This window comes from Lissotriton vulgaris, chromosome 3_1, assembly GCF_964263255.1.
Source record: "Lissotriton vulgaris chromosome 3_1, aLisVul1.2, whole genome shotgun sequence".
NCBI classification, from domain to species: Eukaryota; Metazoa; Chordata; class Amphibia; order Caudata; family Salamandridae; genus Lissotriton; species Lissotriton vulgaris.
Window position 1 is genome coordinate 697,303,265 of NC_141689.1, and position 72,089 is coordinate 697,375,353.

Consider the following 72,089-nt stretch of genomic DNA (forward strand, 5'->3'; position numbering starts at 1 on the left):
TATGGTTGATCTGTCCGGTATGAACCCAGACTGGTCAGGCCTGATCAGCAGCGGCATGAGCGGCTTCAGTCTGTCAGCCAATATGCTCGCCAGTATTTTGGTGTCCACATTTATCAGCGAGAGAGGGCAATAAGAATCGCACTGTTCCTCATCTTTGCCAGGCTTCAGTATGGCAATGATTAGCGCCTCTCTCATCGAGGACGGTAGTGTCTGTGCTTCGTGCGAGGCTTCATAGAGCCTCACTAGATGCGGTGCAAGTATGTCCGCGAATGCTTTGTAAAATTCGATCACAAAACCGTCCGGCCCGGGGCTTTGCCATTGGGAAGTCGTTTAATGGTGTCTACAACCTCCTGCGCTGTGATAGGTCGTGCTAGGTATTCCCTGTGTCCCTCAGCCAACCACGCTAGTTCCACATCAGCCATATAGGCCAGCAGTTCTTCTTCGGTGTTATTGATCGTGCCTCCTATAATGCCCCATATGTGCCCATGAACTCTCCCATGATGTTCTTGATATTGTGTGTGCGTTCACCTGCCTTAGTTTTTATTGCTGTGACGTGTTGTGGTGCTCTGCCCGTAGAAATTTTTTCAGCCAGTGCCCTGCCAGGTCTACCCCCCTCACCGTACCTCCTGGCAGTTGTCCGTTTGAAGATATATTTTAGTTCATCTGCAGCAAATTTGTGGTGTTCTGACAAAAGGGCCCGTATGTCGCCCAACAGGGCAGCATCACCCGTCTGCGTGTATCGCTGTTCCAGCTCTTTTATTGCCTCCTCCCGCCTCTGTAATTGCTGGCGTATGTCTTTCCAAAGGCCAGAGGTTGTGCTTATGCATACACCTCGTACAGTTGCTTTGAAAGCTTCCCACAGGAGGCACGGGTCCTCCGTCGTGGGGGAATTTAGCTCAGAATAGTCTGTGATCGCTTTCAGGACGGTGTCAACATATAATGGATCTCTCAGGGCTTGTGCGTTAAACCGCCACACGTATGGCGGCGTGACATAGTGAGGGATTTGCAACTTTAAGAGCACAGGGCTGTGATCCGAGAGTGTCCTGGGGAGGTGTTTAACGTCCCTCATCCATGATATTGTATCCTGTGTGCCTAACCAGAAGTCCAGCCTGGACCAGCTACTATTAGCCGCATTGATGTGTGTCGCTACGTGTTCCCCAGGGTGTAGTATCCTCCACATGTCACCCAGGTGTAAGTCAGTCATCGCTTCTAGTAACATTGCCCTTGCCTTAAGATGTGGTTCCAGTGTATGTAGTGTTCTGTCAAGCCCGTCTTTAAGCGTGACGTTAAAATCCCCTCCCCACAATATATTGTCCGCTCTTATATCCGCTAGCGTGTGCCACAAAGTTTTGTAGAAGGTGGAGTCATCAATATTTGGGCCATAAACATTTACTAAAGCAACCTGCTGTTGTCTCACCTTTCCCACCACCACCACGTATCTGCCCTCCGTGTCTTTGTGTGTGTCCGTAATCTGAAAGTGGGTCCCTTTCTTTATCAGAATACTAACGCCCCTTGAAAAAGTCGAATAGTTTGAGCTAGTGATTGATTCTGCCCACCTACTGCCCAGCTTCGATGTGCTATTGGGTGCCAGATGTGTTTATTGTAGAAAGGCCACATCCACATTAGTTCTATCTAAGTACGCAAACATGTGTCGTATCTTTTTTGGGTTTCCTAGGCCCCGTATATTCCATGTGATAAAGTTTAGCGTATCAGGACGTGCCATTGCTGTATGTCTGATTGTTGATTCTCTATGTTAGCGCCTATAAGAGCATCCGATTTGCGGGCTTGCAGCTCCTGGCTGTGTGTGTGCTTTAGACCTCTGGTAAGGAGTGTAGTCTTAACAACAGCATTATAAGCAATGAATGAAGTCGCAATGCTTCTTAGACACAGTGCATATACTTGAACATTCCCCAACTCCCCTTCCCTCCCTCCTCCCACTTCAGCGCCCAAACTTTGCCAAAGCCATCTCCTTAGTAACGTCAAACCAATGCCATAACTTGTAGTGGGGTACACCCGCCTGGGGGTGTCGCCAGGTGCACACGTCTCCATCCACATAGTGGACGTGGACGGGTGCGTTGTTCAGTAGCATAATCGACAAATTCTGTCCCTCCCCATCCCATCTTGCCTCAGGTAAGGTAATAGAACACCTCCCCCATCAGCGATCTATCTATGTTTTGGGCAATTTCAGGTAGAGCGCCTCATTTCACCCACGCTGGCCCACCTATGGAGGTACCTTCACAGTTCAGGAGTGTATTGGTGCAGGCCCATTAGTTCGTAGTCTATGCACCTCAAGTAGTTCTCCCCATGTGTCACGCACAATTGCCCTGCGTCGAAGTGTGCTATAGGTACTCACTGTTCAACATCCATGCTTGCACTCGTCGTGGCTGAAGTGGATAGTCGCCCACATGTCGCAGCATAGTCCAATCTGCTGCATATCGTGAGTGGTAACTTCCGCAGTTCACTGCCGGCTGTAGAGCATCATCCAAATCTTTCGTGTGAGTCCGCCATTAGGGACTTCAGTCGTTATCGCTCATTCTGTCCTCCCTTTCCCGTTCTTTGCGGCGCTTACCTAGTTTCTTGACGTATTCTTGTGCAGCTTGCACCGTCGGGAGAATCACCGGTTTGCCCTCTGTAATAATTTTGAGTTTCGCGGGGTAGAGAATTGCATACCCAACTCCCATGTCCCGGAGTTTCTTTTTGACTGTAGCAAATTCTTTGCGCGCCAATTGCACCGCCATGGTGTGGTCAGGATAGAACTCCAAGGTGTTTCCCTGATACGTGACTGTGCCTTTTTCTCTAGCGAGTCTGAGTATAGTGTCCCTGTCTCTATAGTTGAGAATGCGGGCAATGATCATCCTAGGGGGGGCTCCCGGTTTCGGGGTGGGTGCCAAAAAAACCCACCCTGAAACCGGGGAGCTTCTCGGAGGTGTTCCTGGTCGAGCGATTTAAGAAATCCACAGAACGCATTTCCAGTCTGCTCTTCCAAAGTTTTCACCCTGACTCTATGAAAAAACATTTACCCACATCTCAATTCATTTGTTTAAAAAGAATCACTTCTGATGAGAATACTTTAAAATCATCACTAATGGATCAACATCAACAATATTTACAAAGAGGATATCCCATAGAAATATTAGAGGAATCCTTAAAAAAGTGGAGAAGTTGCCTAGGAAACACTTCTTAAAACATCAAGCCAAACGGCAACACAGAAAACAGTGTGCGTATTGAAATATTCGACAGCGTCCCAAAGGATTAAAAAAGCTATCAATCGACACTGGGATTTAATCAGATCTGAACCGGACCTACAAAACCTATACAATTTACCTGTTACATTCGCTTTCCAAAGATCCAAAAACCTGAAAGAGATTTTATCCACCAAAAAGGAAGCAAAGCCACTACTTAAAGGAATGGCCAAATGCCAAAATTGCATCCATTGCAATATTGTAATTACTGGTAACGTTCTCATGCACCCGACTAAAGGCCACAAAATTGACTTGCAGTATTCAGGGACATGTAATTCCACCAATGTTATTTACGCAATCAAATGCCCTTGCAGCAAGATTTATGTTGGACAGACAGAACGTAAAATTAAAGTGAGAATGTCAGAATACAAAAGCAATCTACGAACCATAAACAATAAATCTATTGTAGCTATGCATTGGCTTGAAGCTAACCACCAAATCTCGCAGTTGAGATTCACAATACTTGAGATACTCCCACATCGCTGTGACATGGATCCTGCTAAACAACGTCTTAAGGCTGAATTTTTCTGGATCAAAAAATTTAATTCTTTGCAGCCTGCAAGGATGAACGATCGAATCGAATTTTCATGTTTCCTATGATCTATTCCGTATTCATGACTGTACAGTACCACCACAGCTCAGGCCTCAAGCTCGCCTCGGCCCAATACACATACTGTCGGACCCCTTAAAGTAACGATGAACAACACCTAGGATGTGCCATTCCCATAATCATTTGGCTACACTGTTGATGTATCTTTATGAACAATTTGCATATTGAGTTTATATTGATTTTATATTGTTTCTATAATTTTGATTAATATTGTTTCTCCATTTTGAAATCTTTCCCATGCTTTACTCATTGAATTATATTGATGTTGAGAATGTACAAACACTATATAACATACCGTATTTTGTTTAGTTACATGAGCCTCAGTTACAAGGAACATTGCTTGAAAGAGATAGCAATCTTTATTATTCCCCCGACCGGTAACACGCGACACCACGTGACTGGAACTCGAATAGTAACATCCAATCAGAACGCGTCCCCTAGTTTCCTAGGTAACGCAGCTGAATATTAGCATCGACCGAGCGCGGTTTATTATTATTACAGAGCGTATTATGTGTTTGAAAACAAATTCGCAATTCGCAACACCACTAACATTCATTTATCATGCACCCTTACAGATCCATAGGGTCACGATACGCTTCCTATATTGCCGTACGTCGTCATTGCACGTGACACGTAATGCTGTTTAGAAGAAGCACTGTGATTGGCTTCTTGTTGAATCAGCCGATACTGATGTCGGAAATTCTCAACGCGTCTCACAAAGTAAGTTCTCTCCGCGTTTGTTCCGACTTTTACAGCGTTTTAATCTTAGCGACTCGTACTAAACCAGCATAACCATCTCGATGTACATAGGAAATTTCCTCCCCATTTATATTACCGTACACTGGGCTCAATACAGTGATTCCCACCGCGATAATATTGCGAACAGGCATATTTCTACTCAAGTTTGCTTTCTCTTTATATGGTTTTCCCGCATACTTTTAGACCCGCTTCATGTTTCCATTTTTGAATAGAGGCAATACACGATAACTCAAGCAGATTAGCACACTGTGTATGCATTTTCAATAGTATTCATTTCATTTTGATCGCATTATATGATTAGACTCATTAAGAATGCATAACACATGGGTTGTATTGTTTTTAACCAGAATGATTGTTTGTAACCAGAAGGAATGTATGATTTTTATGTTATGTTCTGAATACTAAGGTCCTGTATGTTTCTCCCACAGACCCCTGATGAAGGGTTAGTTGGATAACCCGAAATGCATTGGGTATAATGAAACGCAATTTACGAATTTATGATTATAATGAATCTCCAAAATCTTTGAATTGATGAACACCAAGTGATTGAATAAAGAAAGAATGTTATAAACATCAAATGATTGACTGTGATTGATGAATATATTTCCACAAGAAAATTATTAAAGAAACCATTGTGTTTCATGTTAAAGGAGAGCGCCCTTTGTGATAACACTATCACACAACTCACTACTCTAATACATTCCAAAATTGTGCTCCATAGAAACTTTGTTACATCCATCTAAGGGCACACCTTGTGTAATTCAAATTAAGATCCTTTCATGTTATATTCAATCAACACAATTTTTTGTAGTGGTTTATCAATTTTTTCTTGACTTTATTTCTTTGCTATAAATTCCACTTTTTCAATTCCTCAATTTTCATCATTGAGTTACTTTTCCCAAACTACGTTCAAAAATGCTCGTTGTACTCCAATGCATTTCGAGCAAAAAGCTCTTCATCAGGGAGGAACATCTATAAATTAAATCATAATACACTGAGAAACCGATAGTCTGTTTAGTTTAAACATAACAAGCAACCTACTTCCTAGAAAAGTGAGTACCATGCATTAGTGACTCTAAGAAAACATATGTGTGTATTGTGTGAAATGCATTAAGTGGTTAACATGCTCGAAAGGTGAGATCATTTGTGAGTTGTTCTAAGTTTATTACTCACGTTCTACTTAATTACGATAGTGCCTCCAAGCGTCCTGAAAAATAAAAATAAAAACGCTGGGTATAAAGCACAACTAAACGGTTCGTAACCTTCGTAGCGGTGTAAGCAGAATAAGCAACATGTAATAGTGTTTACATGCGGCGCGCTGAGTCGCAAGCGCTTCAATTCAGGTAAGTGCACTTACAAGAGTTCTGTCCCGGTTGGGCGATCTCCGAAGGATTCCGTCTGGACCAGCAGTGTGGCATTACGTTCCAACAGTTGTTGCTTACAACACTTCTGAAGCAACATTTCAATATGATTTCCCGAATGCGTGTGTGCGTAGGAAGGAGCTACACAATAAAAACGGACTAAGAGCGGCAATGGGGTTTATGGCGGCCATGATTTAGTGTCTTATTTCTATGATATGTAAACTATCCAGTGCACTGTGTCTGCTTACTTTTGCAGGATGATAATTAAAAGTGGAATATGAGATGAAATAATAAGATAAACAGTGAAACGAAATGACGGTGTGTCATGTGTGTACACATTGTGTCAACCGTAGTATGATAATCAATTCACTATATGCAAACATAACAGTATGCAAACAATAACAGTTCTCAAGAGACAGAACCATGTTACTACAAGTAACATGCAAATTCGATTCATTCATTTAAACCATATGGTTTATAGGATTGCAACTTCATGATCCAATATTTTTCTCGTCTCAATAAGTGTTTATTATTGTCTCTTCCTTCCATTTTTTCAATCACTTCCAGTATCATAAATCTCAATTGTGATATATTATGTTTTTCTTCCAAGAAATGGGTCGCAACGGATGACTTCAGTGTCAAGGATCCCCCTCGGTAGAGGAGGCTGTTCATCCACGGGAGCAAAGATGAATGTCCCACACACTTCCAGACAACAACGACCCAAGCGAGGAGAGATAACTTCGCTCAAAGTCAGCTGCTACCAAAAAGTGTGGGGGGAATTTTCCCAGGGAGTATACCACTCTCCCCCAGCAAGGTGACGTAGCTGCAGTCTTGATGGCAGGAGATGACTGGAAAGGGAAGACCACTCGGTCCCCCCGAATGTATGGATGGGTGCCCCGATCCCCCTGGGAAACCGTTGTGGGCGGGGGGTGTGTCTCGGCTGGTATGCCCAAAGCGGCGTAGCCGGAGCACGCCCTTCTCGCCCAGAAGGGGTTGTCCTAGACACCCGCCCGGAAGTCCGCGCACGGATGGGCGTACCTGAGGCGGGCCCCCGCCCTCCCGCAGATGGATAAATAGAGAGGGAATCCAACAAGGCTTCCTCTTGTTCCAGTGCTCTGAAGGATGCACCACTTGTCGCTCGTGAGCCCTCGAAGGAACAAGCAGCAATTTTGAAACTTGTAATCTTTGTTATTTCTCTTTCAGTGTCAGGCATGTGGAAGATCGGGTACCCTCGGGGATCAAGTCGGACGGAGTAACCGAAACCATGTCTGGCAAAAAAGCGGGAAAGAGCTCCGAGATGGAGAGGATGCTACGCACCTTGGTGAACCGAGTAGCAGTGATGGACCGGAAGATGGGTAAAGTGGACGAGCTCGGTCAGGGCTTAGCGGCCATCAAGAAGCAGATGGCGGCCCAGAACACCCCCTCAGGGCGGCCTAAAAAAGTCATAGGACCGGCCTTGCCGAATGTCGCCCCAGGGGGTAAGGGTAAAAGGAATAAGGGGAGGGCAGGTTCCAGGGAGGTCCCAGTCCCAGAAGTGCCTCCATCGAGCCCGGGCGCAGACAGCCCAGTCGCGCCGGTAGATAGCCCGGTACCAGGTCCAGATGGGGGTTAACCAATCCCCGTAGTGATAACGCCGATTGGGGATGACCAAATGCCCCCTGAACTGGCCCTTCAGTTAGCAGCAGTGTTACCGTGGCTAAAGAAAGGAGCAGGGGGATCAGTGGCTGCGGGCGATCCGGCTGAAGAAGCCAGATTAATAATTGAGCAGTTGCGGCAGTCAAGGGATGCCGGGACAGCGAATGTACCTTTTATTCCCCCGCAGGTGGCGAAGGGGGTCACGACGGACGATCGGGCTACGACAACGGACACGGCTGGGAAGACGGCTGAACCTGGTAAGAGACCATTGCCATTGGTGGGGGAGAGTTCAGTACCTTCAAGGCGGGAAAGTTTATCGCAGCACATTCCTATGGCTATGAAAGAAATGATATGGGGAGATAAATATATCAACATGTTTTCACTTTTGACTGACCATCGTGAGGTAGAATATGCAAAGACCCAGAAAGATTTGTGGCACCCCAGCGTATGGCGAGCCAAGATGGCGGAATTCAGGGTCGATGAGACCATGGTGAACTGGGTCAGGGCCTTTTCTATTTTTACGGCAGTTATGGGTGAGCGTAAACCTGAAGTGTTGCCCGACTTATCATGTTATCAGAACAGGATCATGAATTTCTATGCAATGTACGGAGGAAATGAATGGAAGGGTTATGACGTTACCTTTAGAAAAGCAAAAGAGTTTAACAAGGTTCTAACGTGGGATTGTCTGGATACAGTGTCATGGCATAACCAGCTTTTGCCGGGACCGGCGGGTACGTCGGTACCGGGCACAAGCGTTTCTGGGACATTACAGCAGAAGCCGGCACGGCCCTTTCGGGCGAACGCTGGAGGGGAGCCGCACCCCAGGTCCGGCGGGAATGGAGGCAAGCGGGGGGTTTGTTGGGGATTCAACAAAGGAACCTGTAACAGGCCTCAGGGAACGTGTAAGTTCCGGCATGCTTGTTCGGGCTGTGGGAATTCCTCACACCCAGAAACTAGCTGTCGATCCAAGTCCAATGGTGCGGGAGGAAAGGGGGGGATCCAAGCAGGATTGAGATGGTGCCTTGGAAGCAAACATCTTCGCCCATTGATATCTTGGCTTTGACCCCCTGGTTGAACCGATACCCAGATCATGAATCCACAGGGATTTTGAGGAATGGTTTTCTGTATGGCTTCAAAATCCCGGCGGGAAATTTTCAGGGGAGCCCCTTCTGTAGGAACCAACTGTCTATTCAGCACAACCCGGCGGTGGCCGCCAGAAAGATAGCAAAAGAAGTCAGCTTGGGGCGGGTAGCGGGACCATTTGCCTGCCCGCCAGTTGCAGAATTTGTGTGTTCACCTTTAGGAGTGGTTCCAAAGAAAGACCCGGGGGAGTATAGACTCATCCACAATTTGTCGGCCCCTAAAGGGGCCTCGGTAAATGAGGCTATTGACCCTGAGGTATGCTCAGTTAGATATGCATCGTTCGATGATGCAGTCGTTCTGTTGAATCGCCTGGGCCCCGGTGCACTTTTGGCAAAATCAGACATCGAATCAGCATTCCGGTTGCTCCCGGTACACCCCCGGGACCAACGCTTGCTGGAGTTCACGTTCCAGGGAAAATATTACATGGATAAATGTAGGCCCATGGGTTGTTTCATTTCATGTGCCTATTTTGAAATGTTCAGCTCCTTTTTGGAATAGACGTTCACCGAGGCCACAGGGCATAGACAGGTGATGCACTATTTGGATGATTACCTTTTCCTGGGCCCGGCGGGCACTCAGGACTGTGCACAAGCGCTGCAGGACTTCTGCACACTCATGCGGGATTTTGGGGTCCCATTGGCGCCAGGTAAGACGGTGGGGTCATTTACCTCACTGGAGTTTCTGGGGATTGAACTAGACTCGGTGGAGGGGTGTTTCCGTCTGCCGGTTGAGAAGGTGGACAAATTCAGGGCTTCCTTGGTACGATGTCTCCAAAAAGAAAAGGTGACCCTACATCAATTACAACAGACAGTGGGTCAGCTTAATTTTGCCTTAAGAGTGATGCCGATGGCTCGCCCTTTCTCACGTTCCATTGCACAGGCTATGGAAAAACCTAGATTATAATCAGCTTGCACAGATTCTTACTGATGCTTTCATGGGTATAGACACTGAAACTGATCCAAATACTGCAGCCACCAGATACACCTCTATTCTGGAAGGGGCATTTTCCACATTAGCTCCATCCACAACATCCAAACACAACAGGAAGACCCCCTCGGCCCCTTGGTTTACTGAACAACTAAGACTTCAACGACAACACGGTCGTAACCTAGAGCGCCATTGGCGCAAACATTACAACTCTTCAGATAAAACAACATATAAAGCAGCACTTCATAGCTATAAGCAGAGAATAGCTACAGAAAAAAACATATATTATACCACCCAAATAGACCAAGCTAAATGCAGCATGAAGAAACTGTTCGAAGTAGTAAACCATCTTGCTGAACCATCCAATCCACCCACCGAAGCATCTCAAATCCTTTGCAACACATTGGCTGACTTCTTCTCTGAAAAGGTCACATCTATATTTAAGGATTTCACCCCAAATTCCAATATCACTGAATCATTTAACACACAAACAATCCTGAATTCTACAGCTCTAACGGAATTCACTAAGATACATTCACAACACATCCATGAACTTATTCTGTCAATTAAACCTGGTTCTCCATTGGACCCCTGTCACCCCTCCATACTCAACACTATTCCAGACATCATTACCTTACCACTGACACACATCTGTAACATCATGTTTTCAACAGGTTCATACCCAACCATCTGGAAAAACACTATAATTAAACCACTTCTTAAAAAACCATCCCTTGATCCTTTACTACCTTCCAGCTACCGTCCTATCGCATCTCTGCCGTTCCCAGCTAAGATCTTTGAATCTGTCATGAACAAACAACTGTCTGACTACATTCAAATTAACGACCTTTTAGATGACACCCAGTTTGGTTTCCGACAAGGTCATGGAACAGAAACTGCCTTGATTAAGGCTGCAGATGAAATAAGAACCACGATGGACAACGAAGGACAGGCTGTCCTGATTTTGCTGGACCTATCGCCGGCTTTCGACACGGTCGATCACTCTACCTTGATCGGCCGTGTCGAGGCCATCGGTATTAAACACAAAGCCAGAGATCTTATTAAATCTTTCCTGGCTGACCGCAAACAGGCAGTTAAGCTTGGTACATTCACTTCTCCTACCTTCAGCCTTCCTTGTGGAGTTCCGCAGGGTTCCTCGCTAAGTCCGACCCTTTTCAATATCTATGTTTCGGACTTAGCGAGGGTAATAAAAGCCTACAACATCAACCTAACAACATACGCTGACGATACCCAGCTGGTATTATCCATACACAAAAATGGTTCCAAGACAGCAGCAAACTTCAAGGATGGCATGAGGGCCATCAGCAGTTGGATGGCCTCCAACTGTCTAAAACTTAATTCATCAAAGACGGAAGTCATGCGCTTTGGTAGGATTCAGAGTCTGTGGTCTCCCTTATGGTGGCCGGAGGAAATGGGAACTCCACCTCAACCAGTCAGTAAAGTCAGAAACCTGGGAGTAATATTTGATGATAAACTCCTTTTCCATCATCATGTGAACGCTGTAGTATCATCATCATTTAACATCTTAAGGAAAATAAAGAAACTTCTCCCATATCTTCCTACAACTACAGGAAAAACACTAATATCAACACTGGTGTTTTCACGCACTGACTACTGCAATGCCCTCTTCCTCAACGCACAAAAATGTCATCTCCAAACTTCAAATGATACAAAATGCCTCAGCCAGAGTTTTATTGGGCATTCCAAAATTTAGCTCTGTCTCTAGACATTTGGACCAACTGCACTGGCTTCTGGTCAGAAGTCGTACGAAATTCAAGGCCCTTTGTATTGTCTACAAGGCAATAAATAATGTGGGACCGAAATTCCTTAGGAGTTCACTCAAGCCTTTGGCAACCTCCAGAACGCTTCGTTCCAACACTGCTCAACTGCTTCATGTACCCAGAACAAGGAAAGTTAACTGGGGTGACAGATGTTTTACCATCGCAGCCGCAAAATTATGGAACTCCCTTCCTTTTAACATAAAATCCAGTCCAATGCTGATTATCTTCAGAAAGCAGCTAAAGACTTGGCTGTTTTCTCAATGATATGATTATTTATAAATCATTCTAAATATTGCCTCAGAGATCTATTTTATTGGTATCAGCTTTAGCCCTCAGCGCCGAGACACCTAAGGGTAATTGCAGCGCTTTAAAAATCGCATAAATAAATAAATAAATAAATAAATAAATGGTGGGCCTTAAAGAAGGACACCACCGCACTAGACTGTCGGCAGCGGTTCGCCAGGACATGCGCATTTGGTTGGCATTCCTGGCGGATTTCAACGGTCGAGTGGTGTGGAACAAACCCCCAGCCTCGTCGGACGAACTGGGATTATGGACCGACTCGGCGGGGAGCGTGGGGTTTGGCGCAATCTTTGGAAACCGGTGGTCGCCACAAACATGGCCGGCGTGGTGGCACACAAGCGGCCTGACAGGTAACATTGGATTCTTGGAGCTATTCCTCATTTGGGTGGCTCTGATGGCATGGCCGGAAGACTTTAGGGACCGCTCAGTGGTGTTCTGGTCAGACAACATGACGGTGGTCGAGTGCATTAATCACCAGGCTGCACGCTGCAAGTGGATCTTAAGACTGTTGTAAGAAATTGTATTGCGATGCATGAGATTGAATGTACAATTCAGGGCAAGGCATGTGCCGGGTGTACTAAATAATGCAGCTGATGCACTCTCTTGTTCATACATGCAGGCTTTCAGGGGTTATCTGCCCACAGAGGAACTAGTAGCGGCACCTTTCCCCGAAGCACTAAGGCAGATCGGTGCCCCGGACTACAAGACCTCGTGGCAGCCAGTTTAGTGCCCAGGACGAGGAAAGCTTATGAAGGAGCGTTCCGTGCATACTGCGCCTTTTTAGGGCCGGCAGGGGGGCATAGCTGGGGGCGGGAAGAGTCCTTGCTCCGGTTTCTGGTGGCACTTCATAAGGAAGGCCGATCGGCGGCAACCGCCAACAGGTATAGGGCTGTCATATCATTCATGGCACAGCTCCACGGGATTCGGGACCCGACGGGTTCCTTCTTAGTCAGGAAGGCGCTCCGCGGCTGGCAGCTCCTGGAGGGTCGCAGACAGGATACAAGGCACCCGATTGGGTTAGACAGATTGTCCTTGCTACTAGCGAAACTGGATGAGACATGCTCCTCGCACAGTGAGGTAATTCTGTTCCGAGCGGCTTTCGCATTGGCATTCCATGGGGCCATGCGGGTAAGTGAACTCATGGCGAGGAATAAGAAGGACGTGGGGGGAGGTCTATGCAGGGATCATGTTCAGTTACGGGGTGATTCTCTATTGATCTCGATAGCCAGGTCCAAAACAGACCAGGAAGCTTTGGGGAATAGTGTGGTTCTGCAGCACGCCCGAGGGAGCCCCAGTTGTCCCGTAAGGTATTTAGAGGACTACCTGGCACAGAGGTCGACAACATGGGGGGGACCCTGCTTAGACACAAGGACGGCACCCCGTTGACGAGGTTTCAGTTTCGGAGGGTGCTGGCAATCACAGTTGCTGCGGCGGGCTTGAACCTGTGCGATTTCGGGACCCACTCATTCAGAATAGGGGCCGCTACTGAGGCTACGGCTCGGGGTCTGGGTGCGGAGGAAGTGAAACAGTTAGGCCGTTGGTCCTCGAACTGTTTCAAGAGGTATGTGCGACTGCACATGTTGTAAAAGACTGATGAAATGCACTCACGCTTGTTGTCTTTTGTTTGTATTACAGTTTTGCAAGCCTGTAACGCGGGGCGAAAATTGGGATCGGCCCAACACCAAAGGACCAGCGGGAAAGGATCGCCGACTGGAGATCAAGTGGTATGGGTCGTGGGCCACTCATACGTGAGGCGTGCCGGGGACATATTCAAGGCAGGTGACGCGATCCACGCATCTGATGAGTATGGGTTCAGAGTGTCCTTCCATGGGAAGGGAGGCCTCTGTGTTGACCAGTTTCAGAGCTATCTGGAGGAACTGTTAGGGCGGCAAAGGTCACCGCCATCTGTAATCATAGTGCATCTGGGAGGCAATGACTTGGTAAGGTTGGGAAGACGAGTATTGCTGGAGCACATATTGTCAGCAGTCAGTTGGTTGTCCAGGAGACTTCCAGAGTGTACGATTGCTTGGTCCCACATGATTCCCAGAAGAGTCTGGCGGGGGGGTCTGTCTGTGTCGGCGTTGAACCACTCGGTAAAGAGGGTCAACAACAAGATCGAGAAACTGTTTCGCTCTACTCACTTACAAAGCATTCCTCATGGGTGTATCCGGGGTGATCACTATTATTTGAATGATGGGGTGCACCTGTCCAGGGCTGGGAATGAATTACTCATAGGAGACTTCATAGCATGGCTGAGGGCATTGAGGAGACATGACCTTTAGGAGGTGTGGGGGGGCCGGATAGTCGGTCAACTATCCGGCCTGTGGCGGTAAGGTCATGATCGGTGAGCAGTGATTTCAAGGTCCCTAGGGGGCGCCACCCAGTATGGATAGGAGCGCCCGGGGGGAGGCGGCCATTGGCCCCTCCCACGGAGGGGCGGCACCCACTACGGATGGGTCGCCTAGGTGGAGACGGCATAGGCCCCTCCCAGGGGGAGACGGCTATATGCCCCTCCTACGAATCTCCCGGGGGCCGGATATCCGCTCCGGCGGAAGAGAGTGTGGGGAAGGGGGGGAGTCCACGCTGTCCTTCTTACGGATACCTCGCACGAGAACTCGGACGACCTTTAAGATGGCGTCGAGTGAAAGGGGGCCCCCACGACAAGGGAAGTTACAGTTGGCAGCGAGGGTAAAGTCCTTCTGCGCATGCGCCACTCACACCGTGAGGGCGGGAATTTGGTAGTAGGGATCTGACACCGGTTAAGAACTTGCCGTTGGCCCTTAATGCTAGGATGTACAATTTTATTTTAGAATGGTATGCATTTTCAGGATGCTAGACTCGGCTAGGAAATCTTTGTATTAGAGATTTGTTAAGGTTAGCCAAAAGAACTTGTCTTCATCAAATTGTAATGGAAGATAAAATTGTACATGATTCATGAAACGTTTTAATTTAAAGTTTTTAAATTTTGTTTCATATTTTAATAAATACGGCGGGGGGGGTAACTCCCCCCCCCCCGCCTTCCAAAAGTTCAAACCTGTGTCTGTCTCCTCCCATGGGGAATTGGTGTTGGGAGGGGGTGGCGGGCATCCCGTCCCATATGGAAAGGGAAGACCACTCGGTTCCCCCGAACGTATGGATGGGTGCCCCGATCCCCCCGGGAAACCGTTGTGGGCGGGGGCGTGTCTCGGCTGGTATGCCCAAAGCGGGTTAGCCGGAGCACGCCCTTCTCGCCCAGAAAGGGTTGTCCTAGACACCCGCCCGGAAGTCCGCGCACGGATGGGCGTACCGGAGGCGGGCCCCCGCCCTCCCGCAGATGGATAAATAGAGAGGGAATCCAACGAGGCTTCCTCTTGTTCCAGTGCTCTGAAGGCTGCACCACTCGTCGCTCGTGAGCCCTCGAAGGAACAAGCAGCAATTTTGACCAACCCCCTTTTGCAATGTTTTTGAATAAAGTAATTGTTGGTGATTATTCGAATGTATTAAAAAGATACAGTCATTTTGCATGGATGTATGCCTTTGATTGAATAGATGTTTGTAGGCCTTTTTTCCTTTGTAGAAACGTAGAGGATTGGATCAAATAATAAACATTGTCTTGTGCTTTAGGACTTTTTTCAATTTGTAGCAATGTCAAAGTTGGTGAATTGTCAAGCTGTTACAGATTAGGCGTATTTTCTCTCCTTAGTAGGTAAAACAACTGTCGTATTTATTTTGGTCGGGCGGTAAGGTCATGATCGGTGAGCAGTGATTTCAAGGTCCCTAGGGGGGGCGCCACCCAGTATGGATGGGAGCGCCCGGGGGTAGGTGGCCATTGGCCCCTCCCACGGGGGGGCGGCACCCACTACGGATGGGTCGCCTAATGGGAGACGGCCATAGGCCCCTCCCAGGGGGAGACGGCTATATGCCCCTCCTACGAATTTCCCGGGGGCCGGATATCCGCTCCGGCGAAAGAGAGTGTGGGGAAGGGGGGGAGTCCACGCTGTCCTTCTTACGGATACCTCGCATGAGAACTCGGACGACCTTTAAGATGGCGTCGAGTGAAAGGGGGCCCCCACGACAAGGGAAGTTACAGTTGGCAGCGAGGGTAAAGTCCTTCTGCGCATGCGCCACTCACACCGTGAGGGCGGGAATTTGGTAGTAGGGATCTGACACCGGTTAAGACCTTGCCGTTGGCCCTTAATGCTAGGATGTACAATTTTATTTTAGAATGGTATGCATTTTCAGGATGCTAGACTCGGCTAGGAAACCTTTGTATTAGAGATTTGTTAAGGTTAGCCAAAAGAACTTGTCTTCATCAAATTGTAATGGAAGATAAAATTGTACATGATTCATGAAACGTTTTAATTTAAAGTTTTTAAATTTTGTTTCATATTTTAATAAATACGGCCGGGGGGGTAACTCCCCCCCCGCCTTCCAAAAGTTCAAACCTGTGTCTGTCTCCTCCCATGGGGAATTGGTGTTGGGAGGGGGTGGCGGGCATCCCGGCCCATATGGAAAATAAATGTACAACAATACTAACCTCACCAGTAATTTACAGGATTGATACATAAGTGTTCAACATTAGCATTCCACTTACCTCACCAAGTGAGCGTCAGGGCTTTATGCTAGTCGTCAAAGCAAGAACCAGGAGTTATAGAAGGGAACCTGGGTGACAACCAGCAAAGATATCTCCACAGCAGAATGCACACAAATCAAGTCCTGCTCATAAACTGAAGACAGAGCAGGACTGGGGCCACAAGCGCAGCTGATGACAAACTGGTATCACTTATAGAACTAAAGACAAAGTGATACAGGAATTCCCACTTCCAGCGCATAAACTTAAGACAGCGCGGAGTGAGAAACAAACACACAACACAGACAATCCCCACTTCCGGCTCATAAGCTTAAGACAGAGCGGAGTGAGGGAACACAACATAGAACACAGACAATAAACACACCACGTCCGACTCGAAAACTTAGAACAGAGCGGAACGGGTGTACATGGAACAAGACGAAATAGACAAGCAGCGTTCCACTCGTAAACTCAAGACGGAGTGGAGGGCATAAACACACATCAATAAAACCCATACGATCACAGAAAAGATCGCGGAGAATCACAGAGCTGAAACGCCAGCAGGAAACTGACAAAAGCGAGGAGTGAAGGGTAGGCGGGGAATCAAGGCGGAGGGGCGAATTAGGCACAGGGGAAGGGCGTGCCACGAAGGGGAAGGTTAGCGGAGCAGAGCGGGAGGTACAAACAACGGGTAGATCACAGAGCAGGAACAGAATACCGTGAACCAAGGGCGGAAACCTCAGGAGCAGGAAAAGAGCACAAACGGGATCGATAGGACAAAGCAGGATCTCAGAACACTACGGGAACCTCACGGAGCAGAACGCTGAGTAGAGGGGGCGTGGTCACTAACCAAACAGTAAGCCAAGCAATGATTCGCGGGTGAGCTTCCCTTTTTAGCTACCTAGGGAGCGTCTCAAAATACCATGACATTACTCAGTAAAAGGTTTAGGGAAAGTCACAAAAGTCTCACAGGGGCACAAGAAGGTTTGCAGAAATGAGCATTCTACGCAGCCCTTAGGAATCTATATTGAACACTTATGAATGAGGTCAAATCCGACCACCCCTAACATTCAGGTTCTGGGTTCTAATGTTCGACTTGTGTTCGTTAATCCGTATTCTCAACCTTCTCTCAGTTTTATCCACGTAGACCATGCCACATGTAGGACAGAAACGTTACCCCAGGAACACCCATAAAAAAGTGCAACTAATATAAAACACTGCAATAAAAATTTTCAAAAATATAGGTTGTGCGCAAGCCAATTACCTCAGTTTGTCTACTCTAATACACTCCACATCACTGCACTCTGTAACACTTTACTCCTCTCTATGCCACTCTTAGACACTCTACTTCAATCTATGCCACTACACACCACTTTACTCAATGCCACTCTACTCCAATCTACACCACTCCACTCCAAGCCACTCTCCTCAACTCTGCGCAACTCCATTCCACTTCATGAGTCTCCACTCTACGATACTCCACTCTATGACACTCTGCTGTATAACACTCCACTCCACTCTACACCCCTCCACACCTCCTTACTCCATTCTATGCCATTCCACTGTATGCCACTCCACTGTACGCCACTTCACTCTACTCCACTCTCTGACATTCCACTCTACGACCCTTTACTCCACTCTATGCCACTCCACCCTACGCCGTTCCACTCAACAACATTCTACTCCACTCTACTCACTCCACTCTATGATACTCTACTCCACTCCACGACACTATACTCCACTATATGGCAGTCAACTTTACAACACTACACTCCATTCTACAACACTACTCCACTCTATGCCAATCCACTCTATGACAGTCTACGCCACTCCACTCTATGACACTCTATGTCAGTTTACGCCACTCCACTCTTCGAAACTCCACACAACTCTACACCATTCCACTCTACACCAATCCACTCTACTCCACTTTATGCCATTCCACTCTATGACACTTTACTCTACTTCACTTTATATCACTGCGGAGAACACCCTTCCTGCACTTAGCTTTGGAATCCATCGCGTCTCGCTCCTTCAGACTCAGGAAATGCAGTCAGACCTAAGAGGAACAAAAACAAAGAAATGACATTAGAATAGAGAAGACACTGGAAAGGATAAAAGCGCCACCAACATTAAGAAAGGACTTCTCTTTCCCGGTGCAGGTGGGCGGAGCCATGACCTCAAAAGGGAAGACGGACCAGTATGAGGGCAAGCAGCAGTGTTCGGAGAGGCACTTCAGGGAAAAGGAGAATGGGAGAGAGCGCCGGGGAAAGCGAGGAACCTGCGAGTCAGGAGTCTGTGGATCACAGCGCAGGAGATCTGGAGACAAGGGAGAGTTAAGCAGAACCTCTCAAGAATCCCCAGGAGACGTCGACTGAGGAGTAGTGGACGCCGCCAGAGACACCTACAAGCCGGCCACAACTCAGGAGAGTTGTGACAGCATGGTCAGTGTCCTGTTAAGGTTGAGCCTGTAAAAACCAGTGGGATGTGTGTTCACCAGGTTGTTTGGATGGATGGGGAGCATGGGTGTCACCTTATCTGTTGTTTTATTTAGTAGCATTTTCTTGGTGTTCTGGTATGCGGTTCTTCAATATAAAGCTCAAGGAGCTATTTTACTTTTCCTTTTTTTGCATCTTTCACAATTTGCCTGCCTTATTGCTTACCTGAGCTGCCTCACAGAGTGAGCGTGTTGTCCCACAACTTGTGAAAGGGAGTTATCCACTGAAAATACCACAATATCACGCTAGGCATTTTACTAAGTAAACAAAGTGAGCACATCTATTGATCTTTGTCACGAAACGTTCCCAAATCCCTTGGAAGTGGCTGATTAGGCAACCCCTGATCCTGGATGGGTGTGTCTGAAAGCATGGGCCAGATCTAACTGCGTATTGGGGACATAATACTTACTGCCTCCTTTTTAAGCTTGCCTCAGTGTACTGGCGGAGACCACCTCCTCGGAAGACCTATGGAGAAGGAGAGAAAATAAAACCAACTACATTATCGCCTGACAACCGCATGGAGGAACAACGCCCATTCTGACATATACTATTCAGTTGTGTGATGCCAATAAAATACCAAGATCAGTAAATTAAATCTGCCTCCGAAGCCATAAATCTGCCCATCCGTCTTATTGTCACTCTACTCTACGAGACTCTACTCCATTCTAGTCTGCAACACTTTACATCACTCCAGTCTGAGCTATTCAGCTGCAATCTACACCACTCCACTCTGACACTCAACTCTACACCACTCTAGTCCACTCTATACCACTCCCTTCAGCTCCACTCTATGACACTCTACTCCACTCTACACCATTCTACGCCACTCTACTCAACTCCAGTCTACGCCACTCTACGCCTCTCCACTCTATGACACGCCACTCTTTTCCACTCTATGCCACTTCACTCTGTGACACTCTATTTCACTCTATGACACTCCATTCAACTTTATGAAACTCTATGCGACTCCACTCTACAACACTCCATTCTGCAACACATGGCACATTCTACTTCACATCTCTTCACTCGACCCCTCTCTCTTCTATGCCACTAACTTTAACCATGCTGAACTGCAGCCATGCTGATGTAGGACATGGCTAAAACACATTGGTGAAGCCAGTAGCTCTGGCATAGGTGAGGCCTGTTGCCTTTGCCCATGTTTGTTACAGCGATCTGAAGATCCGAAAAAGAAAACTGAAAAGATGTTACATTTTCTACAGCGTTTTAAGGAAATTTTCAGAAATTGTGACGTTAAGCTATGCAGATCATAGACTTTAAGCAAGCTGTTTGTATCTTAGAACTTACTTCGGAAAGGGTCGGAATTTCCGAGAGATTGTGTTTCGAAACGGGGGCGGGCAAGCTCGCTATGTTTACACCCAGAGACTCCTAAACATGACTAGATAATGAATGAAAAAGGGAGGAACTCATTGGTATTCAGCATGTATTTTGCAGTTAGCTTTGTTCACTCAAGGTCGCATATTAATCAAATAGATGTCATTGCACAAACACCATAAACAACTGTACTCCATTATCTAAATGGGAAGTGCAGCTCCTAATAGGTGTCTAAAGGCTGAAATCAATTTAGCTTACAGGCAGTCAGCTGTTGGGAGCGTTCTGAGCATGTGAAATGTTAATAACACTGATTAGTATTGCCATCAGACTCATAGCCCAATGTGACCGGCATGAGATCGCTCTGTCAGCCAGTGGCATATCTTGCAAGTAGGCACATCTGCGTTTTTGTTCCCATGCCCCTTTGGGCAGAATAATGACGGGGTTTGTCCTGGCCAGCCAGTGCTGGCCATTAGCTCTCGCCAGCGTGACGTGCCAAAACCGAGTCAACTGGGGAATGCAGATTTGCTTTGCAGCTCCCCGAGACACTATATCCGTAGTGAGGCTCATGGCGGGAATGACTGCAGTGCCGCGTGCTGCTTTGTGCACATTACACGCCACAAACATATCTGAGAGACGAACCCAGGACCCTGGGGCCAACCTGCATGATTATCATTTAAAGTGTTTGCCCAAAGCGAAGGAACAGAATAGAATTTCTGTCCATGTGATGGCTATCGAACTGATTTTGTCAAACGTTCCCAATGGTAACAAGCACTGGCAAAGCCAACGTGTCTCACCTTTCAATGGCTCTACTGGCCTTTTTATCTTTGGCAATAATTTTGGGAAGTGTGCAAAATTCTCTCTGCCAATGCTTCTGCAAAAAAACAAGTCACCTCAGTGTTATGACTAACGTTAATGCGAGCGTGCGTCACCACAAATGTGTAAGTGTGTGTCATGATGGAGCAGCCATTTTTTAACTGTTAATTTACTGTTTCAATATGTCAGATACCAATCTTAGAGTGGTCAGTTACAATAAATATGCGGAAAGTCGCATACCAGAAAAAAGTGCGGCCTGTAGCAAATTGTAGATGCCAGGAACTCCAAAAAAGAAAACGGGACAGTGATGAGTGAGCACGTAACAGAGGATTGCGTGGGGGAGAGGGGGCAAGGTGGGGAACAACCAACACCCGAGCCAGTGTAGAGAGTAACAGGGAACATGGTGCACAGTACAATGGAAAAGATAAAGTGTTAAAACTAAAAAAGAAAAGAAAACTAAAAAGCTAGATGGGGTGTTTGTGGGGGAAGCAAAGTGTGAGATGTGGGAAGGAAAAACAGAAAGGCGAGGATTTTAGGGGGTAAGCAGCACATGAGTGAGACAGCAAGAAAACACATGCAATCACATGGAGTAATGAAATGCAAAGAAAAAGTATTTCCCTGAATGTAAGCAGTGGAAGGATGCAAGCCATTTAATTAAAAGCATGATGAAGAAGCTCTGCTCTACTGAAGCGAAAAGCACAAGAAGAGGAAGAAAAGCGATAGAATAAGAAGCAGACAAAGGAAATTGACAAGAAAGCCAATTAATTGTATTGTATTGTATTGTAATTGCATTTATATGGTGCTTACTACCACTGACGAGGCGTCAAATCGCTTTTTCAGTGAGTGGCATGCTACTTCGGAACCTATAAAGGATTAGTGGTGAATTAGTATAGAGCGCTGAATAAGTTAGCCTGGAAGGATAGAGGAGGGATAGAAGAGGGAAAGAATAGGGAAAAGGTTTGCATTTATATAGCACTTGCTACCCCTGATGAGGCGGTGAAGCATTTTTCGGTGAGTAGCAAGCTAGTCTGGAACCGAAACAGGATTAGTGGAGAGCTAGTATGGTGAAATATGAAATTAATTTGAGTAGTGGACTTGTTAGTCTGTTATTTGGTTTGAAAATGAATAGTGGAGAGATAGAAGAAGGAAAGGTCTTGAATGTTTTTATTTTTGGAAGTTCATAGCAGTAGGAGAGGGTTTGGGGAAGAGTCAGAGGGAAGGGTTTAGAAAGGCTTCTTCGGGAGATGTGAATAGTAAAAGAGGTATGAGATGATGTAAAGAGGGGTAGAGGAGGGAAGTGTTTAGAAATGTTTATTTTGGGGATCATAGACGTGGTAAGGGGTTTGGGATGAATGAGAGAGTGGAGGGAGAGGACATTTGGTAATATTGGTAGAGGTATAGGGTGTGAAGTAGGGTAGTGCTAATCCTCCAAAATTGGAGGTCAGAGGAGGCTCCATCTTATCTTAAGTGGGTAAATAAAATGGGAAGAATAAGGAGATTTGAAGAAGCATATGCTTAACGGGTGGGGGCAACAAGAACGTTTGCTGTGGTTTGGAAGTTTTTTGACAACCTGGCTGCATTACAAGATCTTTAGCACTTTAGCACGTCTGCACTTTAGAAAATTAAGCACTTTAATGCACTGCATTGCACTTTAAACCCCAAGTAAAGGATTGGTTCTGAAGTAATAATGCCAAGATAGGTCAAATAGAAAACGATACCGATGATCTAATTACATTTCTTGTATTCTTGATGATTATCCGGTACGAGTCACTTTAGGTAGTTTTAGATATGAAGGGGCAATTAATCGCTGTTTTGATGTTCATGAATTCGGGGTGTCCAGGACTTTTTTTTTTTTAGGTGTATATTAGTCTGTTGGGCTCCATCTTTTAACTGTACATACGTTATAGGTATATATGATATATGATATATGTGCATTATATGTGGAAATATGAGTCCCTGATGACTAATGCTATGTTGTTTTCTCTGATCAATAAAAAAAGAGAAGTAGGGTAGTGCATTGGAAAGAGTAGTAGAATGAGGTTTGAGATGAGTCAGAGTTGAGGTAGAGGATATATTTAGAGCGGTATAGGGTGAGAAATCGGGTAGTGCATTGGGTACGATGAATTAGAAGCAAAGTCATAAATATAAAGATACATAAGTACATGGACAGTATATGTATGCATAAGGTAGCTAATATATGGAGATTAAAGTTGCGTTTAATAAACTCCGGCTTTCAAGTGTTGCCATACTTTAAATTAATTGTTTTGTTTATATTTTTTGTAATTCAATAGTGAGGCAATTGTAGATAGTTATGATAAAAGATTTACTTATTTTTGCAGTTACTTATATGCATATTAAAATAATGTAACTATAAGTATCATGTACATTTCTTTAGCAGAACTAATGAATATCATTCTTAAAAACATAATTATTATGCACATTTATAAAAGCAATACAGGTACATATCTATAGTGTATATTTATGTTTGCGTATGGTGGTTATGTGAGGGAAGAGCCAATTCTCGAGTAGTCTTCTGAAGATGAAGTAGTTATCCATGGATGTTATGTTTGGGAGTAAAGAGTTCCATAGTTTGGCTGCTTGAACAGTGATGGTGCAGGAGATATGGATTTTGAGTGTGCCCAAGGTCTCACTGCAAGATCTCAACTACTTTAAAGTGCAGAGAGAAAAAATAAGTGATATTGGAGTGAATAATAAAATGGGGGCGGGTACTTCTAAGTGTATATGGTTAACTATTGATAAATAGCAGAATGCAATGAGTGGAAGGGAACCAGAAGAGCCACAAGAGCAGGTTAGGAGACTTTGAAGCAAAAGAAAGGCCTGAAAGTTCAGCAAAAGAAAAGGGATTTGTGGTGCCCATGAACATGTGAATCCTAGTTGCAGCGGGGTGTCTAGTGTAGTGCGCACAGTTGGTATGAGTTAAAGTGCAGCAGAAGTCTTTACACAAAAAGTGCCACATGTATATGGATTTAACCACATCGCTGCGGCGGCTATTCCGCCGCAGCGCTAAGGGGGGCGGGGCGGCTGCGCGGCGGGCGCATGCTGGTGACGGAACCGCTCCGTCACCAGCCGCGGTTGGGCTGTGCTCATGACGGAGCGATTCCGTCATGGCCCCGCCCGCCTAATGGAACGCCCTGCGCAGGCGCGGCATCCGCGCCACGCAGGCGTGGCGAGCGGGCGATGACGGAACCGCTCCGTCATCAGCACAGCGCCACCGCAGCTGATGACGGAGCGGTTCCGTCATCAGCATCGAAAGAGTTAAAGTCCTGTGATTTATCATTTACACCTTACAAGCATGCAACATTCCACCCATTTGCCTGCCCCACCAGTCTCCATTGTTGTTCGTTGCAACTGACTATACTTGTTCGAGTTGAAAAAACAACAAAAAATGAATATATATATATATATATATACATACACACAATACTTACAAGTTAGAGGCCAAAGAAGCGCCTTTGCAACGTCAGCCATGTTGACTATCACTGTTTTTATTCCATTTCCTTTGCCCTCGACCTTAGCAATCAGACAAAATGTCAAGAAGTAATTTGCTTTAGGGTCAGAAATATCATCAAAGTGAAGTTTCAGGTCACTGAGGACTGTAAAGTTAGAGAATTGCAGGACGCCTAATTCCTCAATATCTTTGTAACATGGCCTCCAGGAATCAGACTGTCATGGTGGGGCAAGGACCTGAAGCAGAAGGGTAGAGCAGACTTGCCTAGACCCGCAAGACTGATTGAGGGGATTCACCAGAAGTGGCCTAAGCTACAGCAGGACCAGCATAAATCACGAGCGGCGGCACTGGTGAGGCCTGAATGTGGTTAGGGTGTGGGAGGGCAATAGCAAAAAAAGTGTAGGTGAAGTATAACTTCTCCCACCCCGGAGGCAATCACTGCCCTGGGCAAAGAAGGAGGGCCTTCAGTCAGTTTGCTGCCCAGACTGGGGTGCGGTGGAGGGGTGGGGCAAGACAAAAAGGCCTGTGCCCCAAAGGCCATTTCTCACACTTCCTGGTTTCCTGGAAAGATCAACACGGCAAAAGGGACCCTGTCCAGAAGCAAGACAAGAGCAACAGACTAAAGATTCACAGAGCTTATTCCATAGTGGCTGAGGAAAGACCATGCCAAAGGGGCCGAGAAGTAACTGTAAGAATGCTGGAAGAGAAGTCCCCCAACCTGGAAAAGCTTATCTGTACCCAGAAACCCAAGATGTTCCAGGAGAAGGAAGGCAAAATAGCACTGTCACACAAACTAGAAAAATATCCTTTGTGGGAGGATGAGGCTGGCAAAAGGTAGACCAAGCTCGCCTTCAGAACAGGATCATAGAGGCGGGCAAGACCAAGTAGAAAAAGAGCAATCTTTGGGGAAGTATTCCTGGCGGTCAAAGAGTCCAGAAATGTCCTGGACCACAAGCCTGACACAATGGCATTGAGCATCAATTTCAGACAAATGGACTTCAGACAATTGAGTCATGGATAACAACAGACAAATATATAATGGAACACCACTCTGGATCAATCAACGAGCTAAAGTCTGAAGTTAACTATCTTGGAAAAGTCGACCAACAACTGCAAACTAGGACTGAAGAGGGGAGACATTTTGTCTGGAGGGAATCCATAAACAAGAAGAGGGCCTGATGGCACAATAGTTCTCATTAAGAAAATGGTAAAGCCGGAAGACATCCCCCCAGCTTTACAATCGGATGGGTCCATTATAAACCTGAGATGCTGCCAAAGCCTGGAGTGAGTGCAAACAAAACAGGTGATGGACCGAATGTGGATCAATGTCACACATTCACCCCAGTCCAAAGATCTGGGCCCAAATCCATCGTTGTTCGGACTGGACTGTTCCCATGGGGCACATGGTCAGAGCTGATTTGCATATCGCCATTGTCTAACCCAGGGTGGTGTGGAGTGCAAAAAAACGATGGATTTGGGCCCAGATCTTTGGACTGGGTTGAATGTGTGACATTGATCCACATTCGGTCCATCACTTGTTGTTTTTGCAAAAGCCTGGAGTGAGGTCACAGCCCATAGTTGCCAGAGACCTTAAGGGATCACTATATGATCTTAATGGCATCCATACAAGCTGGACCTATCCAGTTTGAAAACAAAACAATCATGATTTTCCCAAAGTACACCCAAGAAGTGCAAGCAAAACAGCAGTCCTTTGGCACGGTGAAAGCAAAACTACGCCTGTTCGATATAATATATATGCTACACATTCCTACTAAGTTGGGATCCTGGGGAGGGGAAATCCTAATATTTTTAAAGACTGGAGGATATGAGCCCAAAAAAACAAGGTGAGCTAGACAGAGTGCCCACATAAGGAATGGCAGAAGGCTGGTAACAAGAATCAGTATACACCACAAGAGTCAGAATGAGAGGGCACCTAGAATGAAACCCAAAACAGCGTGATGCCAGAGGACAGAGAGGACACTGTTGAAGAGAAGCCATACCAGTGCAAAGAACTCAGATGCATCAAGAATAGAAGTACTCATGCATGACGCTAAGGTGATGCCATGGGAGGCTGGAGCATTCAGGACACCACCATGCCACATCCAAGGGTAGTTTCCTTCTGCAGCGATAAGAGATGAGAAGGCTCTGGACAATTCTGTTGTAGACAAATAAAGGTTTGAGTTAGTCATAGGGGGCAACAGGCCCCTCAGGCATTGGACAAGTGAATAGAATTAGATTTGCAGTAGTAGTCAGTAGGATGTGGAATGGGTTGGATTTAAGTAGACAAGAGTGAAGTCCTAGGTACACAGGGGAGGAGAGGCAAGTGATCTACACTGACTAAAGGAGTACATAGACACCACAAATAATGGCCATACCGCTAGGATCAAAGGCCGAAACAGGAGACCTTAAATGAGATCATGGAATGTAAATAGGATCGGTCAAAAAGTGAAGACAATGTTAGTGATTAAATTCTTGAACTTACCAACTAATGGTAAGCAACGGGCTGACCAAAGTCAACTGTAAGTACTGGTGTTGTCCACAATGGTTCTTCAACAATAGACTGCTAAGCGAGATCTAAAAATCACTGTTAACATTTACACAAACAAGGTTTCCAAGAGGTTTGTTCATACATTGGATAGGGAGGAACTTCACTGGAAGCATAATAGTTTCAAATATGTGTGAGTTATGGTCCCTAGGCCCTGTGATTCAACGTCATGTATTATGCTTCATGGAAATCAGTGGTACAAAAGGGGGTGGTGACGGACGGAGCATTTGAATCAATCAAACACTCACACCCAGTCAAAAGATCTGGGTTTAATCCATCACCGTTCTTTAGCCCACTCTGCCACCCCAGTTCAGACATGGCTATATGCAAATCAGTCTGACCCTGTGCCTCATGGGAACAGTACAGCCCGAACTGCCAAGCCATGTCTTCCCTAGACCGGATACAAGCTTCCGAGGATCGGTTTCTGGCATTCCAGCCGTCTTCAGCCCGGCTTGCTTGAATCCAGTGGCAAAGTGAGCCAGGGACTCACCTCTGAGCATACCCTGCCACACTTATGGCGGCCAAAAGCGGTACAAAAGGGGGTGGTGATGGACGGAGCATCTGAATCAATCAAACACTCACACCCAGTCAAAAGATCTGGGTTTAATCCATCACCGTTCTTTAGCCCACTCTGCCACCCCAGTTCAGACATGGCTATATGCAAATCAGTCTGACCCTGTGCCTCATGGGAACAGTCCAGCCCGAACTGCCAAGCCATGTCTTCCCTGGACTGGAAACAAGCTTCCGAGGACCGGTTTCTGGCATACCAGCCGTCTTCAGCCTGGCTTGCTTGAATCCAGTGGCAAAGTGAGCAAGGGACTCACGTCTGAGCATACCCTGCCACACTTATGGCGGCCAAAAGCGGTACAAAAGGAGGTGGTGATGGACGGAGCATCTGAATCAATCAAACACTCACAGCCACAAAAAAGACAATAGATCTAGCCGCCATAAGAGCTGACCAAAGCAAGACGAACTGCAGAATTGACGCAGTGGAACAAAGAATAAGCGACCTAGAAGATACCAGTGTCAGGACACACAAAGACATGGGATACGTGGCCAAGACAACCAACAACCTGCAGAAGCTGCTGGCGGAACAGATCGACCGCAGAAGAAAGGGGAACATAAGACTTCTGGGAGTCCCCGAAGGGGAAGAGGACGTGCCAGAGTCCTGTGCAGCCCTACTAGAAGACCTCCTGCCAAAGCTGACAGGCCTGAAATTCGACAGGACATTCGAGGTAGATAAAGCCTACAGGGTGCCTGCAACCAAACCACTGCAAGGAAGAGGACCGCACCCAATCATATGCAAGCCACTCCGAGCTAACCACACTGAAGCGATTTTTTCCTTCGCCAAGAAGGATCAGAACCTGAGATGAAGCGGACAAAAAATCATCATCACACAGGACTTCTCAAGGCAAACAGTGGAAACCAGGAAAGGTTTCCTAGCACTAAGAGACAAACTCCGGAAAGACAATATGACCTTCAGCTTAGCAGGCCCAGCAAGAATGAGGATCACAGACAGTAGAGGAACACTGGTTTTCGAAGAACCCAATGAGCTAAGAATGTACCTTCAGGGCCTGGATCCTGAAGACATGGAAGCACAAAGCCCAGGGGCGGGCAAGAGAAGAGCCCCATCGGACAGTCCCGAAAAGGGGGCTGATGAATGCTAACAGCCTAGAAACTATGAAAAGGGCCACAGAGAGGCGAGCAACATGGAGAAGATCCGACCTACCTCAGAACAATGGACGTACCTCAAGCCCGAACTTTGCAGAACCAGAACATTAGACGAAGTGTGGGTCTTGGAAGCGATACCTCAAAGTCTCCCCAAGTAGCAAGGAGACCGAGCCAACAAACCTGCGAACAACAAATCTACCTCAAGTACGAACCCTGCAGATCCAGAATAGCACATGCCGTACCTTAAATACTTAAGAAGAAGCTCTCATATCCTTTAACTTTCTCTTGTAAGGTGTTACCTCAAGTGCACATAAAAGGCGCGGAAGTAGTGAGGAATACGCCTCAGACTGATTGTATAGGGACAGGGCTAGGACTAGACTCGGGGGGTGGAGGGGGGAATCTTGCCGACCCACGTCTACAGTACAAAGCTGGGGGGGAGGGGGGAGGGAGGGGAGGAGAGGGGAAGGGAAGGGAGGGTTTTCTAGTACAGTCATATGCGTTTCTCTATTTCTGTGTCTTTTCTGTCTTTACTCTCCTTTCCACTCTTACTATCTTCCAAGGGGACAGAACTATGGAAACACCAGGCCAGATACAACCTCTAGGCCAGCAAAAACCAGCAAAAACACATTATGTGGTGTCGTGTTTATATCTAGGACCCTAAGGAAGCCGCCCCTCCCGTTTGACGCACTGAGAGAGGCGCTGTCTTTTTCTCCAGCCGAGAAAATCCAGCTCCGGCGTTTCCAGCCTACTCTTGCGAGTTGCTGGGAGATCGAGTCCTGAGGAAAGAGATACCAGACCTCCCACATTCTATTACCAAGGTACGGAGCTGACTAAACCCTTAAGAGAAATCTTGATGCAGATTCTTGGCAAAACAATCTTAACCAACTTAACTTAAACTGCTACTTACTCATCCCTTCCCAAGTATTAGACTTAGGTCAGGTACACCGGGGTGGGCTTAGTTAGAAGCACCAGTTGAGTACGTTAGTCAAATGTATTTATGCATGTATAGATTTTATCCATTTCAAAGTATCATATGGCTAAGAAACCATATCAATGCTTTCACAGTATTATTTCATAATACTACTTTTACTGTACGCACTTTACTTCATGATAAGTAGTGCAATTGTGGCAATTCATTTCTCTTGCATGAGAAAGAAGACTGCTCAATAAATAACACCTTTTCATTGAAAACGCCTGTCTCTCTATTTCTCTGCACTCTGGTGAAACTAAGTATGCACGATTGACTGAGTGAAATAGCTGCCTATTGTTTTCACACAACTCTAGAGATACACTCTTATTCTGAGGGAGCAAAGTTGTCATGTTTATGCGGTTGTCAGAAACTAAATCCTTTCTTGTCTGAGTCAGGGAAGTTCAACCCTCCCTATTCATTCAAGAAAGTTTCTAGTGACCTCTGAGCTAGCTGGCCCAAACCTAACTTAAGTTTAACATAGTCAGTAGAGACCTAGATGACCTCAGTCCTACGCCTACACTGCTGTTTATGTTATTCCAATGTGCAGAGCCTATTGGGAAAATAGGAACTACACTACATGGCGCCCAGCGTTTGGTAAGGCGATAATCTAACGCAAGACACTAGAGTAACTCTGTCTTGCTTTTTCACACAGAACCCTTTTCCCGTAAAAACTCCAATAGACGTCTGGAGTGGGTGAAAGGTTAATATCTGCCGGAACTTAGTAGAATGAGAATCCTATTAGTATTAGTTTTTGGTTTGATCAACGTTGAAGGATACAGTGTTCCAAAATATTGTGCACCTAATCTTTGTTTCCTTGGAAACCTGCTCTGCAAACTTTCATTAAAACAATGTCGACTAACGGCGATAGCAACAAAACCGGTAGAGCTGCAGTAGTTGCGAATCAACCGGGCTTCGATGTTACAGGGTTTAATGAAACTGACCCGAGTGCAATAATCATTCCGGTCAATATAAGAAGAACTATAACTCTTCAACTTATAGAAAATGGACTGACACCACGAGGTGGTACAGTCATATTCGGGGTAGGGGCACATGAATATCGGCAGACAGAGGTATTCTAATCATGGAAACATTTTCCAGCAGCACACGCTGTGACAAAAGACTTCCACTATTACAAAATAGAGGAACCTCCGGGAGAATACACTCCTTTCGAGGAGATTGAAATCCCACTAAATTACCAAGAGCACCTGCTCTGGTTTAATGGCGCCCTAAAACATAATAATCACATCAGCAGGCTCGGTCCACTAGGTAGACCAGGAGCAACGTGGCCGGTTCTAGCCAGCTACACACCACATCCAGACATTGATAAAATGTCAGTCCAGGAACTTTTAGCTCAGCTAAAACTCTTAATTAAAATACATAGACAATTGGTCCAATATGTCATGCAGACTTCAACAGTCCAACCGACAATTAATATTCCACAGCTGACCCCTCATCAGGGGAACACAAACAAAATCACACCACAGAACATACAATCCTGTCTTGGTAAAGTACCCATAAAACGGAAACAAATTCCATTCTGGTTAGCACAAAAAATTACTCAAATAGAGGCAGTATTTCCAGATACTACTCCTACTGAGAAACACAGAATTCTGACTATCTGTCTTCCAATGGGGATCGCACCACATGTGGAAGGCTGTGACACTTGGGGCACAGTCTTTGCTTCCATTTACACAAAAACACATGGTGTCCCGTCTATGGTGGTCATACCAGATGTACTAAGACAAATTCAAAATGAATACTGTCCAGAACCTGCTTTAACTCTGGGTATGAAATTACTGAAAGACTTCAAGCAGGTCTCGGCTATATTATTAGCCAACATAAAAGGAGAAGCAGCATCTGTGGCGATCCACCAGAATTTGAAGGAAACAGATATAGCAGACCAACCATTTGAACTCGCCAGAATCATAGAAAAATCCTATGAAGAGCTAGGAAGAGATAGTTTGGGTGGGAAACCGGTAAATCCCCAACTAACTGAAAATCCTGAAAAAACATTTATTAAAAATAATTTAAAAACTCCAAAAAAGAGTTGGGATGGTAATAGACAATTCACTCCCAGGGAAAAACATTTCCAGTCCAGAGGAAGGTCTCCTCAGCGGAGAGAGAGATCTCTAGGCCGAGAAGACAAGTCTCCCCAAAGGGAGCCCTCTGAAAAAAGATATAACCTTAGAGATAGGGATAAAATAAGAAAACCTGACAGATATCAAGATGTTGATACACGTCCCTCTCAATCCTTCTCACTCAATCTTTATCGATCTTCCTCACAGAAATCGGAAAGAAGAGGACGGTCAGAACACAGGGAAGAGCACGTCTAGTCCAAAGACAAGGAGCCTGCTCATCAAAGTAAAAAATTACAATTTCCCAGAAAGAAGGTAGCAAGTATTAAAATTAAACATGCCGAGAATTCTGAGGACACAACTGAAAAAAGGAGAGTGGGCACAGACAATGCTAGACAGCGCAGCAGAAGTGACAATAGCTCACAATATCCTGATGAATCTTCTGGAGACAGTGGACACGAATGAATACATTCAGGTGGAAACTGCAGACACACGAGTTAGTGTGCCCCATAAACTATATGAATGTAAATGTACATGTAAATGTAAATGTACAGGAATTTATCTAGCGCAAATCACCAACCTTTTTCTAAGCGCTTGCTTAGGGAACCCGTCCTGGTTTTCCCCTGTGAGATAACCCAGGCAGGGTATCTGCAAGGTGAAAGCTAGGCATCCCGCCGCGAGGGGCCGTTGTGGAGATTAAGCAAGCTATTGCCCAGAGTCGCAGAGTGGGAACCCGTGAATCGAGTAGGCACCGGAGCGAGAATTGTCGAGTCCATGGACATTTTAGGACTCAAGACCCCACCGAGCCAGGAATTGAACCCTGGTCCCGGGCTGACCTCTGCTTCCAGGTCTGCCTCCTCTAACCAGTGAGCCACACTTCTCCTCTGAAATAACATTACGCATAGAGGGAGATAGAAGGTCTGTTTTGGGAAAAACTTTCTAAAGGCTATTACATCCTGTTAGCTGAGAAAGACTGGCCACCAGAGTTTGTCAGGGAGTGCCCTCATGGCGAAGAAATGATTATGCCTGCCTTCTCAAATCATATTCCAATTCATAAAAAATACACATTGGCAAGAAAATGGGCAGTGGCTCAAGCTCCTGCTTTATACAAAAATCATGTAGGATGGGATGAGGATTTGCCTCACCACAAAATCCAGTTAAAAAATCAGCCCACTGCACAAAGGCAGTACCCAGTGAAACAAGAAGCTAAAAAGCAAGTCAGGGAGATCTTAGATCAACTTGAATATCAAGGGGTGATCAAAACATGCACCTCTCAACTGAGCAATCCTTTGTTTCCTGTCTCCAAGCCAGACGATTCATATTGTCTAGTTTTGGACTATAGACACCTTAACTCCTGTTGTAAAACATTTGCAGTACGAAACTCACATAGTGCAGCATTAATGAATAACATTGTGCGTAAAAAATATAAAACAACATTAGATATCTCTAATGGATTCTTCTGTCAAAACATTGCACCTGAAAGCAGGTATTTGACCGCTTTCTCAATAATGGGATCGCAAAAACAATTTTGCCGACTCCCACAAGGATTCAAGAATAGCCCAGGATTATTCTCAGCAAGGGTAACAGAGTTACTACAAATATATGATGATGAGGCATTATCCTATGTTGATTACATCTTTCTCACAGATGATGACCTGGAGACTCACTTAAAAAGAGTGAACACCCTAATACTTGGGTTCGCATCCAAGGGTTACAAATTCAACTTTAAAAAGTCACGAATTGCCCATCTAACTGTCCTATTTTTAGGATATGAATTATCAAGTGAAGGCAAGAGCCTGGCAGACAATTTCTTAGAGAAATGTGCTGTACTCCAGGCACCAAAAACGCTGAAGAATTTACAATCAATACTAGGTTTCCTGAATTTTGGAAGAACATACATTCGAAATTATGCAGAGAGGGTTAAACCTCTCTATGAATTAATAAGACCTGATTTCAAACAAATCAATTGGACTCAGAAAAACACAGAGATTTTGAGATCATTGCAAACAGACATGTTAACTAAAAAAAAATTACAAACTCGCGAAAACATACGCAATTTTGTAATCCGAGTAATCCCTGGAAGATGCGGATTCACATGCCTGACCTCTAATGAGGGAGAAACGGTACCTATAGCTTACAAATCACATTTGTACACTCAAGCTGAAATGAAATTCAGCTCTACAGAAAAAATTCTGACAGCGGTTAAAACTGCTGTAGCAAAAGAAAGAGCCCTAGCCCAAGGCAAAAGAATAGCTGTTTTTACAGCAGAATCAGCCCTTGAGGCATTAACAAGTCCACGTAATCTGATTACAGTGGCCTTAGATCCAAAATGGATAGAATGGGAAAATTATTTTTCTACAGAAGACGTGAAATACTATTTTGACCCGAAACTGAAAAAACTAGATGATCTAGAATATGAACGAGAATATCCTCAGCCAGCTGAAATTCTGCCTCTGGAACAATACACCTGCGTAATCTATATGGACAGATTCGCACAACACTACGATGTAGATAAAAAATCCTACAATGCAGCGTGCGCGATTGTTAAAGGTCGCTGGCGCTCTGGTAAATTCAAACCAATGATTACCAAAACTGAATCACTCAGAAACTGTTCAGCTCAGCGAGCTGAAATAAGATCTTTAAAGATGGCGCTTGAAAATGCCGATCGCGAATTCCCCACACTAATAGTGTGTGATTCGTATTTTTGCGTCAAGTCTTACAACAGTGACATGCAGACATGGAGTAAAAACGGTTACAAAGATGACACAGGTGCCACAATAAAGCATAAAATGCTTTGGGAACAAGTAGTTCTTTTAAAGAAAGAACTACGAAAGACTCACGTGATACACGCACTGAGTCATCGACGTGATGGCGTTCACGTTATAGGAAATTAATTAGCTAACACAGCCATAGCGGAAGCGGTTCAACCGGCTTCCGTAGCCACTGAAAAGCGTTCAGAAAAACAAATAGATGGGGAAACCATACTGGCGGTAAAAGCCTCATTAAAAGGCGATTATGCAGTATTACCTCTCAACTATCCACTCAGTAATACATACATAATTGATGCAAACTCCGTTCCGTTTGCTCGAATCTCTGGAGTGGGGGATAGAGTAATTCCAAACACGAACCAGAGAGTCTTCTTGCTACAAGAAGCACACATGGGATTGGGTCTGAGGCACCAAGAGTTCCTGAAATCTCTGATGGAACTACAATCAGAGTACTGGTGGCTGGGAATGAGCGTAGATATCTACAAATTTGCAAAAAATTGTGAGGACTGCAACAGAGATCGCAGTTGTGAACCGGACCAGCCAACAGCCCAGATACAACTATTAGATAGCATCAGGCTATCTATAGCGCAGAAATCCAGCTGGAAAAATGCGTCCCATAATTAATAAAGACTTAAAAATGTAGACCCCAGCACTCGGCTGACGCCAGAACTGTTATAAAAGATTTGCGAGTCTTAGTCGGCACATACGCAATTGGCATACTACATTCTGATCAGGGTCCTGCGTTTAGCTCTCGAGCTTACAAAGAGGCCATGAACAGCATGGGCATTGCATTGCGGTACTCTTCTCCCTTCCATCCTGAGGGAAAAGCAGTTGTGGAAAGAAAAAACCGGGACAAAAAGCTATCTGTAATGGCGAGGGTATTAGGTTTGGGTGATGGGTGGGTCAAACATTTAACAAGTGTCCTACGTAGTCTTAATAATCTGCCAAGAAATTCTCTAAAAGGTCTCACTCCATACGAACTATTGTTCGGAACTAGAATGCTCATTCAGGATCTTGATAGTCACACTTCAGTGGTAGAAGAAAAATCCTTTGATATCAAAGATCGTTTGGCTGTTTTACAGGATTTAAATGAAACAAGAAAAAACCTGAGTAACATAAAGTTGAAACAACAGCCGACAGCCACTGAAGAAAAACCACCTGTCCCAGCAAGACCTGTCTGGATTCCAAAGATTGGGGATCTGGTCAGAGAGAAGATCGCGGTAAAGAAGGAATTTGGGCCTTCTTACAGAAAAGCAGTACCTGTCTTAGCTATCAGTGGAACAAGTTCAGTTGTACTACCGCCCTTTGCTGGTAAAAAGGAGAACAGAGTTGTATCCATCGACCTGGTAAAACCACAATCATGTGGCCAATAATAAGTAGTAGGCCAAGTGGACTCCCAAGAAATAGCAGAATACCGAAATTTGCTACAAACCAAGAGGCTCATACTGAGAGACTAATCACATTTGATAAAACTGCAGTGAATAACAAAGGACTATGTAATAATGCCATGGAACTAGTGCCTCTTGAAACCCAAATTGCAACAGCTCGTCAAGAAACACCAGTCTACAATGATGTAGCCTCTGGCTATGCTAATGAAACAAAGAAAAATGCAAAAGCAAATGAAAATCCGGAAAAAGTTCCAACAATTGACAGAACTGCATCTGGCTACTTCATCAATTTCGACGACTTCTCTGAAGATCCAAGCGAGCATGAAGAAACGCCTCCAACAAAAACTTTCAAAGACAAAGTAATTGAACTTTTTCACCAACTAAAAGAAACATATCTGATTTTACCATGCATTGAATTTTGGATTGCGTTAGGTGTACTTACTCTCCTGCTTTGGCTCATCATGGTTCTATGTTTGGGAAAATTCATTGATGGAAAATATAGTACAATGGACACAGCAAGTCAGAACATCAACTTGGTCCTAAAGCCTCACACATCCTCCCACATCGAGAAAAGAGAACTGTCATCAGTAAACATCTCAGCCAATCCAATACCCGGTGGGGTAGCATGGGACAGAACTGATTATGACATTTTTGGCCTGGTTGAGCTCTTGAAATATCCACACCAGTTTAAGGTTTCATTAAGTGACTTTGTGACACCAAGTACATTCTCTGATGATTGGGACTTTGAAAACATTAATAATATGATGTCAGATTTAGTAATGTCAGCAAAATTTACAGAACATGATTACTTACAGATTTAATCGAATTATGAAGAGTTATACTGTTATAATCATTATGGTGATCACTATTTGCATAAAACTGCTCAGCCTAGAAATGTTTTATCTTATAACCAATGGGAACACTGCTCAACTCCACCAAAAGGCAGTTCGAAAACATTTTATGAGAAATTCCAGTACTTCTCAGGGTTTAATAACAGTGATCCAGAAACGTTTTATTTTAAAATGTTATTTAGGACAGGAATGAAAACAATGCTGACAAATACTAAATTGATTTATTCTGAAAAAGTTTATGACAAAATGTCTACATTTGGTTTCGAATTTTGGAAAAACACAATTGAAACAAAAACGATCTGGGGTTCCAAAGATTGGCAAGTACAAGGCCTAGAAGCATTATTTAGGGCCTGCATGATCCCAGAACAAATGATATTCTTGAATGACACAATTCAACAAACTACTTGTCTTGGCCTAGCTAAGATAAAAGACTTAAATACACCGTCTATTCCGAAACTCATAACTGATAGTGACAGCACTACAGATGTGGAGATAGACGTATCCCATATTTTACACCAAAACAGAACACATCCTGATTGGAAAAAGTGGTTGATCTGGCCAACAGACACAAATAACTGTCAAGATAGATTCCTGAACAAAACACAGGGGTTCAAAATGACCAGACCAGACCCAAGATACTCCCAGAGACAACATCTAGGGATAGTTACAACATACAGTGTAGGCAAACCATGCCTTGAGTGGCTAGAGAAGTCCACACTGGCTGAAATTAAGCAACACTTGACTTTACTTAAAGACGGTGCTGACTTGCATGAATTCATATTGGGACCACGCAAACAGCGTCAAAAACCTTTCATAGCGACCGGTATATACGCTGCGTCCAACGAAGCTTGGAAAGTAATGCAAATTGAAACAACAGAAAAAATACGAGAAATCGATCGTATAAATTTGGAAAAATCACTTTCTGTAGTGGACAATGGGTTAACGACTCTGTCCTCCAGAATATATTCACTGGACAGTATTGTATCATCTGCTTTTGATATAATAGAGCAGGACTTACTAATGTTACAATATGGTCAGTCCCAATTACGTTCTATTGTACAGCTTGGTTGGACGTTGCAAAATCTGCATTGAGGCTACGTACCATGGCGTTTAATCAACACAACGTCATTATTCGGTATCTTTAACCTTACTTATAAACAAATCAGTTGGGCACAAAAAGGAGCAGACTATACGATTCTGAGCATTAAAAAACTTGAGAGATTACCATTGACAATGTCAGAGAGACCTGTCATTGAATGGATATGAAATGGAACGATTACATTTCCGATAACAACTTTCCAGCTTAAATACTGCCAAGAATATATACCTGCAGGCCAGTATGAAAGGTTGGGTAAAGAATAGATCAAATCAACCTGGGATTTACCTTATACACACAGATGTTATAGTGAAGGGAACAAGGAGGTATTCCTTAGTGGTAAAAATTGTAAAAAATCACTAAGCGGTACACTTCTTTGTTAAGGTATTCATTTGCATGGAGCCTGCGAAGGGTCTTCGAAATACCTTTCATTTCACCTGCATGGCACGCCTGCAAAACAGATAGAGCCATTTTTTAGACCACTTTCTAACGGCAGTTACGTTTTAATAAGTGACCACAGCTGTTGTGGCATGCTGCCAGGAAAAGCCTATCTGACAACTGTAACTTCCAGGGCCGTTTGTGAATGCAAGTATTGTATCCACACAGCAATCCAGATATGGGGGCTGCGTTATGGCCTTCGTTGAATATCTCTTCTATTCGAATTGATACTTTAAGCAGAATGAAGTCTATTCTTTTACAGACAACTGTGCCTTTAACGTCATCCAAAGAAATGTATGATCTGCAAGTGGCAAGGACATCGGCAGAGATACATTCCCTTTTATTGACAAATTTCCCCATACATTTCGTAGAAATACTAAGCCAAATCTTAAACATGTCTGATACCAGTGGCATCGCATATGTATTTAAGACAATTTTTTCAGGACTGTTAGCACCCTTTGAAACAGTTCTGGGCATCTTCCCGAATTTTGTCCATTCTGTTTTTGGCGGCCTACCCTTAATCTTGGGACTCATGGCAGGAATTTTATTTTTGCTCCTTCTGCACCGATATGGCAAGCCAATCCACAGACAAGACACCAGCAACGATGGAAGAAACGATCCTAGCAATACGATACCGAGACCGTATCACTAAGGTCCTCGGATTGGCCCGGCTAAGAGATCTGAATATAACCTGGTTTCTTTCATTCAGACCAATCTGGCAGAATTGCGTCTTACCTGTGCTTCGATGTCTGCTATGCGGAGAAGAATGTGTGTTGGACGTCTGTCTTACACTACCATCAGCTGTACCAAAGGATATCGATACATTGCTAGGTCCTGTAACGACTCATGCATCGTGTTGTCCCCAGCGGCTACCCATTCTGATGACGGCATTCGTTGAGACTTTACCACTACGAATAGGTGGCGGTGAGGTACGAGAGGAAAGCAGCACCAAACAGGTACAACCTTCTGTGAGCATTGCCGATCCAAACATCGATGATAGCAATCACGCAGAGAACTGCACAGTTGCAGTATTTTCGAACTTGGTCGAACTTTCACCTGATGTGGTAGACCAATTTTTTGCAAGTCTGTCTGAAATAATGTTCTCTCCTGAGCAACAAGAATGAAAAACATTTTAACGAGCACACAGCATTCCCTGAACTCTGAATTCGGCCTTCAGTTTTGATAAACAAAGCTACCGAAAATATTTGGAACTATTTTTTCCCCTGAAAGCAAAATTATTTTTGTCCATTTTCCAAAATATTTACCTTTTTTTTGGCACATGGTACTCTGATTAAAGTAGAACTATTCTTAGAGAACAGAGCTTCTATTTTTAGGATACTAGAGAATATATTTTTACCTCAGCCTCTAGCACATATACAGCATTTTGTATAAATATGTGATGGAATGGTCTCGACCTTCTTTTCTGTATTCAGAGCCATTTCATGTGTAATTTTCGCACTTCATTCAGCTAATATATATAAACATTTATCTGAATGATGACACTGCTTGAAAAGCATACAGTAGCAACACTCATTTTCGTGTATTTACCATATACCATTTCAAATGCGAAATATGTATTTTGGAGTGGGTTGGAAAACACACATACATTGTTGAATGTTTACTATTGCTTAGTTTTTTTAGTAATGATGGAAATCAATCCGTGGAGTGGGTGTCGTGTTTATATCTAGGACCCTAATTCGATATTCCCGATTCATGCCCTTATGTGGTTATAATAAATATTATCCTGATAAAGGCATAAGAATCATATCCATATTCAGTAATAGCCCATGCAGTCCAAAGCACAGCACGGCTACTCCCATCGACTCCTAGAAAGCACAATGCGTTCTTTAAACAAACCAAGCCTCCAGCAGCCAGGGAAATCCACCCCTGCTTTTGTTTTGATTTGAACAAAGAACTCCTGGAGTCCAGAAAGAACTGTTAGTTCTTAGTGACGTCTTATGTCCAACCTTACGTCAAACCCGGCACCTTTCAGGTATAAACATACTAACAGTTGCCTTAAGCAAACACACGGTGGTTTGGAGCAGAGCGGCCATCTACTTAGCCGAGAGCCCAGCTGATGCGAGAGCCCACGGAAGCCACCCCTCCCGTTTGATGCACTGAAAGAGACGCTGTCTTTTTCTCCAGCCGAGAAAATCCAGCTCCGGTGTTTCCAGCCTACTCTTGCGAGTTGCTGGGAGATCGAGTCCTGAGGAAAGAGATACCAGACCTCCCACATTCTATTACCAAGGTACGGAGCTGACTAAACCCTTAAGAGAAATCTTGATGCAGATTCTTGGCAAAACAATCTTAACCAACTTAACTTAAACTGCTACTTATTCATCCCCTCCCAAGTATTAGGCTTAGGTCAGGTACACCGGGGTAGGCTTAGTTAGAAGCACCAGTTAAATACGTTAGTCAAATGTATTTATGTATGTATATATTTTATCCATTTTAAGGTATCATATGGCTAAGAAACCATATCAATGCTTTTATAGTATTATTTCATAATACTACTTTTACTGTACGCACTTTACTTCATGATAAGTATTGCAATTGTGGCAATTCATTTCTCTTGCAAGAGAAAGAAGACTGCTCAATAAATAACACCTTTTCATTGAAAACGCCCGTCTCTCTATTTCTCTGCACTCTGGTGAAACTAAGTATGCACGATTGACTGAGTGAAATAGCTGCCTATTGTTTTCACACAACTCTAGAGATACAATCTTATTCTGAGGGAGCAAAGTTGTCATGTTTATGCGGTTGTCAGAAACTGAATCCCTTCTTGTCTGAGTCAGGGAAGTTCAACCCTCCCTATTCATTCAAAAAAGTTTCTAGTGACCTCTGAGCTAGCTGGCGCAAACCTAAATTAAGTTTAACATAGTCAGTAGAGACCTAGATAACCTCAGTCCTACGTCTACACTGCTGTTTATGTTATTCCAATGCGCAGAGCCTATTGGGAAAATAGGAACTACACTACAGTGGCGCTGCAAGGGGTGCCGGGACGAAAGAAATCGAAGGAACACACCACACTAGAGAGCGAGAAAAGAGCACAGCCATGACAACCCCAACACAAAGCCAATTAATTTCAGACATTAAGGTGGTGTCCCTCAACATGAAAGGCCTCAACCACCCAATCAAACGCAGGAAACACTAGACTACCTGGTGAAACTTAAAGGCGACGTGTACGTCCTCCAGGAGACCAAAATCTCAGAGGAAGACGCGCAATGCCTTAAGGCGAAATGGATAGGCGAGGTCTTCTGCTCACCAGCCATACACAAGAAAAGAGGGGTCATCACAATAATAAGCAAAAAAGCCAAACTATCCCTACACGAGAGCCATGCCGATAAAGACGGGAGGATACTAGTGACAAGCCTCAAAAGAGGGGAGGAGATGTTACACGTAGCCAACATATACGAGCCCAACTCAGACAACAGGGGTTTTTGGGAGGAGGTCGAGTCCAGGCTAAGCAGCATTTCCCAGGACGAGCTAATGATCCTAGCAGGAGACATTAACCAGGTACTGGATCAGGCCACAGATAGACACCCGCACAGACCAAGCCATAGGTCGCAGGAACAGAATACCCTTAAGAACCTCTGCGCCAAACTCGTACTGAGAGACCCTTGGAGGCTGCAGCACCCGGACGCAAGAGAATACACTTTTTACTCACACCCACACAACTCATACAGTAGAATAGATTACATTTTACGGGTGAGCAAGATGGCAGCCGCTTGAGCGGCCGGTGCAGAGAGCTTGCGGCGAGGACTCCAGACAACAGCCAGTATGCCTGAATCCTTGAATGCTAATCACGTTCACTAACCTGGCAACCCAAAACAAAACTGTGTCGGAGTGAGGAGAAGAGACATGCAGCAGATCCTCGTTCGGTTCAAGTCCATCGGGTCCTCGAGACGGCGTCTGTGGGCTGCACTGCGGGCGCTTGAAGCCGTCATCCCCGGCTGCCTCAAGACGAGAGGTGGGCGGAGTCAGCGGCATCAGCGGCGGCGAAGCTCAGCTCGGCTCAGGCAGAGGCGGGGGAGAGAGCGAGATACCTGCTGCCTCGTGTGTGGTTCCAGCGGGGCAGATTCCATTCGGCTGAGGCAGCAAAGGCAACACGAAAGGATAATGGCTCCTAAGCAGAACTCCAGCCTAAAAACTGGCAATATAAGAAAAAAAGCACAGAAAGACGAGGAGGTGGCAGAGAGTACAGAACATCAAAGCAAGAAACAGCAGGGTGCTCCTAAAACCCGTGCGTCTACTGCTACCGTTTTGGATCTACTAGTAAAGGCTGGTAAGGAGAAGGGACAGAGGGCACCTGACGAAAATAGACAAAATATACAGGTGGCTGAAATTATTACACCAGAGAGCCCAGCCACATCCTTTCCTTTGCAAGAACCCGCCGAAGTTTGTGGTCTAAAAGAGTTGCTGCCTAGTAGCATAGGAAATGGGACAATACTATGCGAACTGGGGGTTAAACCGGCCGGAGTGGAAGAAATCCCTGGTAAGGCAGAAATGTTGACAGAGCTGCCAGAGTCTGATTCTGAAGATAAGGCTGATGGGGCAGGAGGCACTGGTGATAAGGAGAGCGAGTTTAGTGAGGCTTTCTTTTCGGTCTCTGGAGGAGAGTGGTCAGAAGAAGGTGAAGAGCAGAGCTCATGTGAAGAGACGGATACTGACCTTGAGAATGACTTACCAGCGATGGCTTTGAAAATCAAACAGTCTGCTAGGGGGCAAGGGTTAGAACAAAAAGAGTTAATCTGGGATCACTCCTCCACTCAGCCGCTAGTAGGAAGTCCTTTATTGAAACAGACATAGCTGTCTCTGTTAGAAACCATTCACCAAGAAATACTCGCACACAGAGAGGAGACGCGGCAGGATAGCAGGAAATCACAGGCAGCGATGAGGAAGATGCAGGGTGTGGTACGTAAACTCTCTAAAGCCATTGCTACTACTGGGGATAGAGTGACCAACCTAGAGGAGCGCGTAGTGGTAGCTGAAACCGAGGCAGCGGGGGCTGTTTCTAAAGTGGATGCTCAATGTGTTCAGTTATCGGATATTCAGTGGAAGCTGGAAGCGATGGAAAACAGGCTAAGAAGAAACAATTTGAGAGTTTTGGGTGTTCCGAAAGGGGCCGAAGGAAATGACATAAGAGGCTACATGATTAAATTATTTCAGCAAGCCTTTCCAGAGCTATCTAGTTGGGATTGGTCAACAGAGCTACAAAGAGTTCATCGCTTCCCCTTTAACTTAAGAAGAAAAGCAAAAGAGGGAGATAAACCCAGGGCTGTATTGATCTTCCTGGGTAACTTTGTCCTTCGACAGGCAATTTCGGATAAGGCGAGACCTGATGCTAAGAGAAATGTAGACGGGGTGTCATTTTTTGTCCGCCCAGACTTTTGCCACGAGACTGTAGAAAGACGCTGGCGCCTTAGAGAGATGATAAAACCTTTTCAGGATAAGAAACTTCAAGCCTATCTGATCAATCCCGCACAGTTAAAAGTGATTAATGATGGGAAAACGCTTTACTTTTCCTCCGAAGTTAAAGCTAAAGAGTATCTGGATAGTCTTGTGAAATAGAACATTTAATTTGTGAATTTATCAAAAGGCTTAATGTGTTACCAGAGCTAACTCAATGTATCCCTAGATGCACCTCTTGATTGCTGGGAAGGGGTCGTAAAGTGCAATGCATTCAATGTATTTCTCTTTTTTTTTTGGTTTTCCTTGGCTAGCTATGAAGTTAAAAGATAGGCACATTTCAAATGTCCTCGCCGTAAACTTTGCAATTCCATCACATGCACAGACTAGCTCTGTGCGTCTCACAGCGTGGGGGGTGGGGGGTAGAGGGTGTTGGGTTGGGGTGCAGGGGGGAGGGATGGGTGGGCAGGGGTAGGTGGAGGGGTAGGTGTGTGGTACTGAACCTGTGTTTTAAATATCATGATTCTGTTATGAATTTGGTAATAGCAGACCGTAAACAGTGAGTTCAGCAAGTGCGAGTGTTTTCGTCATGTTACACCAATGGATTCACTGTGTATTTGAAGGTTCTGTTTTGAACCCTCGGGTTCCATTTTGTGAATAGCAGCCATTTTGTGCATTGCCCTTACAGTAGGCTCTCACCATGGCAGAACAAGTATTTAGGACATAACCTTAGCATGAGTTTGTGCTGCTTTCTGCATGACCTGACGAAAGCTGACCCTGTTGCTTGAGGCTAACCTTGCCAAGCCAGTTCCTGCCCTTTAGCTGATCAAGATTATAGATCAGAGCACAGGACATTGTAAAGATTTACTACACACAAACGTGCCTATCTTACTTCCATCTGTTCCTGTTCCTGCCTCCACGAGCTATTTATGACATGGGCTGTGATCTTACTGTTTTGGGTTTATCCGGCCTTGTCAGCTAGAGAATGTACGCATTATGTGGACATTGTTTATGGCCTGGACTTATCTTGAAAGTGGGTTTGTCATCATACAGTGCTTTGTGTGCACGTCCTGGGAGTGACCAACAATAATGTACTTCAAAGAGAAAATGTGTGCCTAGGGCATAATAAATTGTATAAAAGGTCTGTGCGGAGACCATTCAAGGAGGCTGCCTCATTCAGTTGCTTTAGGTGTGACTGGGCGACGTAGCCTCACAATTAATTGTAATAAAGATGTCTTTTCATATTTCAGATTCTCTGTTGATTTCTTTGCTGCTTTTGAATGGACTACTTATTGGTAAGACCCCTGAGAAGGAGTATGAGGATTTTTAGGTTTTACAGATGGCGTGACCAACGGTGGGCCTCATCAAGAAGTGACTATCTGGAGGAGTAATCTTGTCAGAGGACAGAAATCTACTGGGGAAGGCAAGACAGAAATCTACTAAAAGAGGTACTCTGTGCACGGAGGTTCTGGGGGATTTTTTGTCTTTGCGGCCCAGTATATTTTTGATTTTTCTGACTTAAATTCTCCAAAAGATGTCACTCCTGACTGAGCAACCTCTTTTTTTGGCGTAAGTTTTTTAAGAAAGAGACTGTTAGTGCAGTTAGAACTTGGCAGTTAGAATTTGGACAAGGTTTGTATAGGTTTGTATATGCGAATTGCAATTTGTGTAGGCAGGTACGGAAGGGATTTTTTTCTCCATCTGCTTTAGTTGAAGTATAAGTGGGTCGCACCCAGTCCTTTGTTCTGTGGTTCTTTGCTTGGTTTGTTTAGTCCTTAGTACTATTTGAAGATTGCAATTTTCAATAACCGAGGGTCTTGTATATTTACAAGTGTATCGATAGAGATAGCCCCTTGAAGTTTGAAGCTAGATTAGTGAGCTATAAGATGCCTGATCTTAGCAAATTTGAAGATTTGTGTTGGCCAATTTTGTATACGTTTGGATTAGCCGGTTTCCCCTAAAGGGAATATCTAAATAGGTTAGATTTACAAACATATTTCTTCCTTGGTGATTTTGTATCCCCAGGGAATTCAAATATGACATAATACACAACAGGATCCTTTGCTCTGTGCAATTTTATGAATGGAGATATGCAGAACGATTTTTGGTGTTCTGCCAGCTACAGCTAGTGAATTGAGTGTATTTTTGGTTTCCTGCACATTCGGTGGTCTGTTGGGCTGTTTCTGCAGTCTTTTGGAACACTATTGAAAAGGGTTTCTTGTAAATATGACTTACAGCTACGTACAGTCTGGACTGTCCTGTTTTCGTCCTGAGTGTTGATTTGTGGGTTTAAATGTGTGTTTAAATGTTTATGTGGTTTTTCTCATTAGTGTAACTTCGGTATGTACATAGCGTTCGCGCAATTTATGAAAGCGCTGTATTGTGTGTCTTGAATGTTTCAACACTTTCTGTTTATGTTTGAAATGAGCTCAATGTGTGTGTGTGGGTCACATTCAATAGATATAAATAAGGCCACAAACAAAAACGAAATTACCTATTTTTGCAAAAATAAATAAATTTACAGCATTTTTCCTTAGATGCACTGTATTAGATGTTCACAGGCAAACCTTTCAGCTGCAGTATGTTTGATTGGAATGTTCATTCAGCCAGCACTTTTTCAGTTAAACACGGGTGGAATTTTGCATAACTGTTCTTTTAAATAAATGTGGCGCAAAAATGTGACGCAGGATTGTGACGCGTTTTAAGTTAGGCATATGCGCTTAGGTTTGTGAGTTAATGCATCTAAATGATAGGCAAGGGATGCAGCGGACTCTTATATGTAGAACAATCACAAAAAGGGATAATTGGTTATTTTTTAGAAGACAACAATTATTAATTATGAAAAATAATTATTAAAAATAAGTGCTACAAAAATCGTTTTTTAATATTTATAAAGCTTAACACTCATACTATGACCTCCTAGCATTAAAATTTGATTTAAGTTATGTTGCATCACTAAAATGACAAGTATTCGTGTGTATAATTTCCCCTTGGCATAGGCGCAAGCAAGCTCATTTTTATAAAGTATAAGTTATTATTTTCAAATGCCTGACTCATGGGTTATGTAATAGACATTCTAGTAATGCATATTATGCAAGAAAATTGTAGGATATTCATTTTTAATGCCCAAAATATGAAAGTCGATTTTGAGCAAAAGCACTGTTTAAAACTGCACTTTACTTTCATTCAGAGTACTTTTTAAAGTGTCTCAGGCTTAAGCAAATGCATACATTTAGGTTTTGATATATATTTGCAGGTTGTGCCTTCTTATGATTCAGTGGGTTAATGTGCCAGTACACAGGCTTGTTTTAATATCAGGGTTGAAGGTTCTAGCTTCAACTAGGCCTACGGAAAGTTTGTTTATTTAAGACTGATGAAGTGTGTACCATAGGATTGCAACAAGCATTTACTCTAAAAAACGGGTCTGTGTGTCTTTAGGTTCTGAGAAACATTGACAGTAAATGTAGTTTAATGATCTGGGAATAGAGATAATTTTGGCGCCTAAAAAAAGAGAAATTATTTTTCAAAATAGAGTAAATTATTGCAGGTTAGATAGAGCCTTTTGGCTTTGACAGCTTCAATGTGGCAGAGGCCGGGGGCCGGGAGAATTGCAGAAGCTGGCTCGAGTGCGCTACTGAGATGTTATCTTTTAGTTTCCCTGTAAACAATGGAGAAGGCTGTCATGTTGACATTTGTGACCCTTTAATTAGGACTTTGCCTCTGAGGAATGCAGAATGACCTCTCTGAACGGGCCTCTAGAGGTGAGGTTTCTGGTTTCTCCGTGAGAACATCAATAAAATGAAAGAACTTAATTTAAAAGGGAAAATAAATAGGGGTTTCTCTGAAGGTCCCAAACATGTGTTAAATAATCTGCAGAACTGATACATTTGTGTCTCCACGCTAAGGAAAATAATGTTTGCTAGCTGCGTTTATTTTACAGAAAATGAAGTGTTGCATTAAATCTTAGATAAGAAAATAAGATGCAGCCATTTTCCAAAATTTTGAAGGCTACAGGCCTAAGTAAAAAGAGATTTGCTCATTAGGTATTATTTTTCAGTGCACATTATAGGTGCCAAATTAATATGGAGTGTCAGTATAACGATTTCGTTTAGAACAGTAAAAATAAGGTGGCTTGATGTTGTGAGGTGAACTGACAAGAGAGTAACAGTTAAGTAATGATAATTTATTTTTGTGTATGTTACAATGTTTTTTTGTGTTGTGTATTTTTCTGCTTCTGCCAACAGATTATTCATGGATTGTTCTAAGGCAGACAAGACACGTGAGTTCGGTTAATTGAAAAGAGATGTGTTTTTGCGTAATTTCTTTGGAAAAAAAATGTTCATGTTTTCGTTTGTGTATTTGGCCCTATCGTGAAATATTTTAGTTGGTCCTGTATGTTAGGAGAGAGACAGTAAAGTTATATTTGACAGTAGACTCCAACTGCGTTGTGTTCTAATGTCAAAAGGAGGGTATGGAGTTTAGACCTAACAAAATTTAGACAGGCCCAAATATTGCGTTTTTGGCTGCAGGTTTACAGTGCATAAAGTTCATATGCCATGGTGCTGTGTGTCACCGCTTGTCCACATATGCTTGTTTTGTCTGTGCTGTCTCTTTGTGCTTGATATACAGCGAGTATATCTGATGGCTTGACATGTGCATTTTTTATTTTGTGTATGTTTTGTTTTATGTAGTTACTATTACAAGTTCTCCTGTGTTGTGAAGGGATCCGTATGACGATACGTATCGTTGCACAAGAGTTGGATGGATTTGGTATAATGATACATTTCACAGATATGGTTTTCATACTGTGAGGAAGACAGGCTGCACTTTTACCAGTGCATGCCTAAATCTGGCTATAATGATATTGAAGAAAACTAAAAAGATATACAGATTCAAAGTGTGTCATCTGATGTTAGTCATTCACTGCACATTCCCTTAACCGCATCGCTGCGGCGGTTATTTTTCCCCTACGCGGCTTTTTTCTAAAAGCCGCGTAAGAGGACGAGCTCAGCTCGTCATCCGCACACGCCCCCCGTGGCTGATGACGAGCTGGGAATATAAAATGCACTACTGTTTTGTTGGGAATGTCCGGACGAGAAAAGCAGATAACTACAAACATTAAGCGACTGGGTCTACAGGGTAGTCAATACAAAATATTTGATGGCAAACTGTAGTATTTGCACATTAAACGTGGGAGGTCTAAACGACTGGAGAAAGAGACAAATACTGGCCCATTTTGTCAAATTTAATAAAATTGATGTACTTTGTCTCCAGAAGACGCATCTTCCTTGGGCGAAGAGGCATCTTCTGTTCTTAAACGGCTTCGAGTTGGTCGCTTGCTCTTCACAAACTGCAATGATTAGGGGGGTTGCTGTATTGGTTAGGAAATCGTTGGGCAAGGCCAAAAGAATGAAGGTAGCTAGTCATGGGAGATGGGTTATCTTAGAGTTGGAGATGGGTTTAACATTATGTTCAAGATCTTTGACTATTTAGAGATAGAGTTAGCTGGCTGGCCAGGACCGGTAATAGTTTGTGGTGATCTAAATATTTCGGTCAACTGGGATGATAACTCAAAATATGCAGGTCGGAAACCTAGAATGTTCAGGGCGATTAAGGCACTAATGAGTTCATTGGCACTAGTTGATGTTTGGGGCACTAAAAACCCACTAAATTCTGGTTTTACTTACTTTTCGAACCCAGCCCAGAAACACTCTAAACTGGACTATATATTTATCTCCTCATCCGAAATTAATAGAGTCACCATTACTAGGTTACCAATGGTGCTGTCTGACCATAATCCTTTGGTAATCCAGTATAAAATGAACGGGCTCAAAAGGGCAAAATCCTCTTGGACATTCGAGAGAAGACTATTGACGGATCATAGATTTGTAGCCCACTTAAAGCATTGGTCCGAAGCATTTTTTGATGCCAATAGATTTAGCGCCTCTCGAAACATAGTTTGGGAATCCTTTAAAGCAGCTTTGAGAGGTGAGACCATTAGCTTCTCAGCTAAAATGAAAAAAGATGATAGAGCCGAAGAAACCAAATTACTTGAGAGACTATCGGATATCGAAGAAGAACATGTTAAGATTATAATATCTGGTGGTGATGGTAGTGATTGTTATAATACCCTTTCTGCTACTAAGGCAGAAATACAGAAACTGATCACACAAAAAGCATTAGGGGAGTATCAAGCTACCAGGGCCAACCGCTATGAAACAGGGGAACATGGGGGTAGAGCCCTTGCTCTCCGCCTGAGACAAGAGAGGTCCAAAAATGTAATCTCAAAGATTGTGGATAATGATAACGAATATACAGAAACCAATGATACCTTACATGTCTTTAGAGACTTCTATCAAAGGCTTTATGATGAGGAGAATAGAGATAGAGAACAACAGGATACTATGGAAGACCAAGGAACACTTCTAGATACAGTATTACAAGAGGAATTAGATAAATACATCACCCAATCAGAGGTTATAACTGCTCTACATGAGCTGGCCTCAGGGAAGGCAGCAGGACCCGATGGCATTCCTTTAGAGCTCTATAAGAGTATAGAATCTGAAATGATCATCCTACTTGTAGATCTCTTTAATGGGATAGTATGCTCAGGTCAAACCCCAGACTCATGGAAGGAGACCAATATTATCATTTTCCATAATAAAAGGAAACCTAGCGAGAACCCGGGGTCTTATAGACCTATCTCGCTGATTAACTCTGATACCAAGCTTTACTCGAAGATCTGGGTGAGGAGGTTGGGCAGGATCATAGGCGGTCTTGTTTCCCCTTGGCAGCATGGGTTTGTCCCTGGACGTGGCACGACGGACCATACCAACAGAGCTATAGCCCTATTTGATGCCCATGCTGCTACGGGATGTGAGATGGCCATGATCCTGCTCGACGCAGAAAAGGCATTTGACCGGGTAGTCTGGAGTTATCTGTGGGATATTTTAGCCGGTAGAGGGTTCGGACAGAAAGTCATCAGGGCACTAAGGGCGATGTATTAAGATCCAGTCGCCAGTGTGACCATTATGGGGGAGAAATCGACCTTGTTTCCTATAAAGAGGGGAACCCGTCAGGGATGCCCGTGCTCTCCGATCCTTTTCTCCCTATATATTGATCCGCTAATTCAGGCTATACTAGGAAGCCCAAGGTTAAGACCGGTAATATGTAACGGGTACGAAAATAAAGTCCTAGCTTATGCGGACGACATTGCAGTGTTTTCTTCGGAGCCCCAGCAGGCAATAGAGGTTTTGTCCGATTTGACAAAAATGTTTGGCGCTAGGTCAGGGTATATATTAAATGAATCTAAGACCCAGGTCATTTGTACAAAAAAGATCGTGAAGGCTGATTCCAGATTTGTAGAAGCAGCAGTTTATCTTGGGGTGGTAATTAATGCTTTGGTTGAGAAAATCGTGGAGGAAAACTATACCCCATTTATTAAATCAATTAAATCTGAGTTGAAAAGGTCGGATGGGTTACATCTGTCCCTGATCGGGAGGGTAAACGCAGTCAAAATGACAATGTTTCCTAAGATCCTGTATCTATTTCGAGCGATTCCTTTATTTCTGGAGGAGAAAATTATTACAAATCTGGAATCAATCTTTATTAAGTTTATCTGGCAATTTGAGAAGATAAGACGATCCACCAATCTGCTGTCTCTCCCCAAAGATAGGGGAGGCTTGGCTCTTCCTAACTTAAGGATTTATCATTGGACTTGTCTGCTGACACAAATGTCAGTGCTCTTTCAGTCTGAGTCGAATAGCAACGACCCAATGGTAGGAGTAGAACGCCCTCCTTCCATATTTGAATTATTGTTAGGCAGAAAGGCTCAGGGGTTAATGGTATGTGAAACAAACCGCAAATTCTTCAAGAAGGCAAGATTTAAGATTATGGATGGCGTCTGGAGAGTTTGGACGGTTTGCAGAAAGCACCGTAATATTCCAAAAAACAACTCATATTTACATATTTATAAATCCAGCCTTCTCTCAGCAATCGAAGCCGACAGAACTCTTAAAATATGGAGAGAGCTGGGCATTAAAACCCTGGGGCAATTGATGGACGGAGAGGGAGTAGTAAGCTTCGATGTTATACAAAGTAGATATGGTATCCCAGATATTCATTGGTTTCTTTATACATAAATAATTTGTATAATGAAGGCTCAGAGACCAAAATTGTTACCTCCTGACGTCTGTCTCCTACTGGAGGTGCTTACTAGAGGCCCAGCAAAATTAACACTATATATAATATTCTAATATCAGAGATCAAAGATGATGTTGATAAGACCGAGGTAGCCTGGGCAAGAAAATTGGGAAATCCCGATGTAGATGTTGATAAGGCTCTATTACTGAATAAGAAGATCTTTAGAGCTAGAAACTTAAGGGCCCAGCACTACAAGACAGTGTTTAATCTTTACTACACACCGGCGAAACTATTTTCTTGGGGGGTCAGGACGGATGATACATGTCCAAGATGTGGGAATAGGCAAGCAGACCTACTTCATATGTTTTGTAATTGCAGTCTTCTAACACCAGTAAATAAAGAGATTTAAAAATTTGGGGGGGGGGGGCTGCTAGGACATAGGATTGACATATCCCCTACCCCTGTGGTTCCCAAACTGTGCGCCGCGGCACCCTGGTGCGCCGTGATGAGTAGCCAGGGGCGCCGCGGCACGCCAGGCAGGATGTGGGTGATCCTACATTGAAGCCCAACATGCGGGGGGTTTTAAAACGGCACCCTCGGAATGGTTTGGCCCAGCATACGCATCTATGCGTACGTACGCATGCACGCATCCTACTTAAGCTGCGTAGGCTCACCATTAGTGCCTTAGCAAGCTTGGAGCGTAGGAGGAACGTTGCCTTGACCCCCGTGTTTTGCCCTGCCCTGCCCTGCCGTGCCTCGCCTCGCCTCGTCTCGTGGGACCCTGTGGAACAAAAATCGGTAAGTAAGCTAGTTGTAAACTAATGCAGCAATGACTAATGCTGTATTTTACACTTATGCAAGTATTTGAAACGGTAGCAAGTGTAGTGGCGCACCTCCAATGTTCAATTTTACTGGCATAATAAGATCTTCTGCGGTTCATTTATGATGAGAAGTGAAACTTGACCAAAGCACCCACGCATCCGGCTGAATGAATGCGACATGGGGCAGAAGTAATATTTACATTTTTTGGAAGGAATAAGTGTCTTCGTGAAAGAAGGGGCATATGGTATCCATAATTTCTAAAATATGTCCAATTAAAATCTAATGAATATCATGGTTTGCCAATCTCCTCGGGCCTGAGCAGCTCTTAAATGCTCGGTGCATGCCACGATTCACAGGCTTCAATCTGACTGCACAATAAGCTTTGTTAAGGTGATGGGAAACCGTGTTTTCCCCTTTCAAATGTCGTCTCCATTTTAAAGGACATCTTTCCTCGTTCAAATGATGCGTGTGGTTTTCTCCAGCGGTGACATCGTTACCTCGGTCAAGAAAATTGTATGCACGACTCTGGATGCTACAGTAAGGAGCAGAGGACCAAATCATAATATGGGGGTCACAGCTGTGGCATCAGAAATGGAAAACTCTGTGGGAACATTTTCCAAATAAGAATAGGTTATTGGCAGTGGAGCTCTCTGGAATGGCACAGAGAGCGGTGGGTGGGACTCACCTGGTAGAAATAGTCCTGCATGCTCCAATGAATGGGTCTCCACTTCTGCATCATATTTATTTATTTATTGATTGATTTTATGCATTTTTATATAGTGCAGACTTTACCCGAAGGTGTCAGAGCACTTCACAATAGGAACAGTAATGATACATGAGGAGGAAATTACAAGTGACCAAATTACAAAAGCAAACGTTAAGTTACATGAGGCAGTAACGTGAGCAAACAAAATACAAGAAGTAGCAAAAGGTACATTACAGTTGGAAAAAGTGACTTGTGCAAGTTACAAAAACGTAGAAACTACAAGCAGAGGTATAATACTGCAATTGATAAGCATTCGCTGTGTTCATGACTCCAGTCTATCTGCGGCTCAATGCTGTTCTGCTGCGCTCCCATTGTTGCTTTATGGCAGGTGCCACGCACAGTGCCTGAAGGCTCTTTATTAAGGATGTTATTTAGTTTTTGCACTAATGCAAGCATTCTGTACTTGGTCCTTGATGCCCTGTTTTGGTGCTGACTGCTGTGTGTTAAGCACGTGGTTTTACCAAATGCCGTTCTGTTGCAGTCTATCTATCCCACACATCTCTTCACTCAATTTCAGTGGGGGAGGCACGGCCCTCTCGACCAGTAGTAAGGCCCACCAGGATGTTGCAGATGGCTCAAGCCCCCTCCAGGAGTGAGAGGGAGGGTGGTTTAACCCGTCATCAGTAGAGCAAAAAATATTAAGGGGCAGAAAAGTCATCAGGGGTTGCTGAAATGGTGCCCAAGTCTTCACAGGTCACAGTACCTCTCCACAGACACACAGGCGTCTGCATTCAAACCTTTGTGTCAGGAGCTATGTAAGGAAAAACAAGCACATCCATCTCACTAGAGTTTGTAAGGTAAATTCGGATTCTGTTGTTTTTCCTGTTCATTGAAAAAGATATTTTATTATACAGAAGTTTTTAAACTATTGTTGTGTGGTCCAAAAAAGTCTTGTATTGTTTCTCACTTAACAATTTTTTATTAAACAACTGTTATTTTCTTATTTTGTTACTAATATCATTATAATACCTTCATTGTGTCCCAATTACTTTACGGAAGACAACAGGAAGTACTCCCGAGGTCGGGCTTACATCCCGCCCACTGGTAAAAAAATAAATGGTGGGAAGCCACGGCCAACTGCCGATTAGGTCAAGGGAGCCACAGGTCAAAAAAGTTTGGGAACCACTGCCCTACCCTAATGATTCTGGGGACGGATTCTGAACTTAAACTTGGTAAAGAGGAAGAAGCTTTGATCTTTATATCTGTGGCCGTGCTCAGGCTTTTGATCTCGGCCGGCTGGAAGGATAGTGTGGCCCCCTCTTTCCAAATGTGGCTCACCAGATTGCTTGGAATACACAATATTGAGTCTGCACTGTATGAACTTAAAGGAATAAGAACTCTGGACTTTGGAAGAAGATTTTGGGCCCCAGTCACAGACTGGAGGAAATCAAAATTGTAAAAAGTCAAAATGGGAAAATGTCTTTTAGAGTCTATTATTAGTTTTCGTTTAACCGCAGAAGATTGATTATTACGAAATAGCAATAAGATGTAATTATTATGAAATTGTTTCAGCCGTATTGTATAACTTGAGCTTATATTTATTGCCACATAATTTATTGTATAATTTAGTTGTGATTTGTTTGTTAGTGTCCTTTTGTAAGAACTGCTGCTTTTATCTCCGGATTTTATGAATATTGTTTTTTTTAACAACTGTAACTGCACTTATATTCCCAATAAAAAAAGAATAGATTACATTTTAATGTCAGCCTCGCACACACATCTCATAGACCAAACGGAAATCGGGCCAATAACAATTTCAGACCATGCACACATCACCCTCTCGATTAGCGGTAGATACAATGAGAAACCTTGCCGCAACTGGAGACTAAATAGTGATATCTTGGAGAGCTCCGCAAACATAGCGGAAATTGAGAATGCAATCAAAGAATATCTCGGCTTCAATGACACCACAGAGGTTGACAAGGGCACCTTGTGGGAGGCCCTAAAGGCCACAATAAGAGGCAAACTCTTGAGCATCAAGGCCAGAATGAACAGAAGTAGGAACAAAAAAATAACAGATCTGGAGGACCAGATCAAAGACCTAGAAAAGGGCCATTGTGAAAACCTAGCAGATAAAAACACTCTGACAGACCTGACTAAGAGGAAGTATGAGCTCAACAAAATACTGAGCGAGAGAGCAGGCACATGGATCAACAAATACAAATCCATAAACTTGTGTTCAGCTAACAAGGCAGGGAAGGCACTTGCGGCTTACCTGAAAGCACAAACAGCCAACAAAAAAATCTTGGAAGTATTCAAAGAATTCTATGGGAAACTGTACACAGCAGATAAGGACATAATGGCAGACGGGGGGCCGGACTATTGGGGAAACTTGACCTACCCAAGCTTTCAGAACAACAGAGGGAATCCCTTGAAGATGACATAACTGGGGCGGAGGTGGAGAAGGCTATAACATCCCTCAAGATGAACAAAGCACCGGGGCCTGATGGCTACACAGCCGCATTCTAGAAAACAATTCCTACAGCTGCTGAAACCCACCATGGTCGAGGTGTTCAGTCATTGTGTCCGCGAAGGGCGGATGACAGACTCGATGGCCGAGGCCAACATCATAGTCATACCGAACGTAGGCAAAGACCCACAGTACCCTCAAAACTACCGCCCAATCTCCCTAATAAATGTGGACTGTAAGATGTATGCCAAAATCATGGCGACAAGACTTAATATGTTCCTGCCCCTTCTAATCCACAACTCACAGGTAGCATACCTTAAAAATAGGCTGTCTCAGGACAACACCAGACTCCTATGCCACCTTATCCACCACACCGCCAACAGCGAGGACCAGGCGGTCATGATCGCGCTAGACGCAGAGAAGGCCTTCGACAGGGTCTCATGGTCGTTTTTAGACCTATGCATGGGACAGTTCGGCCTAGGGACTAAATATAGAAGCATGGTGATGGCGTTATACAACAAACCAAAGGCCTGAGTGGTAGTGAATGGGGGGACATCAGATCCATTCACCCTAGAAAGAGGTACGCGACAGGGATGTCCTCTCTCCCCAGCCTTATAACCGCTGCTTGTCATGATCAGGAACAATCCGGACATAAAAGGTGTTCGGGTCAAGGATAACACAGTGAAACTAGCAGCATACGCAGACGATATACTGATCACAACAAAAAACCCGACCATCTCAATAGCGGGGTTGATGAATACCATAGAAGAGTTAGCGCTTGTCTCAGGCTACAAGCTAAATAGGGAGAAATCGGAATGTAAACCCATGAACATCCACACAACAAGTGAGGTCCTGGGTACCTCAGGACTGGCCTGGCAAAAGAAGCCCTTAAAGTACCTAGGTCTCCTCTTCGGTAGAGACCTGAGGTCAACCCTAGAACACAACGAAGAAGCCATCTTAAAAAAAGTAAAAGGAAAATTGGACTCCTGGTCCCCCAAGTACATCAGCTGGTGGGGACGAGTGGAGACCATTAAGATGATGATAACACCCATGATCAGCTACAGGCTAGGTATGCTACCACTAACACTCACTGAAGAATTTAGCAAGAAGTTAGATAATATGATCAACAAGTTCCTATGGAAGGACAAGAAACCTAAGACTAGCCTGCAAAAGCTGAAACTGCGCAAGAGCTTTGGGGGGGCTAAACGTCACGAACTTCAAAGTATTCCAAACGGCCTGCCTGGCCAAACAGGGAATATTCTGGCTCATCCCGAACCAGGAATACACACCAGTATGGCTCGCGCTAGAGAGGGACACCCTAGACGGTTTAGACCCCATAGCCATGCTCACAGCCAACAAGCACCCAGAAGCCAACAATGCAGTCCTCAAGAACACTAGAACCGCACTCCTGAAGGTAGACAGGAAGATGGAGCAAAGTATCAGGAAGTCGAGATGGGAATCAATCTGGTTCAACTCAAAGATACAATACAAGGGTGGACACTAGAGAACAACACTTGGTATGGGAGGGGGGGGTCACCATACCTGCACAGCTAGAAAAGGATGACACACCTTTAACATTTGACACCCTGAAATGGGCCTATAACCTACTCAACATAGAATTCTATGGATTCCTAAAAGTCAGGGCAGCTATCACAAAAGCAAGCCTGACTAAGGGGACCCCCTCCATCATACAATACTTGCGAAACCTGAACAAGACCCGACACCAGACTGCCCACCTGTACAAACTCCTAAGCCCACACACGTCAACACTTAATACTAAAACAATAGAGTTCTGGGAAACACTGCACAACAGACACTTTAGCGAGGAAGAGAAATCCCGCCTTCGGGTCTCAGCCTCCAAGAACAAAGTCTACCCCCAACTAGCGCAAAGAAAATACTGGCTACTGCACAGAGCGTTCTGGACGCCGGCTCGCCTAGCTGAAGTCGGTATCAGAGAGAGCACACATGCTGGAATTGCCACAAAGCAAAAGGTGATCTTGCCCACCTCATCTACGAATGCTCGAAAGTCAGGTCTTTTTGGAGCAAAGTGAATGACCTCATCAATACATTAGTAGGGAGGGACATACAGCAGGGACTTGAAGGGCTAGCCACCGCATTCATGGCCCCAGATCTAGAATCCAAGGAAGACAGGGAACTGGTTGATCTCCTACTCACAGCGGCAGTAAAAACAATATTAGCGAACTGGAAGAACACAGGCAAGGCGACCTTTAGGAGCTGCATCAACTGGGTTACCTTCCTCAGGGGGGCGGACAACATCACGGCAAGGAGTTCAACTAGTCACATAGCAAGAAGTGAGATATGGGCCGCCCTGGACGCACACTTAGGGTCACATAAACCCCCATAGATAGACAACCACCCAACTCCCGTTGCTATTACCAGACTGGAGGCTAGAGGAAAACCACCATGTTATTGGTAGGTCCCCCCCCCCTATCCTCTTCTTCCCACTCTCTCTCCACTCTTCTCTTTCCCTTCTCCTGGGGCCTACAGATACGTCAACTACCAAGATCGGCCAATCCTGCGGTGATGCCTATTGTAGCCACGAAGGCTCTTGTATCTTACCTGTATTGCTTCTCGCATTGCCACTGTACTGTATAATAAAATATCTTCAATAAAACTCTTTGAAATAAAAAAATAAAAAAGAGTCTTTACATTGAGAGAAGAGAGATGTCTCTGGCCGGATTGAATCACATGACCGTGACACGCAGCTCTAACTTTCAACAGTTAGTCTAATATTTAAATACTACTTGCCTGTCATGCTGAGGTGAAAGGGCTGAGAGGGGATGCCTTAGACACATTTCACAGAAGCCTTCAGGACACAGATGGCTGGAAGAATCTTAATAAAGTTAAACTGAATCCCGGGGGCGCTAGAGGGCGCGCTTGCGGAATGGCTGCCTAGACCTGCAGCTCCCGCTCCTTGGACACTAATCCTGCCTTAATCCTACGCCACGGGGTGCCGTGTTGCCTCCAGGAGTCCGGATCCTGCATCCAGAGAGTGCTCCCTACATTCGTCCCAAGTTTGAAGTGGCTGCGATCCTCAGGGCCGGAGATACGGGCTCTCGAAAACTGCCCGACACCCGCCCTGGAGCTGCATGAGGAGGGCGCTCGGCCGCCACAGCTACGCGACCCCGGGGCCTGCCACGAGGCGCCCAGGCCACACTGAGACCTCGCCTGCCTAACCCCTCTGAGCCGGCGTGCGGTGGGAGCTGAGCGGGTAAGCGACTGCTGCAAACTCGCGTTGGGTCTCCTCCCGGGCGACGCCTCACCGGTACAGTGAGAGAACTGCTCCTGCCGGGACGCCTGCTGCCACGGCCCTGCCAGATCGCCGTACCTGTCCTCCATAGCGCCGCAAGCCCGGATTTGTGCGGCGCTGCCCACCAGACTCATCGACCGGGGGCCGGGGCGGCCCCATCTATGCAGGATCCCCCTGTCGCTTCCCGCTCTGCTTGCCTGCACGGCGCTGCGCGACCTTCGAGCGCTGGAAGCGCTGACGGCTGCAATCGAGGTGACTGGCTGCCATACCTCAAAGGTGCTACCCGGTGAGTCGCGTTACGCCCGATGGTGTCTAGTGGGGCATGCTTCCCTGGATTTGACCCTGCAACTCGTCGAAGTGGTCGGTGCCTCGACTTTCACCTTACCTGGCAGGTTCCTGAAGCTACGGCTGGGTGCCCAAGACAGAATGTGCGGCCACTATCATTGTGCATTCGGTGGACACGTGGCGCTACTGGTGGCACCGTCCATATTGCGTGACACCGCAGCGCTCCGAGCCTGAGGCCCTTCTGACCTGCAACTGGCTGCTTATCACCCGCATTGCTCTTTCAACCTTCCCTATTCTGTTTGAACTCTCACTTGCCTCTGGTCACTACCATGGGACGACCTGACACTCGCCAGCCTAAGCTGAGCTTCGATAACTCTCGCAAGGGCACTACATCGACGCAGATGAGCCCGGGGCCCAGCGTGCCGCCCCCACAACCTGCCCCACCTATTGCCCCTGCTGCGGACATTACCAACCTGATACAGGAAATGCGTCAAGGATTTGCTACCGTGGTGGAGAAGGTGGACGGCGTCACAGCCCGACTGGACGCCTTGGTCCATAAAGTGGACCGCCATGAGGAACGCCTCACAACTGCGGAACAAAGAATCTCCGACAACACTGACGCCGCCTCGTCCCATGCGACACAGTTAGCGAGAATGGATAACCTCCTCCGCATTATTGCGGCAAAGAATGAGGACTTGGAAGCACGAAGCCGCCGGAACAACATTCGCATTACTAACGTGCCAGAGTCCACTGCCAAGGGCAGAATGGAGCTCTATGTGGAGAAATTGCTCAAGGGCTCAATCAGAGAGGAAGCTTTCTCATCCCAGTTCATAGTGGAGAGGGCCCATCGCTCGCTGGCGCCTATGCCCCAACCTGGCCTACCACCGAGACCTATAATTGCTCGTCTTCTGAATTATCGTGATCGCGACACGGCCCTCCGAGCAGCCCGGACACAAAGATCACTGAGATTTGAGGGCATCGCATTCTCCATCTATCCTGATTTTACGCCGATGGTTCAGGATGAGCGGCGCAAATTCCTTCCAGTGAAAAAGAAACTGCGGGAGGCTCAAATAGACTATGCACTCTTGTACCCGGCGAAGCTGAGAGTTACTCACCAGGGCAAGCAACGCTTTTTCACCAACCCGCAGAAAGCCGAGGATTACCTTAAGTCGATCCGGAGAGCACGCAGGGACGACCAGGCACCTGTGGACGAACTAGAGAACAATGAACTACCTCCAGAGCACCAAGAGGACTAATGGCCTTTACATACTTCGACCTACGACTGCAACGTACCTAGTTGCTGGCTGGCGCTGATTCACCATTTGGGAGATGGAGAGATACATGAGCGACGACCTTACTGGCCATTGCACCCCAGTGGTAACGTATACCAAGGACCACTCTCTCTGCCCTAGCCTCCACCGAGGGCGGTACAGATTGGAGCTATGGGCCGGATAGTGGCAGCGCGCACTTTCAGATGTACCCCTGTCGGGTATTCCCCGCTGACTTATTGTTTGTTTGGCTGTTTGCCTCTCTGAAGTTGGGGGGGAGGGGAAAGAGGGGGGGTCGTTTTTGGGGGTTTCATGGCTGCTGGCATGTTTGGGATGCTGGGGTGGGTGGGGGGAGGTTGGATTTCGTGAGGTTACCATTGCATGGACTGTGCATATATTTCCTGGCCTGGTGTGTGACTTGGCTCTTCGGATGCCGGTGTGGATTCATGGTTTGGCCCACTTGGGCACCTTCTTCTTTACTGTCGCTATGCCCATGGCCGCTGTGAACTCGACTGCGCGATTGACATGTCTTTCATGGAATGTTCGGGGGTTGAACGATGCTAGGAAATGCAGGAATGTTATTGCCTACTTAAATAGACATCATATACAAGTAGCTATGCTGCAAGAGACACACATGCCCATACGCAGAAACACCCCATTTGGACTGAAATGGGCAGGGACCCGCGCATTTTCCTCCTATTCGTCATATGCAAGGGGTGTGGCGATTCTTGTCGCCCGTGGCGTACCTTTCCACCGCTTTGGGGAGGAGGTGGACAGGGAGGGGCGGTATGTTTTGCTGTGGGGCAGGGTGGGACGTGACACCTATCTATTTGTCTCAATGTATGCACCGAATATTGACTCACCTGTCTTTTTTTCCACACTGTGGGGTAAAATTGTTTCAATCGGAGCACGACATGTCATCTGGGGTTGTGATTTTAATCTGGCGCTGGCGCCCTCCCTGGACAGAGCGGATGGTGTTAGTTCCTACAAGCCCCGAGCTAGGGAGGTTTTGGAGGGAGTGGTGGAGGAGGGTGGTCTGTTCGATGCCTGGCGACAGCTACATCTCCACGGACGGGAGGGCACGCACTTCACACCTCACACCGGGACATGGGCGCGCTTGGATTACTTTTTGGTAAATCGAGACATCACTAAGGAACTATTGGGAGTTGACCATTTGCCCAGAACCTATTCAGATCACAGCCCTGTTAGACTGCAGTTCCGGACTCCTGGATGGGACAGTCCGAGACCACAGTGGAGGCTAGGCCCAGATATGCTTCTTGATGAGCTTTTTCGCACAGAGTTGGATGAGGAGATTAGGGATTTCTTCCCTAGGAACAGGGGCTCAGTGGAGTCAGTGGAACACATATGGGAGGCTTTCAAGGTCACTATAAGGGGTTTCTGCATTTCTAAAAGCCATGGGGTCCTGCGAGATATTCTACGTACCATCACCACACTAAAGGGAGAGCTGCGTACACTAGAGATCCAAATGGCGGCGGGGGATGACCCACACCTACAGATAGCCTTTAGAGATACACTGTCCAAATATGAGGAGGAGGCTGCCAGGGAGGCGAAATACCGGGGCAAACACTGGGTGGCCCGTAAATACTGTGAAGGGGATAGGCCTGGTAAAGTGCTGGCCTCACTCACGCGTACACCACGAGAACACAACACCATATTAGAGCTCACTGATGAGACTGGCGCTGTCACTAGAGAATCAGATGAGATACTCACTGCCTTCACGACGCACTACTCAACACTATACACATCCAAGGCGGAGGCGGATGCTCCATGCGCTGACTATTTGAACGACGTAGCGCTATGCTGGCTCAGCGATGGCGATAGGGAGTTCCTTGCAGCGCCTTTCGAGCTCGATGAGGTTCGCGAGGCCATTATGTCCCTCCAAAATGGAAAGGCCCCGGGGCTCGATGGCATCCCAGCCGAATTCTACAAAGCTTATATTGATATCATGGCACCCGTGCTTAGCGAAGTCTTCACCGAATCGTTAGCCGATGGGGTGTTACCCCGCTCTATGCGCGAGGTGGTTATCACTTCTCTCCTGAAACCTGGTAAGGAACCTACCTCCTGTGACTCCTACCGTCCACTCTCCCTTCTAAACTGTGATGTGAAGATCCTCGCCAAGGTTCTTGCCACGAGACTCTCCCTGCTCATGACTAGAGTTGTCCTGCCCGACCAATCTGGCTTCGTGGCGGGTAGGTCTACTTCCCATAATCTCCGCACCCTTTTCTCCCTGCTTCGCTCGGTCCATCCTGATGTCCCCGTGGCGGCTGTTTTCCTGGACGCTACCAAGGCGTTCGACTCTGTCGAATGGCCCTACCTCTTCTCGGTCCTGGCCCGCATGGGTTTCCCTAAACTGTTCTTAGCCTGGGTGCGCCTCCTATACACGGATCCCACGGCGAGAGTACTGATAAATGGGAAACTGTCGCCACCCATCAGCCTTACGAGAGGCACCCGCCAGGGATGCCCGCTCTCGCCTCTATTATTCGCTATTGCGGTTGAACCACTAGCATGCCGCTTGCGCCAGTTACACCGAGCGGGAGCGGTACAATGCTTGCAGCGGCAAATCGATGTGTCCCTCTATGCGGATGACATCACACTATACGTCAAGTTCCCGGATCTACACCTTAACCCCCTACTTCGTGAGTTCGTCCTTTTTGGAGGACTGTCAGGTGTTCACATCAGCTGGTCTAAATCGCAATTTTTTCCCCTTACGGATGCGATACGCGACTTCCCACTAGATTACCCGTTGGTGTGGTGCCGAGATGATCTTCGCTACTTGGGGATCCGTGTGGCACGAGATAAGGATGAGACACTCCGCTCCAATTATGGAGTAGCCATAACCAAACTGGCTGCCTCCGTCGATAGGTGGATCACGTTGCCACTCTCCATGGCCTGCAGGGCCTCCCTCATAAAAATGGTAATATTGCCCCGTTTCCTGTACTTTTTCCTCAATATCCCCTACTACCCTGGTGCCTTTTTTTTCAAGACACTCCACGCGGAACTGCGCAGACTCTTTTGGGGTGGCAAATCTCCCCGATTAAAATGGTCCACATTGACCCTTCCCTATGACCAAGGCGGCTTCGACATCCCTGATTTCGAAGCATACTACCTGTGCGCACAAGCGCATTTTGCCTACCACTGGATGGCTCCTACTCCCTTCATGCCACACATAGCAGTGGAGGACTGGATAGCACACCCACTTCCGTTGAACGGCCTGATACACTGTCCCGAGACTTCCATCACTACTTCGAATACCTCAGTCTCCTGCACACTAGATGCATGGCGACGCATCGCTCGGCGGCTGCTCTGCACACTGCCCTACTCCCCTAGACTTCCTCTTGCCTATCACCCACAACTTGCCTTGTTATCGGAACTGGGGTTCCGGCAGCTCTGTGACAAGCTCCATATCACCTGTTGGGGAGATCTGTTTCACAACAGACTTTTTAAATCGGCGGATCTTTTTTTCAAAATGCAAGCACACACGCCCCTTGAACTCTTTTACTATATTCGACTGCGCGCTGGGATGCGGGACATCCTTCCCGATTACCCTGCTGAACCTGCGACCTTGCCACCGCTACACTACCTTTTGGAGTCACAAGATGGGACCCATTTGGTCTCTGGGCTCTACCGCCAATATCGCGGAGCTGCTCCTTTACCGATCTCTGCTGCCCGAGTGCACTGGTCAGCGGAACTCGACACTGAGGTCTCGGACGACCAATGGAAGTACTGCTGTACATTGACGTCCCGCATTTCTGCCAGCTGCAGGTTGAAAATTATACATTATAAATTCCTGCAGAGGATTTATTACACACCGGTCCGGAAATACAGGTTCGGGCTGGCCGATAGTGACCGCTGTGAACGATGTCGAACCGAGCATGCTGACTTTCTCCACTTGGCATGGTCCTGCCCCCAGATTGCTGACTACTGGCGACAGGTCATCGAGGCTGTTGCGGAGATGGTGGATGAGGAGATTCCTGCGGACCCTCTGGTAGCCATCCTTGGATATACAAAGCACTTATCTAAGGGATGCAGAAAATTCGCCGACATAGCATTCCTCTTGGCCAAGCGACGTGTTGCTTGCCATTGGAGCAGAGGCAGAGCGCCCAAGTTCAAAGACTGGCTAACTGACTTAACATATTGCCAAGATCAACATACCACCTTTTCTGAATTATTGCCTCTCACAAGTAGACCTAGGAACATTTGGGATCCACTGGTACACTACTTGCTTAAACGCTCAGACGATGATGCGCAATCGGGCGATGAACCTACCATTTCCCAATCACAATAACATTTTTCACTACATTTTGATTCTTGACTATGGAGGAAGCGTGCTGCCTTCCTCCACCTGACGGACCTCTCTGCCCCTGCTGTCTCCTCGTAGAGCGAATGGCCCCTGCCTCCACAGTGCTGCCCCCTCGCCCCTTCCTGTGCCTATGCTCCATCCCTGCCATGTAGACGAAGGCCCCCCCCCCCCCTCTGGGGAGCACTATCCTGCATACCCCCGTAGATTCTGGCACTGTCACCCCACGAACTGCCGCTATACTAGGAATTTGAGCCTGGGACATTCACCTACCCACGCAATGGCACCTGGCAGAGCCGCCACACTACACCACTACCACACATTATCGTCGCACAGTCATGCACCACCGCTTAGTTGTAACCTCGTTGGGATGTTCTTTTGGTTCCTGTTTTCTATGCTGCAAAAAAGGAGTGAGACTCTTCTCTCGCTCACAAAAAACCTGTTCGACTGCTGCACATCCTTACTTGGCCTGCTTCACCGAACGCTGCTGAGACGCTATATATCTCTGTAATGTGCCGCCGGGCCCCCGGGATGCCGGCTACAAGGCTGTGTAATGTTACTCCTCTATTGCTGCCGGCCTCCGGGTTGTGGGCGCCTCAAGCTGTGTATCCTATTATACTTTTATCAATAAAGCAGATTTGAACACCAAAAAAAAAAAAAAAAAAAAAAAGTTAAACTGAATCCCAGTAAAAGCGACGTTCTTTGGTCCCCTTTTGGATCTGTTGAAAACCAATTTTTGCCTAACTCTGTGCATTCTGGTCTACCCACTGCAAATTCTACGGAAAACCTTGTAGTCACTTTGTACACCCTTTCGCTCCCCATGTTTACCTCATATTACATATTCAATTAGTGGTACAGAGCTACTGGCTTCCTATGAGAGTACATATTGGTTCTTATCACCTCGAGACGGGCTATACTCATGGTGTGTTTCGCTCCTTAAGAATAGCCTTTGTGAGGCTTCAGAGGATGTAAACTAATGCCTCGTGCATCTGATTCATATGCCCAGTGAGTGCTGGAGAAAGTGTGCTATGGTGGGGGTTGAATTTAATGCCACATTGGCACTGTAAGGGTTCTTGTATCTGCATCTGCTTTACTGCTATATAGCTGTATTTGATTTCATAGAAGAAAAAAAATGGAATACTATTACTGAGAAACCATTCCCCCAAACAGTTTATTGGAAATTTGCAGGATGAATGGCATTTACCATTTCATAAAAAAATTATTTGTATATTGCCATTTTGCTGAAACTGGCATTTACTTGTTTATTTTATTAGGTGTAAATGCAATGCTCGCAGGTTTTACTTTCAGACATATTTATATATGTTATATTGTCAGATAAATACTTTGGATGCTTTTTAATTTGCTGACCCCTCACCAACCCTAAACACCATTCACCCTTGACTCCTTATCACCCCAATCATCATCTATCAATGCCCCTAAAACTTCCTCAACTACACCTGTACCTCACACCTAAAAACTCTTTGGCCTGCTTCTGAACTCTAAAAAACCCTCAAGTCTCTAAACTCAAACCACTCATGAACCATAAAAAACATCTTTTATGGCTAAATCCCAACCAGTCATGAATCCTTTAAACCATTGCCACCCCTAAATTCTAACCATTTCCGAACTCTAAAAAAGATCATCACCCCTAAACTCCATCCATCCCTAATCCCTAAAATCACTTTCTACCCCTAAACTTTATTGGGCCCTGAATCCTAAAACCCTCACCACCCCTAAACTCCATTCATCCCTCTACCTAAACCCCCCCACTCCTACATCTAAATAAACTCCACTCATCCATGAACCCTATAAATCCCTCACTGGCCCAAAACTCCATGCATCCGTAAACCCTAAGAGCCCCTCAACACCCATACACCCTACCCCTTAATCCTAAAAACCCTTCACCACCCCTAATCACCATTCAATCTTGATCACTAAAAAACTATCACTACCCCTAAACTCTACCCATCCCTAAACTCTAAAAACTTTTTCACCCTCTGAACTTCACTCCTACCTGACCCTTAAAAACCTCTTGCTGTCCCTGAACTGCACTCAGTTTCAATGTAATTTTGGATTTTTTTTTTCTTTAAATCATCATTGCTTTAAAATGTTTCCTTTAATTCCTGTTCTTTGCATTTTCTGAAAATAGTCTTTCCTTAAAATGGTTTCCCAAGATTTGGTTTCCTCCAACATGGTTTCTCAGTTTTCCTTGTTCTGTTAATTCGCAAACATCACTGCAATACCTATGACAGCAGGAGAACTAGAACTAGAAATGTTGTACAATCACAGGCATCTCTACATCGTCTCATTTAAATTTCATTTGCAAATCTCTCAATTGTTCCCAAATATGTTGCAGCCCAGAGAGCATTAATTCTCACAAAGGTGTATCTGTCCCTATAAAATGATGGGGGTGGTGGTTGAGGAAACTGCTGTCCTTATTTTGGTTACCTGAGCATCAGGCGTATGTACATCTTCACCTCTCTGGAGCAGCCAAAGAATAGGATGGCTTTGATTATCCTTAACTTTGCTGAGACACACCTTTATTTATTATGGTAAGTGTTAGACCTGGCACCATTGGCGTGGGTCTCCCTTCCATTTTTTTGCTGTTGCCTCATGTATTTTTGCTGGTGTTATATGCTTTGGGCACTGTGCCACTGCTATTCAGTGCCACGGTGCAAGTGCTCCCTATTGTAAATTGATGTATTAATCAGTGGTTCCATAGTTGGCTATTTGGTTTACTTGTCAGACCCTAGTACAGTGCACTGAGTGTGCCCAGGGTGTGTAAATCCAAATGCTGCTGGTGGGCTTGCAGCACTGGTTGTGCCACCCACAGAAGCAGCCTTGTAAAAGGTGTCTAAGGTCTGCCATTGCAGAGCCTGCGTGCAGTCTGGTACTGTCATGCTGACTGGGTAAGTGCACCCTCTTGCCAGTCCCTAAACCTTCCTTTTTCTTCATATCAGTCACCCCTATGGTAGGCCCAAGGGCAGGGTGCATTGTAAGTATAAGGTAGGACAAGCCCTGATGTGTGTGGCATGTCCTAATAGTAAATTACGGCCATTTTCGTTTTTCACTTTTGGAAGGCTACCTGTTCTCCATAGGCCAGAATGGGCTGTTAGAATTATTAGATTTTATAATCCTAACTGACTCAGAGAACATGGTAGAAATTCGAGTTTAGTATGCCTGAACTCAGAATAATAAAATACATATTTTAGTGAAGTTGGTTTTAACATTCTGTGTTTGCAAATACCACTTTCAGAAAGTAGGTATTTGCTTGTCTAACCTTTCAAGCCTGCCTCTGCTAGGTTGTGTATTCCTTGTCTGGTTTTATGAGTGACAGGGCTGGGGGATTCCAAGAGACAGGATGAGTTAGCCCAGTGGTGAATAGAGAGATCTGCATCTAGATGGGAGGGAGGAGTTGCACCTGAACCTTGAATAGGGCTGTACCTGCCTTCCACAATGCTGGCTCCACCTCCTGGGGAGCGGCTGATGTCTCTGCCCTGCACACTGAAAGAAGAGGAGTCATTCTGTAAACAAAGTGCTCCAGGACTGTACTTGACTTCCACAATGCTGGCTCTACCTCCTGTGGGGCGTCTGATGTTGCTGCCCTGCACTGTAAAAGAGAAGTAGAAGTCTGGTAAACAGAGTGCTTCGGAACTGGTTTGGACTGGGCAAAGGCCCCTCTCCCCTCAGAGAACAAAGGATTTTGGGGTATAAATAGTGGGACCCTGAACCCATGAAATTAGATCACTTTGGACTACAAGAAGAAACCTTTACTGAGGAGAGGAACTTGAAGAAACAGAGGAGAGACTATTCCCACGCTGAAGTGCTGCTTGGGGATTGACCTGCAGTGGTTGCCTTACTGCCAAAGGAAGGAGAAAGGAACTTGGTGTACTTTACTTTCAACTTGTGAAGGATCTCCAATGGCTTGGAAAAGAGCTTGCCTCCTGCTGAAGTCTCAGGGACAACAGACTTGAAACCCCAGCTCCCCAGAGTTCTTTTGGAAGTGCCTGCTGCAGTTTTGAGCCTTATGAGAAACTGCGTGTCGCAAGGAGCTGGAAGCACGACTCATCAAAGAAGAAGCGTGTCACTGTCGCTGGGTCTGCCGTCACAACTCCGAAGGAGCGTGTCGCCGCTGGAACTGGCACATTGCACCACATCGAGAGAAGCGTCTCGCAACGAAGAGGAAGCGTGACGCCGTCGCGGCTGCTGCCCTTCCAACTCTGAAGGAGGGTGTTGCTGCTGTAGCTGTCGCATTGCACCACATCAAGAGAAGAGTCTTGCAACGAGGTCGGAGCGTGTCGCCGTCGCTGTGCCTGCCATCGCAACTCCGAAGGAGGGTGTCGCCACTGGAACTGTCGCACTGCACCGCATCGAAAAAAAAACCTCCCCCAGAAGCGCACCGCCATCGGAGCAGCTGTCGTCGCATCGTGGCTGTCGCCGCTGTAGTTGTCGCATTGCGCGGAAGCTTCACCCATCGTGGGAGAAGAGTGTCGCAGTTGGAGCTGTTGCCGTCGCATCGCTTAATCAAGGGTGTCACCGCTGTAGTCCACGCATCGAACCGAGAACTTCTCGCATCCCCGGAGAAGCGTGTCACATCTGGAAGATCTTCACGTCTTTATTTCTTTGTACTTGAACTTTGCCACATTTCCCTCACTGCGACATTGCTTGTCATGGAAGCGCAACGCAACCTAAGGTACATTGACGCAAAGTGACGCATCTTAAGAACTGAACTTCACTAAGCTAAATCTACCATCTTAAAGTGACAGTATTGTGTATTTTATTTGTTTATGATCTTGTGGTAACTCTATATAAAGTATACTTATTTTTGATATAAAGTCTTGGGTGGTGTCCCTCTGTAGTGTTGTCACTGGGTTACTGTATGTGGTCACAAATGCTTTACACACTGCCTCTGAGATAAGCCTGTCTGCTCGTGCCAATCTACCAAGGGGGTGAGCAGGAGTTATTTAAGGTGTGTAATCCTCTTATCCTGACTAGAGGCAAGGGTCCTTATTTGTCACAAGTACCTACCTGTGCCAACTAGAGACCCCCAAATCTAACAGTAAGTAATGTATATTTTTGTAGTTCCGGGATACCCCTTTGGTGTGCCACAGCTCATAATAAACTCACTGACCAGATTAGTCCCCCGCTACTGAGTAGATTTATAGATCCCTGGAACATTATAGCATTAGAGAACATAAGATCTTTTCAATGTTCTTATGAGCCTAGAAGTTCATAATGGTTTGGACTAACTTGATTGCTAGCATCATATGAGGTAACCAAGAATGTTCTATGCTAGCTAGGATGTCGCGCAGAAAGCAACTGTGAAGCTAACCTTGACAGTGGATTGCAGTGCATTCTGGGCATTTAACCCCTGCTAGCCTCCTCAGGTACCCGTGAGATAGCCAGGACTGCCACCTAGAGCGCAGGGTTGACTGTGAGCAGACCCTAAATGGTGTGAAGAGAGAAATGGTGCCTTTCGGTTAACTGTTGTGGGATTATGGCTGTGTTATTTTTCAGCAGAGGTGGCAACCAAACAGTTTCGGTCATGCATTATGCCACCTACACTGTCTCAAAAAGGCCTCCATAGTAGGGTGACTAACCAACCATCCGTAACTTTCACAGACCATCCGTTATTTTCGTATGCCGTCTGTTGTCTGTCATAATTTCTTTTACGGACACCTTTTGTCCGTAATTTGGGGGATTTCAGGAAGCTATGCTGTACCCCTGCGAGAGGCCCCATGAGTTTAAAAGTTTTCACTCATGGCCAGCTGGCACTTATCTTTTAAACTGTGGAGGCTGCCTGTAGTAACCCCTCCCGGACCTCGCACAGACTGTGGACTGACCCATTGTCATTCTGAAACTGCAGCTGATTATCACTTATAGAATGACAATGGGCCCTATTGTAGTGATAGCATGTGGTGTGCCTTCTCCTGCATCAGAGTAGGGCAAGGCATTCTGCTTTTGTCTTGGAGCCATGCTGGAGAAACTTAACCGCATCGCTGCGGCGGTTATTTTTGCGCTACGCAGCTTTTTTCTAAAAGCCGCGTTAGATGACGAGCTGAGCTCGTCATCCGCACACGCCCCCCGTGGCTGATGACGAGCTGAGCTCGTCATCAGCATCGAAGGGGTTAAAACAAAAAAAATTTAAAACCTGTCGGTGGCAGAGCAATAATTTGTGCAAGACATCCATCTATAGGTCATTTACCACATTGTCAAAGTGGATATTTGTAAAGGGTAGAAGTAATAACCTCTTTTAAAATAGTTGTCAGCTCCGTTTCTGATGTACATGAAAATATTATCCCTTTTATAAATATAAGGCACAAGGTAAAATAATTCTGAGTAAACATGATTACAATGGGCGCTTCAGCGAAGTGCTTCTTAATGTCATGGGACTGGAACAGCCTTTTCATTGTACATTTAAAAGTAGGATTTAAACATCAAAATAAAAATATATTATTTAATGTTGATTGTTACATTAGCACAAATCTTCATTGCAAAAAAGGGCATGATGCTGCTTTGCAAGTGATAGCAAAATAAATGTTTCCATTGCTGGATTGATTCCGCCTCCTAGTTTTATAAAATAGGAATTCATATTGGTGCATATTTGTTAACTCATGGTACACAATTATTTTCAACTGAGATATTTAGCAAATAGTGGCAACATTTTTTGCTTTAATTTCATTTTTCATCGATTTAACGGAAAACTACAGAAAGAAAAAAGACACATTACATAATTAAAACAAATATAATTTATTGTGTTTTATTTATTTCTGTAATGGCTTTTCAATGACAGAGGAAATGTGAATGCCATCACCATCCAGCGGCCATACTCTTAATCGAGCGCTTAGCTCACCAGCTTGCGTTCCTTTCAATGTGTGCTATGGGTCTTATCCATCACTCAGTACTGTACCGACCCCTAAACCAGTCATCACTAGCTGAACAGACATGGAATGCTTGAAGCGATCTGACACATAAAGATGGCCACTCGGAGGACTGCACTCTAGTCCAGCACTGTAGGCCCTACTTAGCTGCATTTTGTGGGTGCTGATTTACATCTCACAATGGCTTTCAGGTATGAGATGCTAGTCACAAAGTCCATCCGAGCAGATCTTCCCGACCACTTCTCCCACCAAACATGCCTGCTCAGGACCAA